The sequence below is a fragment of the Adiantum capillus-veneris genome, chromosome 26 (assembly GCF_014529385.1).
Source record: "Adiantum capillus-veneris isolate H3 chromosome 26, ASM1452938v2, whole genome shotgun sequence".
Classification (NCBI taxonomy): domain Eukaryota; kingdom Viridiplantae; phylum Streptophyta; class Polypodiopsida; order Polypodiales; family Pteridaceae; genus Adiantum; species Adiantum capillus-veneris.
Genome location: NC_140956.1, coordinates 140,958,326 through 141,030,414, shown reverse-complemented (window position 1 = coordinate 141,030,414; position 72,089 = coordinate 140,958,326). Strand labels below are relative to the sequence as shown.

At 42.2% G+C, this 72,089-nt stretch overlaps 1 protein-coding gene across 1 annotated transcript; it reads left to right on the top strand.

Moving 5' to 3' along the window:
* Window positions 1-24,957: 24,957 nt before the first annotated feature.
* On the top strand, window positions 24,958-66,254 carry LOC147424287 (uncharacterized). The gene is made up of 5 exons (XM_086501565.1): window positions 24,958-25,162; window positions 25,563-25,712; window positions 43,249-43,575; window positions 43,669-43,897; window positions 66,233-66,254. Exons 1-5 carry the CDS (start codon window positions 24,958-24,960, stop codon window positions 66,252-66,254), a joined length of 933 nt encoding a protein of 310 aa, XP_086357691.1.
* Window positions 66,255-72,089: the final 5,835 nt, after the last annotated feature.

Genomic DNA, 72,089 nt, shown 5'->3' with positions numbered 1-72,089 from the left:
CCCAGGCCTACGCGAAACAAGTGCAATCCTTCATGGGACACTGCGGATATTATCGAAGATTCATATATATGTATGCAGTCATTGCACAACCTTTGTATCGTTTGTTAGTCAGTTTCTACTGGACTGAGGAGTGTGAAACTTCATTCCAAAAGCTTAAGGAAAACCTTGTATCAGCACTGGTACTTAAGGCACCAGATTGGGAAAAGATATTCCATGTTCACATTGATGCATCTGCATATGCAATCGGGAGTATTTTGGCTCAGCCTGGAGATGGAACAATGGATTTCCCAGTTTGTTATGCAAGCAGACAGTTAAACAGTGCAGAAAAGAGCTACACAACCATTGAAAGAGAGGGGTTAGGAATGAAATTTCGGCATTATTTGCTCACGAACAAATTTGTGTTCTTCACAGATCATCAAGCTCTTTTATATCTAGTAAATAAACCATGCAATACCGGGAGAATTGTACGCTGGTTTATTATATTGCTAGAGTTTGATTTCACAGTGGTGGTCAAAAAGGGTAAAACACATCTACAGGCAGATCATCTTTCAAGACTGCAAAACGGGGAAGCTCCTGAAGGAGTAGATGATGACATACTTGATGCTTATCTTTTTAATATTGAAATGATAGCCAAATGGTCTCAGAAAATTGTTAGCATTCTTTCCTTTGGAGGTAGGTTTGATAATAAGGAAGACAAATCCAAACAGCAAAAAATTCGACAAACAAAAATATTCCAATTGATTGCAGGACGACTGTATCATGTAGGCTCAGACCAGATTCTACGATTGTGTATAAATCCTTAGAAGTTCGAGTGTTATCTTGAAGAAGCACATATCCAGGATTGTGCATTTCATTGTTCAACAATGAAAACACACCAACGGTTGAAACAGTTAGGGGTTTATTGGCCAACTATGTATGCTGACACACATGCTTATGTTAACAATTGTACTATATGTAGTGCCATACTACCAGTGGATCACACGACATTGTTTTAGATAAATATTGCACCTCCACAGAGTCAATATATCATTGATTTCTTAACCACAAGGATGTTTCCTGAAAACATAACAAGAGCATGGAAAAAGACTATAGAGCTAGAGGCTCGCGACTATAATTTAATTGGGAACCAACTCTATAAGCGAGGAAAAGACAATCAACTTAGAATCTATACAAGTGAAAGTGAATACCTGTTGATTCTAGAACACGCACATGGAGGCATAAGTGGAGGCCATTTTTCAGGTGATATGATGACAAAAATTGTCTTAACCGCAGGAATATGGTGGCCTACATTGCATATGGATGCTGAGGAGTTTGTAAAGAATTGTGATGCATGTCAGCGCACCAAGTGCCGATAAACAGAGATGAGATGCCACTACAGCCAATGATGGGAGCAAGGGCATTTGCAAAATGGGACATTGATTTTGTGGGGCCTATTTCACCCCCTACATATCGCACCCATACCCAATATATCATTGTGGCTACGGACTATCTCACAAAATGGGCGGAAGCCAAGGCAACACAAAAAGTAGACGCAAGAACCACTGCACAATTTTGTATGAGAATGTCTTTGTACGATACGGGTTACCAATAGAAATTGTCAGTGATCGAGGAACACATTTTCTTAATGAAGTCATCGAATATCTGCTAGAGGAAGTCATGGTCATACATAGAAAATCTGCTCCATATCATCCACAGGCAAATGGACAAGTTGAGGCCACAAATAAAACACTATGCATGGTTCTCACTAAAATTGTATCAGAGTCAAGAACTGACTGGGATCAATAGCTACACTCAATACTATGGGCATACAAGGTAGCTTACAAAACATCAATAGGAACAACACCATACAACATGGTGTTTGGTCTAAACGTTATATTACCCATAGAGTTTTTAATTCCAACTCTACGAGTAGCAAAACGATTAGAATGGACAGGGCATGAGCTCTCTTCAAGAATCGATGATCTTGAAAAGCTACCTGAAATTTGCTTGAGAGCTGTATCTTTGATCTATGCTAAAAAGAGAAGACAAAAAGAATTTTTTGACAGGCGTGTGCGCACGCAAGAGTTCAAAATAGGTGATTATGTACTTGTTTATACCTTGAAGCAACATTCCAAGAAACTTAAAAAGCGAGGGATGGGACCCTTTGTGATTAGTGACTTGTCACAAAGTGGAGCTCTCAAGCTTGCTACATTAGCAGGTAAAGAAAGGCCAAATTGGATTAGTGGGTGTCGATTAAAAAAGTATCATTTGCCACTAATACAGGATATGCTTCAACAAATCCATCAAGAAAAACAACGGATGAAGGAGAATTAGAGGGTACGGGAAGAATCCCAAGCAGAAGCAAAAGAACGCATTGCAAAAAGACGGCTTCTACGACAACAACAACAGTGTGGCTCACCTTTTCGAATAAATGCTATTCGACTAACGAATTTTGATGAAGACACAGTGGAACCAATAATTGCAGTCAAAGTGGGTAGCAATCAAGTTGAATCGAGGGCATTGCTTGATTCTGGAGCTCAAGCAAATCTAATCTCTTACAGATTATACAAACAGCTCAAGCTCAAAGGTCAACTACATCCTACTCCACAAGTGCTGGAAAGTAGTACATCACATTCGCTGAAAACATTGGGCTGGATTATATTGCATGTACAAGTACATCAATATATTTACCCACACAAGTTTTATGTGGTCGAGGATGAAAGCACACAACACGCCATGTTGTTGGGACAACCTTGGCAAAAAGAGTATAATGTGCAGATAGATTGGAATGCGGATGCGGTCAAAATTTAGCATGCACAAGAACAACAGGTGGTAGCCTTTGCTCGGCAACCCCGCAAGAACCAGATGGCAGAAACACAATCACTGGATAAAGAACCCAAAGGATGGGTGCCACTAAAGAACAACATGGCAAAAAAACATGGAACTACCAACCATGTTCACTACAAACATAAAACAACACCTACCAAAGTGCAAAGATCAAGATTAGCAACACGAGAAAAAAAAAGTATGGGTGCGGAATGATAGAGATGACATGGCAGACAAACCACAATCCAACGGAAGAAGTCAACGGAAGCAGACAATTAAACCAAAAACCAAGGGAATAAAACAAATATGGATCCCAAAGAAATTGCTCAGCAACAACTTAAATGCGACTCGCATTTGGATCTCGAAACCAAAGCGACCGGAACTCCTTTCAGTACAAGCAACATCGGAAGGCAGACACACACTACATATGAAATCAGCAAAACGATCTATGTGGGTACCAATCAGCAGCAAAACAATGACAACCGCAGAAGTAGCAATATACCTACAAAAACCTCCAAAGCTACAAATGGAAAGCAAAAGCGACAAGGACTACGGTCAATTCCACCACGACAATTCTCTCCAAGGAGACAACCATGGCCATATCGACTGTAGCGGCAAACCAAGCGACTTCTGCAAGAAAGACGATCAAACAGAGCGCAATAGAGTTACAACTTTTACTTGCAAAGAAAATATGCCGACCAAATCAATGACAAACAGGAAACCTCAACGGCGAATGCCAATAAGCATCTTGCTTATTGCCTCCTCTTGCACATCATTAATTTTTCCACGCATTGACCGAGTATGCATCATGTAGGGCCACATTACACGGCCAAGCATTAGCACGATTTTTTTTACTCCATGCACGGCACATACACCAAGGCGATACCTTGTCGTCTGGGAGGACTCCGGCTAGAAGGGGGGGGGGCATTCTCAAATGCGGACCCAATGGAAAAAAGAGCAAAAAAGGGCACGTTTTCCGACTATTTTAAAGGGTTGTCATTTGATTGCAAAATTTTCTAGAATAACCTAAGTACAAATGCCCTTATACAGCATGAATAGACAAGTATATGGTGCCAAATGCCAAATCAAGCCCCTAGGTGTGTGTATATAAGTAAAAATAGCCATTTTTCGAGCAAAATATTGGTAAAACGGAGAAATCCGGCCATAAAAATTACATGTGAGTGTATAGAGTGTTTTGCGGTGATGTTTTTGATTTATTATGATTTTTGGGGATTTTCTGGGTTTAATTTTCTATTTTCCTTTTAATTTTACTAATTTTCGGCAGAAAAACTTCAAAAATACAAAAAGCAGGTGAAAAACGGTCGTAATAAAAAACAAAAAATATGGGGGATGATCAGTGACTATAGGACAACCTATGGTACAATGGGGGTGCAATTATGAGAATGGAGCAGAACACGTGTTTTGGCCAGATTTTGACCAAAATATCAAATTTCTCGTCAACTAGGTAAATGGAGTCCAAATCAAGAAATTTTTTAGCCTAAACCGCATCTCGCAAGAAGTTGGGAGCACATGTCAAATTTCATGGAAAGTGGTTCGCGGACCCCCATTATAAGAAATTTTCACTTCATTTTAAGCTCATTTCTACTAATGCCTTTTGAGAGAGAGCTCCTGCCACCTAGAGCGAACGGGACTTCCAGCAGCTTCTACAACGCGCACGACTACCCGACAGATTCCAGACATGAGAGGTAGGCTCACCACCTTGAGCTTTTCGCGCATGTTTGTTGTTTTGTCGCAAAAACTAGCGTAGGGTTCACACAGAAAGCGGGCAGTAGAAACCTACAGGTAGAAGTGACCACCTAACAGCTAACCCAAAAGCAATGAGGCTTCATCGGCAGCTTACCCTAGCATAGGAGACCAATTTTGGATGACCAAAGGCAGTAGAAAACCATCAGGAAAAACCCTAATTCCCAGAGCCCCGCAAGAGGCCACCAAATGGAAAATCGGCGGAAAGGTGCCCAAATGCTACCAAAACTCATGGGTAGAAGCATATCGACATGCTGGACAAGTCTATATAGCCCACATGGCCATACGGTGACTCGAAGCGGCACTAAACTTCAGAAATGGCATCAGACACACAAAGCGTTAAATAGCTCTCGCGGCCAAACCGCATGTCCGTTTGCCACCAAACTTCACGAGCGGCTTTCCTAAATCATCAACAACCAAGTCCTATGGTGGTAGACCACCACAAGTAATCGAAGACATGAAAACGCAACCACGGGTGCTTCAAGAGTGACAAATTGCCAAACAGAGCTCCGGTGAAGCCAAAGTCGACAAAAACCATATGGCAAGGATCCCTAAGGGACCGTGAAGCTATGGAGACCAACATCAAGAATTTTCATTGCCGAAAAGCACTCCAAGAGTCAGAAAACGGTTCGGAGGCTCTGAAATCGACACAGGGAGTTTCTTTCTATCTATTTGACTTTTTTGTTGAAATAATGCTTAAAAGGGACTCAGGGGGACTCAGGGCAGGTACCAGTAGCTCTCACCATATAAATTTCATCAGGAGACATCCTACGCGTAGGATGTCTCAAGGCCAAATCTGGGCACCAACCCCAACATCTCTCATCACACAGAGCTTTTGAATAGCCTGTACATGCTAGCCACCAAGTTTCATCACATTTGGACAAAAATTGACCTCATATGCATGAAAAAACGCAAAGTCAGAGCATAGAGGCAATATTGGATCCTAAACCTACCAAAACTTGTCCAAATCACATGAAACTTGCACAATACATTCATGAGCACATTGCCAAGCTATCTGTGTGGTTATATGTGAAAAATGATGAAATAGACATCCTACGCGTAGGATGTCTAAATGACCAAAGTGGCCCCCATATGGTATTTTTCAGCTCCAGATCTCTTCATGACACCTTCATGAGCTCATATATCAAGTTTCAAGCCATTCCCATCACATTTGGCCCCCAACACCTTCAAGATGCACTTTTTGAGCCCAAAAACACTACACATGGTCTTACCAATACCAATTCTTGTCCAAATCAAAATCCAAGAGCAGGGCCATGTTCCACATGCCAAGAGCTACCCCCAGAACCAATTTCAAGCCATTTTGATGAAAAAGACATCCTATACGTAGGATGTCTCAAGTGTGATTTTGACCTTCTATGCAAGAAATAACATCATGGGAGCCATTACCTTGGTGCAAGAAGCTCATATATCAACTTTCAACCCATTTGAATATCATTTGCCACCTGTTGTGGACATCCTACCCAATTTGTAATCCAAAAGCCTGAATCTGCCCAGAAATGCACTTTTTGATGCTCAAACCCAATTCCAATCACATAGCCATGTTCAACAGGCAAAGGGCCACCAGCCTGCCAAGTTTCACCAAAAACTGATGAAAAAGACATCATACGCATAGGATGTCTAAATGATAAATTTTGGCCAGAATGATACTGTGAGCACATGCACAGTTTCCCAAGTTCCTTTTAAGTTTTATTTTCAATTTTCAAGTCATTTGGATAGTTAAAACTCAGTTTCTCAGCTGATATGGAAAAAAGGCTAACTTCGGACTACTGAGTGCAACAGGATCTATTGCAGCCACAAAATCACCTGCAAAGAAGAAGAGGATGACAATAAAAGACTATTTAAAAGAAGTGGAGCCATTTGTCATCTAGAAGGAACCCTGAAGCCAACCAGCACATGGATTCAAGATGATTTGTTAGAGTCCAATGACTTGAAGATCTACCAAGGCGTGTTCAAAGATCCTGAAGGAAATGCAGTGGAGCTACCCATGATACCACGGAAGCTCAATGAGTTTGTCAGAAGCAAGATGGGAGATTACCTAGAAAACCTGGACCTACATAATTATTTTGAAGCTTTGCCGGTAGTAATTAACATCAAAAGAGTGTGGGAATTCGTGACAACTATCAAAGAAGATGGAGTGGCCAGAGTCACTGATCTGCAAGGAAAGCCTGACACTATGATTATCATCACAGTGAGGATGGTGGCAGCCGCACTAGACATCTCCAACAAAGGGGATAGTGTGACCAAGAGAAGAGATGAAGTCAAGGTATACTCCGAAAAGAAGAACAACTACACTTTTGAAGATATTGCAAACCCTAAAGTGGCTGTCATGAGCCAGCTCTACAACAAGTACTTCCACATGTGTACAAAGCAGCCATAGAAGTACAGAATGCCTCCTGGAGCCATTGCTACCACCTTCACCTCGGCAATGCAGAAGAGCAAGCCAAAGGTGATAAATTATTCTGCCTACATCCATGACAACCTGGTGAAGATGGGCAACAAAAATGCCACCTACATTGTGACGGGTGAGCTGATAATGAAAGTGGTCTATGGAGCACTACATGCCAAGGGAAACTGGCCTGATCCTCCATCACAAAATGACTAGCTAAAGCTCAAAGAAGATAAAGAGGAAGAACCACCCAAAGCACCTAGAGTTGTCACACGTTTAAAGCGTCGGTTAGAAACCGTGCTAGAAGAGCCGCCGGAGTCGAAGAAAGGAAAGAAGGAAAGTGTACAAGTGCCTATCAAAGAAACCAAATCACAGAAAACAGCACGGCTATAAAGATTAATGGAAAGCTTTAGAGCCGAAAGGGAACTCAAGGGGGATTTGAACGACCTGTGGAAGCCATCACTAGAAGCCATGACGGGATCGTCTCAAAGGGTGCACAGAGATCGATTTGAAGACTACATTAAAAACTTCGAGATCCTGGATGCTACAACGGAAAATATCCCAAATGTCCCTTTTACAGAAGAAGAAGTGGATGAAGTACGACGGCAACTGCAGAGTAGGAAGGCCGAGAGAGAGAGAGAAAGACAAAGGTGGATAGGGATTTCAAGAAAAAGCTAGAAACTCCACCATCAAGCAGGGACTCCAGCCCACCACCATCACCACCTCCTCTTAGCCCTTCACAAACCCAACAGAAGGAGGATCTGGACACATTTGATGATCAAGAAGACTCTAAGCAGGAGAAGACCAAAGGGGAAGAGCAGAAAGAAGAAGGTAAGCCCAAAGATGAGCAGCCAGAGCCAGAGGAAAGAAAGTTTAGCACATTTCTTGATCTAATAGCTGTGGGTTATTCACGAGAAGAGGCAGCCACTGTGGCCTTTGAGTTGGCAAGCACAAGGCCCAAAGAACAGATGCAGAGCCTGCGGTTAGTAGAACTGAAAGAGATGGCCACAGATCCAGCTACCAATGACTGGGATGTGGTGCTGCATAAGCTAACCGGGCTCAAAGCAAAATCATTGGCCACGGAGAGTGCGATTGCTAATCTAAAAACCACTGAAGCTCAGATCAAGGCTGAAGTCTACTCTCTCCAAAAACAGGGCCAAGAGCAGATAGAGAAACAAACAAAGTTGCAAGCTAGTCTGGCCACGGCATTACAATGATGCCAAGAGATGGAACGAGAAAATCAGACAGCAGATCAAAGACTTCAAAGAGCTGAAGAAGAATACAGGAAAATCAGCAAGTCATTGACAGATGCAGAGAAGGAAAGGGACAACCTAACCCTACAACTTGCTGAAGAATCCAAAGAAGTGGAAACAATGAGGAATGCCAAGGAAAATTTAGAGATTGAGCATGAGGCGAGCCAGGATGAGGTAATAGAGCTGAAAGACCAGATGAAAGTCAAAGATCAAACCATCCAACGGCTACGAGCATCTCCAGCCAGAGTCAGAGCTACTAGCTTGACTCACACCACTTCAGAGATTGATTTATATGAATAACAAATGAAGGAGCTCCAAAAGGAGTTAACATTGGAGAAGAGGAAAAGGCTGATGCTGGCCGAGGGGTCATTGGTCATGCAAAACCGCCTAGAAGAAGAAAATCAGACCACGAAGAATGAGCTAGAAGCCATCAAGAGAAAGCTCGAAGAGGCGGAAAAAATAAATGCAGATCTGAACGACCTCCTAGTAAACATGGGAGAGCAAGCAGCAGAAGAAAAGAAAACACTTCAGAAGAAGATAGAAGAGCTGAGAGGCCAGCAGCAAACGGAAGAGCAACAGTTTAGCACTCGGCTAGCAGCCATGGAGGGGATCAACCTAGAGAATGTGTCAGATCCCGTGGACACCACCATGCAAGAGGAAACCCTTGTGGGACCCTCACAAGATCTGACACAAGAAGAAGAAGAGAAGCTGCAGAAGGCCATAGAAGCGGCAGTCAGAGACACAGCCAAAGAAGCCTTGGAATGGGAGCAAAGGGTCTTTAAATCAATGACTATTCAGAAGATAGATGCGAGTAACCTTCGGCATGAATGTCTACATCCCTCTCTCCCATATCCTCTGTTAAAGTATGAAGCTACCACGATCAACAAGCGAATAAAAGAGGAGCCAACAGTGCCATTGTACAAAGTAGACATCTCCAAACCTCAAGGGATCAAGCTGATAGTGGAATCTCAGCCCAGGTGGAGAAAGGCATGGCTGACAAAGTATCCTCAATATCTAATCCATCTAGTAGAGGCACCTAAAGTGATCAGAGTAACCTCAATTTCTGCCCTCTACCAAGGATGAGAGGACATGGAAAGCCCATGAGCTGTTGCAGAGAAGCCAACCCACTTGGCTAAATTACCCGAAGCTACCAGGCTTGAAATCACGGGAGAGAATAAGTGAGCAATACATGGTGAAAACCCTAACGGGTGCCATCAAATTATTCACTGGCTCGCCTGACCTATCTTGCATCATGATGAGAAAGATATGTAAAACACTTTTGGCAGTGTTTGAGACCTTCAAACCAAGCCAGGCGATAGACAGTATCTTCTTCTTTCAAGATACATATAGATGTGCATACGATCTGTCTGGTCAGCCTTCTCACGAGGTGATACATGCATTGTATCAAAGGATTATGTTTTTGCCATCTTATCACCTCCAGGCCTTTGAAGAAGCCTTCTACACCAGCTTCTTCACAATCAAAACAGACATATTCGGCCCGACACTACTAGCTCAACATGCGAGATATGAGTCACTTCTCAAGATGAGAGAAAGCCTACATTGAAGACACAACTCAACAGCCATGTCGGGGATGACGTTAACAAGGAGGGGGGAGTGTTAGCGGCTGGACACACCCTACGGAAAATGACTGCTCGGTGGAATATTATTTTTGTAATTGTTCATTTATTGAGAAAAACCGACATTTCACCTTTGTAAATATTGGGGCTTACAAAAGTTTCTAGATTGTATCCCATTTTTTACATTTAGATTCAGTAGATGGTAAAATTGGAACATTAGGGTTTGAGATTGTAAGGTATTTATACCACTTTTGACCTTAATGAAAACAACCTTTGTCATTTTAAAAAGTATTGTCTATGAGTGAGCGTACTGTGTATGAGAGAGAGAGAGTGAGAGTTTCATCTTGATGCTACGCACGCACCAGTGGTCGGAATCGAGTGCGGAGAAGTGCAGCATGTTCCCCCCGGCGAGAGTTACGCGTCGATACCTACATTGCAGGCGTACGGTCTGGTTTTGCGAGCTCTACCTATGAGATTCATCTGGTGATTCGGTGAGCATACGTTGTCCGTTTTTGCATTGCAACATATCCACGCATTCACATTGAGTAGAGCTACACATTAGGCACTTCAGTTTTCAAAAACGATGACCTGTAGATTTCGACCAGACATCCTACGTGATTTTGCACCAGATATTTAGGGTTGGGATTTTGGTTCATAGACCTTAGGGAGAGAGACCTATTGGTGGTAGTAGGGTCTCCTTCAAGTTCTGTGGCATTTTGAGAACGTTGACGGGTATTTGGCTCTTGGAAGCGTTGTAGGAAATCTCCTCTTATGCACTCCTGAAGGTTGTAGCTTAGACATTGGGTAGAGACCTCTGTAGGAATTAGTCGAGAGTCGGTCGAGTGTAGATTGACACCCTATGCTTCCTTCCACATGCCTACGGGTCGAGCTTCGTCCTTAGCTGACAAATCTTGTTAGGTGAGTTCTCGCTGTGTTGACGTCCGTCGCGGTGTATCCGCCAACACTTATAAAGTTACCACTGGACTGACACTGTTTAGAATGGTATATGGTACAGAAGCTGTAGTGCCTATGGAATTTATAATTCCCAGTCTCAGGCAGGCAGTGGAATATGGATTAGATTTTAATCACAATCTTAAATAGAGACTAAAGGAGCTAACACCGTTGGATGAGTTAAGACAACGGACTATGCTGGAACAGGAGATTGTTCAGCACAAAGAAGGAAGCACTGGCATGATAGGAGAATAAACTTTCGGTAATTCCAGAAAGGTGACTTGGTTTTTCTCTATCAATCCAAATTGGGCCCGAAGAAGCAAAACTTAAAGATAGCTTGGACTGGTCCGTATGAAGTGAACTGGGTGTTTTCCAATGGCACAGTAAGATTGAAGGATTATCCGGATTATTGTTGCCAGGTGTTTATAGTGGGACTAAGATCAATCTATATTACTCTAATGAGAAAAAGGCTTCCCAAGAAAAAGATACTGGCATTCTAGTCATTGATGATCAGGAATTCTCAGAACCAGCTATTCTGAACCTCTTCTATATACAACCAGTACCGGAGCCAGTCAAGGTGACAGAAAAGTTCCAACATGACAAACCAATGCTAGTATTAGAGTCAGTAACGTGTCAGAGTCAGGAAAAATCTTTATGGGGAAAGGGAACAGTGATAATCATTAATGGGTACATGGGAAGTATAAGCCAATGCATGTATGCCATGTCATCGACGGTGCACAAAACTCTAGGAACGGTAAGTAATGGAGATTTTATGGCAAGAATGCGTATAACAATAAAGAGGGTGGGTATTCTTCCTCAAAAATCTTTTGTGCAAAGTCTCCGTGTTGTTACACATTCTCCATCGTCAAGCTCTGAGGAATCTTCACTTCAACCATAAACTTCATCGTCAGCGAGCTCTGTTGATCACTACCTTTCTCTACCTGACACACCTGGCTACGAGTAAGTCTTATTCCTCTACATACTCATCGTCTTCATAGTGTATAAATGTCAGAGAAGGTGCAGGAAACCATAGATGAAACTTCGGCTATCATCACTTCTCTTAAGGCTTCCTTACCAATTATTCCGCATAGAAAGATACAAAGGTATTTATTCACTGAGTAGGCTGAGGTGCTACTAAGACTCTGGGACTTGCATGTGGTGGTACACGCCACAAGAATAGATTTTGACTCGGCCATAATCAAGCATGTTCTTGACTCCTTTAATGACCAGGATGATAGTGTTGTTATCAATGGTGTTAGAGTCACAGCAACTCCTGATGACATTGCATATGCCTTCCAAATGCCTAATGACCCAAAGTCGACCATAGCCTCTGCGGAACAGATTAGCACGACACTGAAAGAAGATGAATCAGTGAAGAAGAAACACAAAGCTAGTGCACAAGGGGTTCCAGTAGCAGTACTGGACATCCCCTCAGTTTACAGGTTTGTGATTGAGGTTGTTAGTCTGAAAAAAACCCTATGTATGTGTCAGAAAATCTCTTTGTTATGCTCTTGGCAAAAAGATTAAATGCTTCAGCTAAGATAAATTTGTGTCAGATTTTGTCTCATAATGTGCTCCAGAAGATTGCCAAGCTAAAATCCCAGAGTGTATTCAAGCCTTGGTATGTCTGGCAATTATTATACTAGGCAACTGCACTAGAAGCTCATGATTAGGTACGGATTTCTTGGAGTCAGAAGCCAATCCCAAAGACTACCAATGTCGAGCTGTCTTCAGATGAAGAAGATCCAGGTAATCAGCTGGCCTTAAGCGGACAAAGGAGAAAGGGCACCCAGGAGGAAGCCAGTGGTTCTAATTAAGAAACCAAGGATGATGCTGACCAAAAGTACCGCTTTTATTAAGCAGCTTGAGAATCACATAAATTATTTGCCCACTAGAAAAGCTTCAGCAAGCCAGACTTCAGCTACAATTGAAGAAAAAAATCCAGCAAAGACTAGTGCTGAGAAGAGCTAGCAAAAGGAACAGACTCCAACGGCGGACAACAACACTGGAAAGGGCTCCAAAGAAAAGACAAGTGTTGAACAATCTATAGTCAAAGATAAGGGTAAGGTTCCAGTACCTAATAGTCCAAGCAGAATTCCTTTCAGTGAATTAGCCTTGTCAATAGCCAAGAAAGACAAAATGCAGCAATTGCAACAAAATCCCCTTGAAGGCAAACTGACATTTCAAACTATTGATTTAGCACATTTACCATACATGGCTCACGTAATGGTGTATGAGCCAGTCCAATCTAACTAGGCAAATATAGTTGATGGATTCTCAATGCTTATCCAATCATCATGGAATACCATTGTCAATGCCTTAGGTCAGATGATGGATGCATCGTCGTCGAGTGAGCAAGTGGTTAAGCTCAACGAATATCTGGAGAGTAGCCAACAGCAGGTTCAAAAACTCTAGAAGGATGTAGTTGCACAAAGACTCAAGCATGCTATTGCTGAGAACCAGTCAGTAAGGACAATCAATGATTTGCAGACAAAGCTGTTGAAGATAGAAACATAAAATAGGCAATCAAAGGAACACAAGGCAGCAGCCTTGAGAGATGCTGATCGCTTTGAGACTTTTCTCCGAATGAAGCGGATTGATCATAAAGAACTGATGACAGCTCACATTGCGATCAAGGATTCTCTGACAGAGAGATATGTCTAGAATAACCTTGCTGTTATTCTGAATCTAGAGGGTAATGTCACTCTGAATAAAAGCCTTGATGGAGACTATTCAGATTGATATGTAGGATAAGCTCTCAGAATACAATACATTGTTGGAAAACCAAGCCATCATGGATTATATTGAAAATGAGGATTCTGAGAGGGAGGAAGAGAAGGATGAAGAAGGAGAGGACAACCAGACCGACAAGCCAGATGGTGAAGACGACGGCTTTCCTCCTTCTCCACCTTCAGAATCCGGAGCTGGTGGATTTGCTGCCACAGGGGATAGTTAGCCCAACAAATACCAACCAGACCAATACAAAGACAAGCCAGACCAGCAGTCAAGGGACCAGCGATCTGAGGATCAACAGCCAGGCAGTGGAGAAAAGGGCCAAACTGAAGATTATCCAGTACACTAGTCACATCACCTTGTTAACAGTAAAGGAAATGCCCAAGCTATAACTGAGTCCTTGAAGGGTGATGAGCAAAATTCATTACAGCTCATCAAATTGAATAAGAGATTGAGACATTAACACACTCCAATTACAAGGATGTATCTGGAGGATGATACTCTGATCTCTGATTTGGCATGCTTTGAGATGTTGTATGTGGGATCTAGAGAGATGGTACAACATTGGAAATTGGTTGTCTTTCATGATCAAGAAGTGTGCCAATTGCCTCAGCATCCCAGCAGAATCCAACTACTGGACAGGGTACCTAAGTGGGCGCTAACTTCTAATGATAGGCTAGCCAATCCACATTAGCAACGACTGTCCACTACAGACCGACATTTCCTAGCCCTGGAGTTGGACTTGCTCCTTGGAAATAGGCCAACGTACAAATGTATGAAAGAAGTCATAACTCAACTGAAAGACGTTTTACTTCAAATGCAAATTGCTAGAGGAGTTCTAGACCAGCGAGTACAAGCCATCATTGAAGAACGGGCTTCTAGTAGCAAGGGACCTCGGAATCAAATGATACTAGAAGAACAGGCAATTGCTCTCCGAAGACTTTTTCAGCTAGTCCGAGTTACTAGAAAGATGATGCAGCAAGAGAATCAAATCATTTTAAATTTTTTGGAGTTTGTGCTTGATTCTCTAGTTCTCCTATATGCATTACCTACTCAGGAAGTTGAACTGCCCAGATTATTTCCGGCCTTGTATCCCCAACATCCTAAACCAATGGACCGGCTCACTTACTTTGGTATCACTAATGACCTTCAGGATTGGTATGAGCAAGCCACTGTGAAATGGAAAACTTGGCAAACATTGATCAATGATGCCCTCAAATTGAATGATGCCATGGAGATTTGCATGCTAAAATATAGAGAGTCAAACTTTGTATGGGACAGTGGAAGATCCAACTCCAAGGTTTGACAAAGATCGCTACAACTGACTGTGCAGTCTTCCAAAATCCTTGAAAAGGATATCACGGCCCAAACCAGGACTGGGTCCACAATACATAGAAATAAGTGAGATTCTCTTTGAAGCTTGAATCAAGACGAATCATCCTCTTCCATAGAGATGGATCCACACTGCCTTGCACTGTCACAAATTGGCCAAAGCCCACCGTATGACAAGGCGAAACGCACTATGTATGATCCCGACACCAAAACTTACAATCCTCTCACGCCTTATGGATTTGAGATGTCCACTGAAAAGTGGGATCAGCTTGAGGAGGAGTCCATTTACAAACTTATCCAGAAGACAATGCTAGCACTGGGACTTCTGAGGCACCAACATCAAAGAAGGGCAAGAGGAAGCGGGTTCAGTGGAAGGATACTGGGTAGTTCCATCTCAGAATCAGACGGTGGATTTTTCCAGTAGGGCACTAGGATCTCCTTGGTTGGGCACCCTTGGAATTACAATTATAGGGGTGTCAAGCACTCAACAAGCATGAAATATGGCATAAGGCCATGCCAAAAGAGTATTATCAGGAGGAACATTGACTACACTCATGAGGAACATCGGCCAACTCAACAACAAAAAATCAGCGCGCCGGTGTATTTTTTTAGAAATTTTGGAATCATACCAAAATTCAAGAAAGGAGGGAAGGATGTAGAAGGCGAAGACAGTCTTGGCAGGCGGGAATTGTCCCTTAGAAGATCAGCCAGCGGGAGGCAATCTGACTGGCAGTAATTATCACAAGAAACTATTGTAGTAACTCAGGAGAGCTATAAATAAGACCCGCTACATTGTAATGGGGTTCTGAATTGTATATACTTGGCTATAGCTTTCTTAGTACTTTCAAGTTTTTCGCATCTAGCCTCACTTGTAATCATCAAATCTGTAATCATCTGAGCTTGAACCATTACACACTGTACTAGTTAACCCTGAGTTATTAATCTGAACTGGCAATTACTCTTCTTAGTTTCAGCTATGTCCCACGTCTCAGTATCACATTTCACCTCAGTTATCTATTTCACTTCAGTCAATGCTCTGTTCTAGTCTCACTATCTGAACTGACGACATACCCAGTAGCTGTGAATTCTAACACCGGAATCAGCTATCTAAAGAGATCGACTCCAATTCCACGGGCGACAACATGACTTTGTGTCTTTGCTATGTAAAAATAGAGCACTCAGACAAATGTCCTAGTGTTCTATTTTTGTATAGAGATGACATAAAAACAAAGAAAAAAATGATACAAAAAATCCGAATTAAAATGGTTATGTTGTCTTAGGAATATTTTCAGCTCTTTAGCTTGAAATGTGTACAGAAAATTTTCACAAAATATGATAGATTAATCTTTAAATGTTATATCAGATCTATAAATAGAATGTCATCATGCCAATCATGCATCTTGGGACACGGGCCCAATGGTCAAGTCCATGCATAACGATCAAAGTCATATTTGTAAATCGTGTAGGTTCAAATTTTACCTTGGTAACTAGGCACTCCTATATATAGAGGTGCTCGCGCTCGAACAAGATTTTTGCAAGTATTTTTCTATTAGCTCCATTGCAAGCTCCAGACTGATCCACAAAATCGATTCAAGGTTGACTTACATCGGGCCTTCTTCTTTTGCTTCATAATCAATTTTAACCAAATTTTCACATTTTCTTCAATTTTTTGCTTGATTCTTCAATTCAAATAGTTGGATTTGCATTATAGGGTAATCCATTGTAATATAATTTTATTTTGTAGAAATGTTGGCAAATTCACACCGTGTCGTCGCTATGCAAAAACAATGTAGTCGGACACATTGTTTTGTAATTCTTTTTTTTTTGTAGAAATGTTGGCAAATTCACAACGTGTCGTCGCTATGCAAAAGCAATGTAGTCAGACACATGTCCGAATACATTGTTTTTGCATAGGATGACATAAGAGCTATTTTGATATATTTTTTTCAGATGTGTCTTCCTTATGCAAATATAGTGTAGCCGGATATATGTTCAACTACACTGATTTCCCGAAGAGATGACAAGTGTTTTTTTCTAACAATTTTTGGCAGTGTCCTCTCTATGCAAAAATACAGTAGCCGAAAAAATGTCCGTCTACACTACTATTGTGTAGAGACGACATGAGTTTTTTTTAATGACATTTTCTAGTAGAGTTTCCTCTATGAGAAAATAGAGTAGCCGCACACTTTCAAATACACTCTTTTTGCATGGGGATAACATAAGAGCTAATTTGATTTTTTCTTCTTCTTTTCTTTGGTATCTTCTTGCATAGGGACTTTAGGTGTAGGCATCCCTTGTGGAGAACTTGATCCATGAGGAAGGATATTAGCCATTTCCTCAACTACATTCTTCAGTCCACCTTTTCCAAATCTTTTTCACAAGATCTTACCTATTTCACTCAATAAATCTTACCGTCTTAAAAGAAAACAAGCTCCTTCATCACGGCATCTTTGAAACTTTCACAATCCCTCCTTGCATGGTCAGTACTATCACACCATATCCATCTATTTACAAAGCCTTCTCTATTTTGAGGTAGGTTGTTTCCCTGTAGATTGACATGATGGTTGCTTCTTTTCTTCTAGCCTTGTAAGCTTTAGCTTCAGCTCTTGCATTCCTTTAGCAATATCATTTAGAATGGAGTTGTCACTATTTGGAACCACAATAATAGGCTTTATGGGAGTCTCATGAATGCTTGGGTCTTGAGTGGGGTTAGCTATCATCTTGTCTCTCCGTTGTTGTCACTCATTCCAATAAGTATTTAAGCAATGTTCGGCATCCTTATCCTCAAGTAGTAACTCTAACTTCTATTGAATTTAGTTACCTACAGCCTGCAAAAAGAGCTTTGTCTTCTCTGTGTTTAGGGTAGCCTTTTCAGTCCTTGAAATTTGATCATAGCAGGGTTCAAACTCCCTTAGTAGTTTGGTACGCAAAAGCCCCTTTTGTTTGCCAAATTACCCACTCTAAAAAAATCATCTTTGTTACCCTTTTGGATTTCCTCTATGAAATACTCTTCCTTAAAGGCTAATTTGAATGCTTCGCAAGTTTCACCATGATCATTTCGAATTCCCCTTACATGCTCTTTGATCTTAGGAACCAAAGCTAGCTTAAAATACAGTAGCCTCACACATTTTCAAATACATTGTAACGTTTTTTTTAACGACATTTCCTAGTAGTGTCTCCTCTATGAGAAAATAGAGTAGCCGCACACATTTTCAAATACATTGTTTTTGCATAGGGATAACAAAAGAGCTAATTTGATTTTTTCTTCTTCTTTTCTTTGGTAGCTTCTTACATAGGTACTTTAGGTGTAGGAATCCCTCGTGGAGAACTTCATCTAGGAGGCATTGTGTTGTTTCTACCTCCACTCCTCGTGGCCTTTTTTGAAGGCCCTTCATCCCAATTTTCACCTCTATGTTTCTCTTCAAAAACAGCCTCACTGGCTTGACATTTGGCAATGTACACATGTACTGACAAAGAATCTACAGGGTCATTCTAACCTGTTTCTAACCAAATGCAATCTCCAGTTTGACTCCAATATCATCAACAAATGATGCTTCTTCTCCAAACTTGACTCCTTTTTTGTTAATATTATCCACATTCAACATATAGGCGCCTACCTCAACCATCAAGATGGCATGGATAGTAGCCATGTCCTCAACTAGATTCTTCATTCTGCATTTTCCAAAGCTTATTCCCAAGAGCTTACCTATTTCACTTAATAAATCTTACCGTCTTAAAAGCAAAGAAGCTCCTTCATCAAAGCATCTTTGAAAATTTCACAATCCCTCCTTGCATGGTCAGTACTATCACACCATATCCATTTGTTTACAAAGCCTTCTCTATTTTGAGGTAGGTCGTTTCCCTATAGATTGACATGATGGTTGTCCCTTTTCTTCTAGCCTTGTAAGCTATAACTTTAACTCTTGCATTCCTTTAACAATATCATCTAGGATGGACTTGTCACTATTTGGAACCAGAATAACAGGCTTTATGGGAGTCTTAGGAATGCTTGGGTCTTGAGTGGGGTTACCTATCATCTTGTCTCTCCCTTGTTGTCACTTGTCTAGCAGTGAAATTGCATCTTCAAGTTCATTTCAATCAGTGTTTATGCCATGATCTTCCTCCTTATCCTCAAGTAGTAACTCTAACTTCTATTGAATTTAGTTACCTACAGCCTGCAAAAAGATCTTTTTCTTCTCTCTGTTTAGGGTAGCCTTTTTAGTCCTTGAAATTTGATTATAGCGGGTTCAAATTCCCTTAGTAGTTTGGTAGGCAAAAGCCCCTTTTTGTTCCCAAAGTACCCACTCTAAAAAAAGTCATCTTTGTTACCCTTTTGGAGTCCTCTATGAAATACTCTTCCTTCAAGGCTAATTTGAATGCTTTGCAAGTTTCACCATGATCATTTCAAATTCCCCTTACATGCTTTTTGATCTCAAGAACAACAGCTAGCTTAAAATAGAGTAGTCGCACACATTTTCAAATACATTGCAACATTTTTTTAAACGATATTTCCTAGTAGTGTCTCCTCTATGAGAAAATAGAGTAGCTGCACACATTTTCAAAATACATTGTTTTGGCATAGGGATAACAAAAGAGCTAATTTGATTTTTTCTTCTTCTTTTCTTTGGTAGCTTTTTGCATAGGTACTTTAGGTGTAGACATCCCTTGTGGAGAACTTCATCTAGGAGGCATTGTGTCGTTTCTACCTCCACTCCTCCTGGCCCCTTTTGAAGTCCCTTCATCCCCATTTTCACCTCTATGTTTCTCTTCAACAACAGCCTCACTGGCTTGACATTTGGCAATGTACGCATGCACTGAAAAGAATCTACAGGGTCATTCTAACCTATTTCTAACCAAATGCAATCACCAGTTTGACTCCAATATCATCAACAAATGATGCTTCTTCTCCAAACTTGACTCCTTTTTGTTAATATTCTCCACATTCAACCCATAGGCGCCTGCCTCAACCAGCAAGATGGCATGGATAGTAGCCATCTCCTCAAGTAGATTCTTCATTCCACCTTTTCCAAAGCTCTTTCCCAAGATCTTACCTATTTCACTTAATAAATCTTACCGTCTTAAAAGAAAACAAGCTCTTTCATCAGCGCATCTTTGAAACTTTCACAATCCCACCTTGTATGGTCAGTACTATCACAGCATATCCATCTATTTACAAAGCCTTCTCTATTTTGAGGTAGGTCGTTTCCCTGTAGATTGACATGATGGTTGCCCCTTTTCTTCTAGCCTTGTAAGCTTTAACTTTAGCTCTTGCATTCCTTTAACAATATCATCTAGGATGGACTTGTCACTATTTGGAACCAGAATAATAGACTTTATGGGATTCTTAGGAATGCTTGGGTCTTGAGTGGGGCTAGCTATCATCTTGTCTCTCCATTGTTGTCACTTGTCTAGCACTGAAATTGCATCTTCAAGCTCATTCCAATCAGTGTTTAAGCCATTTACGCATCCTTATCCTCAAGTAGTAACTCTAACTTCTATTGAATCTATTTACTTGTAGCCTGCAAAAAGAGCTTTGTCTTCTCGGTGTTTAGGGTAGCCTTTTCAGTCCTTTAAATTTGATCATAGCGGTGTTCAAACTCACTTAGTAATTTGGTAGGCAAAAACCCCTTTTTTTCCCAAACTACCCACTCTAAAAAAGTTGTCTTTGTTACCCTTTTGGAGTCCTCTATGAAATATTTTTCCTTCAATCCTAATTTGAATGCTTCGCAAGTTCCCCCATGATCATTTCTAATTTTCCTTACATGCTCTTTGATCTCACAAACCGCAGCTAGCTTAAAACTTTGTTCCATCTCTATTTCGAGCACTAGATGCAGCTCCATATGATTAACATACCCAGAAATATACTTTGTTACATCTTTGCCATAAAATTGGCCCAATTTCCTCACCACTGATTGAAGCGCTTTGGTTGAGTAAAGCTCCCTCCTTTCAGCAACTTGCTACTGTTGCATAAACACCGCAAAGGCTTGAAACATTTGCATTCTGACAGGATCAAATCACACCCCCTGCTGCTCCATAGCTTTAAAGCTTTTGTTTGAAAGTTTCAATGAATCCTTTGAACACTCACCCAGTCTACTTCGCGTTTGGTTCATTAAAAATGTTTCAAGAAGTGCACAATGCGGCTAGCAAAGCGTCAGGCCTCTGATTGTGAGAGTTGGCACGAAAGTCAAGCAAGTCTCAAATATTTGAAGAAAAAGACACACCAAAAATGAGATTGAGGAAAGAGAGAGTAAGAGATGCTCCTTCTCCCTTCTTCTCCTTGAATAACTATCCCCGTCTGCTACTCGTTAAAAGCCTATCTTTCACATATAGTCTATTGCTCAAACTTTTTATGCTGGTGCTCCATAAAAACTCCCTAACTTCCCATAATCACCTTTCTTTTCCTTCTTAAATTCTCTCCAAGGCTGAAAATCCCCCTTCAAAACCTTCTCATGGAGCCCATCAAAACTCCCTGCTAAATTCGCCGTTCTCTACTTGTTCCCAAAACCCCTCCCCTAAGATCTAGAGTGAGAGCAAGAGATCCTCCTTAAATAGGGTTGAGGCTTAAGGCATGGGAAGCACCACCAGATGACATGGCACGTTGATGATGAGCAACACCAAGACCGATGTGATCAGTGCCAAAATTCATCACTTGGCCCTGGTCTCTCTTCCTCACTTCTACTCGACCTCCTCCCGGACCTTGTAGTCATCGCTATCTTCCCAAAATCTCTAGTGCTCCCTTTTTTATTGTTGCTTGCTCTTATTACTTGTAAAAATTAGCCTCTTGCTAAACTCAAGTACCCATTAAGTTTTGTATCAAACTTTTGGGCACCCCTTTTATGGCCAAGAGGCTCACAGATTGGCCATCTACCAAATGAGCATTTATTATGGTCATAGTAAGCATCACATGTTGCGAGCATCCTAGAATATAAATCCTTGAAGAAACAACATTCTAGGCACTAAACTTCTCCAAATCCTTTTATGCTTTTTGAAGTGCATCATTTCTGTCATACATGTTGACCAAAACATCACTCTTGCCAATGCCATGTTGGGCACGTCCCACATTCAATGTACTCCAAAAGAAAACTTTTTAGATAGTAATTCCCTCAAGAAATTTTTATGCTCTCTAAAGTAAACCACTCTATGCATACATATTTACCCCATTTTGCCAATCAAAACATATTGCTCACACATCAACCAAGCCATCACCAAGGACCTAGTTCTCCTTACAAACCGGTGAAGGCATTGCCAAAATCCACATTATTATAGAGCTTATTGTATATCTCATTAACTTGATACAAATCCTTCTTCTAAGTGAAAGCCTTTAATCCCATATGAGAAACTGTCTATGCTTGTCTTGAGGAAAAACCTTACTATCTTTTCTTTTTCTTCTTGTGGATGTGGAGCATCACAACAATCCATATTCTTGTGGACGTGGATCATCACAACAGTCCACATGCACACTATGAAAAGAGTTGAAAATCTTCTATTTCTTTGTTTCAATACCTTGAAGTGTGTCTAGTAGTAATTCTTCATCACAATTGTGAAAGGTATCCTATATGCAGCTTGAAGAGCATCTAGTAATGATTCTTTGTCGTGATTTTGAAAGGTGTCCTATATGGAGCAAGCAAAGAGAAAATGTGATTTCCTTTCACTTTTCTCGTTGATTTGTAAGTTGTAGCTCTTATGTACGAGTGAGATAGTGTGTTGGGACTTTCTTAGAATGTGGAGAGACAGGGAAAGGTAGCTATACATCTTCTTTTACACACCTTAGGTTGCCCATACTTTTCTTCTTGATGAAATTCAACCAAGTTGTGCAAGATATTTCTTGCTGATGTACAATGTACAACTGGTGAGTCTATTGTATGGAGACTATTTGAAGAAAGTATTCATCCATGAGCAATCAGGAGATATCAACATCTTTTGCTAGAATAGAGTGATTAATTGATAGAATCTATAGTATTGATGAGAAATCTGGGATGCATTGCTATTCACAGGAGTAATTGTGGTCTCATAATTGAGCCTGTCAATTGCATACAACATAAGTTTTTTTGGTTGTTTACACGTAGTAATGACAAGGATGTTCTTTATGACACAAGTGGCTCATAAGTTTGCAAAAGACTTTTACTTCCAAGAAAGATTGACTGTATTTTCCCATGGTTGGAGAAAAGTGACATTGTTCTTGAAAAGCTACCAAAAACATCAAATTGTAATGCCATTGTAAGGGATGTGGACACTGATCACAAAAGGGCTCTTCTAGCTTGGGTGGATGAGTACCATGGAAAAGGTTGGGTGGATTGGACACATGTATATCTAGTAGTGCAAGAAGGTGTGACATTTTCTTTCCTTCTGCTTTTGCAAGGTATAGAACATAGATCTTAGTGTCCTGATTAGTACTTTATTGTTTTACTCTTGTCGGTTGCTTGTACATGCAACAAAACTAAGAAGACATCTTATACATTTCTACTATGTATTATGTGAATGCAATTTTGTATTGAAGCTTACAAGATTCAATATTTTGGATGTCTTTTTGTAAGGAAGGTTCTTTTGAGCACTTGGGTGGGTAAGGTAGATGATTTGCATCTTATTTTATGTTTTCTTGTTTGTTAGATTTGAGGCTTGTTTGCCAATTGATTTGCTTCTTTCCACCTTGTGTTGACTCCGTCGTAGGATTGGGTCAAGAGGTGGTTGGTGGTGGTACTCACTCAACTTGTTATTTAATAGTTGCTGTAACGAGTTATGGGCTTTCCTATTAAAAACCTGGCTTATGGAGTCATATTGGCTTGGTAGATGCCCTGGCTCTGTCTTTGTAGGGTAGGGCTTGTAATTCATTTTCTATCTTTAATATTATCTATCTCAGTATTGCCAAATAAAAAAGGGAACCCTTTTGAGGGATAATTTCTATTAAACTTCGTCAAAGCTTAAACTCAACTAAAATTCATGCTTTACCATAATTTTGGTCAAGCTACAAAATTTTGTTAATTCTTTTTTCAACTTATATTGCATATATCTGACGAAGCAAAAAGAAGCATTAGCTTACATACCACTAAAGGGCTCATATCTGACAAATTTTTAATGAGATTATATGACCTGTATAGTGATATGTTAATGAGATGTTCAACGCTTTGGACAAATTTCACATGTGAAAATTTTCTCACGTTCAAAAATTCTCGTGCAGTTGTCCATTCGTATGTGAGAAAAATTCCCAAGTGAACAAAAATCTTTCTCATTTGAGCTTTGGTTTTCCAATGATTGGAAAACAAATTCTCAAGACTTTTCTCGTAAAGGAAAGTTTCTCTATGTCAAAAGAAACTTGGATCGAAAGTCCAAGCTAGGATTTTTAACTAACAAAGGGTACCAAAACTCCTTCTGCCTCCGAGTGTGAGGATTGGATGATGCATGGGTGCCTCCAAGGCTCATCATTTTTTCAAAATAGATAGGAAAACAATTGTTACCAATCTCTCAAATGGATTACATATGCATGAAATTAGGCTTAGCTAGCAAGGATTATTGTCAGTCTCTCCCATGCAAGTATGGGATGAGGGTGGGTAGGGATGCCTATGCTATAGGGGCATACCTAAAACAAGGTGCCCGGCTGGGTAATTGTCTTCTCATGCTCTTCATTATTGGGCTCCTACGCCTTTTGGGACGAGGGTGACAGGGGCTATCCCTTCTGTTTGATGACAAAGAAACACCATTGTGTCAGGTGTGATGGACATGAATGATAACATCCCTCGGAGGGACGGGACCACCTCAGTGGCATGAATATGTACCAAGTCAAAGTTGGGCTCACCTTGGTCTGTTTGGATCTGCTTTCAAGCAAGGCCAATTGACTCTTATATATTGGTTCGGTGGGCAAGTGGGGGCGAGTGATTTCTTGATGCATGCTTCGACTGGTTTTCTGGTTCTTTTTGGCTTGGTCATGAGGCTTTCAAGCAAGGCCAATTGCCTCTTGGTTGTTTGGTGGGCAAGTGGGGACGAGATGGGAGTCTCTTGACTTGGTGGATTCCTTGTTCTAGTACTAATTCGCTCATCTCTTGATTTCTTTTGGTATGGTGGCTCCCTTATTAGCCGTATGATGGTTCGTCTATCTGCTGCGCAAGTCAATAGGGTGGCTCCCTTGTAGGGTAAAGGGGCCATGTTAAGGCCACGTAAGCTCTGGAGCAAATTGCGAGCTCGCTGTTGCACAGATCTTTTGTTGGAGGGGCGCTATCAAAAGGCCAGTGCAAGGTGCAGCTATGACAAAAAATTTGTCGTGATCGAAAATGCACAGGCGATGCGAGACAGCCCATATTATTTTCTGTGTAACAAAAATGGCCTTGAAAAGGCGACTAGTAGTGGGGGTATAATGAGACATAGCTGCCAGCAAGGATCGAACTCACATCCAACGGCCCTCATCACTTTTCGAACTGATGTGACCACTTCAGCACGGGGCTTTTCGTGTCTTATGAAGGGTCCAAACTCTACTTAACATTGGGGGGCCACGGCTCCCTGTAAAGGGACCCCTTATAGGGACCGGCTTTTTATTGGCCCCTTTACCCTAAGCGGGTTAATTGTTAAGTATGTTGATGCCCAAGCAAGGCTCCCCTTACGATATTTTTGGTCTTTCACATAATTTTCACTCAGAGTTTCTAAGTATTGCCAAAAAAAAAAAAACAAGGTGAAAGTCTCAATAAAAGTTCACTATGGCCTGCATAAGGCTACTAAGAGGAATTAAATAATAAGAAAATGATTGGATGGTAGGATTTGCAAAGGAGCTCCCCTACTCCTTCTTTGCGGCCTACGAGGAGTGCATGGGCAAGGAGGCCCCGGGCGGCCTGCAGCAAGGCGGCGGAGGAGCGGACGAGCTGGTGGGGAGTCTTTGCTTGGTGGACCTTTCGTTGAAGAAGTCAGGTTCCCCTTGGGATTGAGGGTTCGGCGACTTCGGCCAACCTTCTGCTTTCCCATTCGGCCCTCCCCCTTTGTTTTTGGATCAGGTGGAGGCCACCCCTCCTGTGCCCCCTTGGGCAGCAACGACGGTCATGTGTTTGGTGTTTCTGGCATGCTGCTCGGCTTAGCCCTTAGAGGGGAGAAGGGGTGGTGCATGTGCACTTGGTGGCCTTCAAGGACGGCCCTGGTCTGTTGGCGGGGGTGCTTGGCTCTTCCCCTAAAAGCTTGGTTCTCAGTTAACTACATATTGTATAGGGTGGAGTTTATTTGGCATATCCGACTGACGGAAATATCCTTCTCTCAATTTGTGTGATGATGAGAAGTGCTTGACTCTTAAGCACCTTCCCTCCCAAAAAAGGTCATTCTTGAATCTTATTTTCCAAGTTTTTTGGACCCATTTGCAATTTTTTCTAGCTAGGCCACAAATCAGAGGGCACTCCTTGAATAGGTCACTGAGGTCTTCACTAGCCGATCTGCATTGTGGACATTTATCCGGTCCAATCCCCCTAGTGAACACCTTCACCCCAGTCAGCATGGCTCCCCATAGAACCTTCCACACGAATACCTTCATCTTATGTGGCCATGGTGGGCACCATATATTCCTTACAGCTACCTCCCACCTTGACTCCGACAAGTGCTTGCAGTACATTTCCTTGGTTTGAGGTTTAAGGAAGTGTTTGTTCTTAAGACATTGCCAAGCTTTCCACTCGAACTTGGATTCACAGTTCAGTAAACACACTTGATAACCCATTTCTAGAGCTCTACTGATCAATAGCTGTTCTATCCTATTTAGGTTATATTGGAGAGTCAACTGGTCCGTTCTCTTCCAATTACAACTATTGTAATCCCACATTTGAACAAGAAGTTTAATACCTTTGTTATTAATTTTCCTAGAAACTTCTCTTAAAAAACGGGTCAGCAAGATGTTTCGAGCCTTGGAGAGCCAAGGGGATCAGTGAGTTATGGAATTATGAAAGTATCTAAATAGCTCTCCCCATTCCAAGGAGTCCATCGCCCTATTACATTTTTGAGTGAGTTCTCCTTTCATACCACCAAGTTTTAGGACAGCCCAACGAGGGGCAACTAGCTTGGCGTTACCTTTTCACTGACCACCTTCCGAGCATGCCTTAGAGTTATCTATCATAGCCTTAACCATAATAGCCCAAGATGGTCCTGTTTCGCGAGCGCAACCACAAGCTTGGCACTCTAGGCTTCCGCATGAATGCTCGGGTTAAGAATCTCGAGCTCCATAGGTCTAGCAGCCATCTCCCACTTAGCCCATTTCCAGGGCGTTGAGTCTTTAGTGTTGTTCTTCCACAACAATCTCTTAACTGGTTTCAAAAGCTCTTTCTAGTTGCAGTTGGCAAGCTTAAGCAACGGCCCATTAAAAGCTATATAAGGGAGTAAGAAGGAATTGATAACCTTTATTCTGCTTGGAATCTTGCACATTGCCTTCTCTATCACCCAGAGGAATCTTTGCTTGTGGGTTACATCCACTCCCAAAGGGGCTCGCAGGTGCCAAAAAATGCTCCCCTTAGTTACGATCTCCCCTGTCCATATTGATGTGGATTGAATGAGTCATTGAGAGAGAGAGAGAGAGAGAGAGAGAGAGAGCGAGAGAGAGAGAGAGAGAGAGATCAATCTCGACTTTCAATGCTACACTTTGACCCTGAATGATTATCAATATTTAAATGAAACCCACTAAGTGCTTTTGTGAATCAACAACAAAAGAAAATTTCAATGCTTCACTTCATATTGCGTGAAAAGGTAAATCCAACACCCAAAAGGGAAATTTTTTTGTGGGAAAAGTTAAAGGGATGGCTTCTAGCTAGGGTTTAGTGATGTGGAGACAGCCCCGATGAAGGGGATTGTGAAGGCTTTGGTGTGAGGGAACGCAACCTGTAGTGCGCTCAATCTGCTCTTGGGGGCTCAGCCCATTTGCGATTGTCATTTGCCCCTCCCCACCTTGGATAGGCTCGGCTTTTCTCTTTCGATTCTTTGAGCAGCACCACCTATGTGCTCTACCCTGGTGCGTTATCACGGTTGGGACACTTCTAGTTTTGCTTTGCTTTCAATTGCTTGCTTACTAACCGTTTGCACAAGCACGTTGTTTTGTCTCTTCTTTCCCTCTTTCCTTATTATTAGCTCGCTTATTATTCTTACTAGTGTGGCTGGCGCCCTTTGGCCGCCTCTGTGTGTGTCTATGCGCGCACGCGCATGCGCACACAAGCCGGGAGGCGCAGGGCACACTGACCGGATCATTCTCTTGCCGACACGTGGCCGAGGGAGGGGGCCGGAATCCCTTCCCCCATTATTATTACTATAGATAGGCTATGCTTAGTAACCTTTGGAGAGTAAAACCTTTGGTTTTTGGTGAGAAAATAATCTACTTAGGGTAAGGGGGCCGACTTAAGGCCACCTAAGCCGAACTCGAGCTCGCGATCTCTGTGTTGCACCAAAATAGAAGGCGAGAGGCGCAATAGAAAGCTCTTTGTTGTCGCTAACCACAAAACAAGTACGGTGACGAGCCGATCTGTGCAGAGAAAGTATGGCGCTTGCGAAGTTTTTCTGTGTAGCAAAATTGGGGTCGAGAGGGAAGCCACAGAGGCTTGAACGCACATCCGACGGCCCACATTTTGTAGACAACCATGCTAGCCAACCCAGCAGTAGTGACTTGGTGTCCTTCTTCTGGAAAGAAGATTTCTTAAAGATAGGGGGTCCAGCGGCTGTCTACAGGGGCGGTTTTTTATTGGTCCCCTTACCCTAGCATTCCTTCTTTGGGAGTTCTAGCTCCTCGTTGTTGCAATATACGTGTCCTAAAAATTACCCCCCAATCATAAGGTCTCGCCCCTTTGCATTACTAGCCATGGAGTTAGGGGACTTGCCCATGGATGAAGACATCAAAAAGTTCTCGCAACTGCTCGCAATAGGAAAATTGCCGATGGAAGAAGAAGATGTACCGATGGACGAAGGTGATGGGTTGAACTCATCTATTTTAGGCACAAAATCATGAGCAACGCATGACACCTTAATGATAGGTGAAGCATTGACAAGGGATTCGATCGAGGTTGATGATAAAGCCTCGTCGAGTGATAAGATCCACTCTGATAAAGACAAAGAAAAAGTGTTCTACCATACGTCTACTACTAAAGGCTTTAAGTGCGAGGTGAAGACCCTCAAGGCGGATTTTAATAACGAAAGCAAAGTGGCAAACATTACCATAGCTCTAAAACCAGGCATATCATTCACAAGCATATTGAAGGGTTTAAACTCTAAGGACTCTTCTAAAGTCACAACAACTGAGACATCAAGTGATGGGGCCCATTGTGCGCGTCTTTCGCACGTGTCAATGCAAGGGACTTGCCGATACACTGTGTGCAAGCCACAAATGGCTCCAAGCACACAACTAGACTAATATAGAAAACTCAAGAGAGAAAGGGTGTGTCACTCACACTGCCCTACGCTCGCCTTCGTGGAGGATTCCTCGCTGCAAAGAAGAAGGAGCCACTGCTACGCCACGCTCAATCGCTTCACCGCTATCGTGCTATCGTCGCAATGCTCTCTCTCTCTCTCTCTCTCTCTCTCTCTCTCTCTCTCTCTCTCTCTCTCTCTCTCTCTCTCTCCCACGCGTACACACACACACAAGGAGATGAAGAAGAAGAAGATGGAGATGGAGCAAGAGCACTCTTCAATTGCACAAATAAGAGAATGAATGATTTTTAGGTTTAGGTGACTTTTATAGGAGCTCACCCCATTCACACTTGGGCACCCATGCCTAGTCAACTAACCCTTGAATGTTCCAGTTAGAGTGCGCCTCTCATCGGCGATCACTCTTACCCTTTTCCTATTGGACCGACAAGCCCGGTCCCTGACTCTACCAAATAAATAATACGACATCTGTCGTAGGTGATAGGGTGTCTGTGAGCCGTGAGGGTTAGCATGCCACCCTTCTTGATGTAGATTCCCTCCTCGGAAGCTATTGAGTTGAAGCTCGTTCGTCGAGGTGGAAGAGCATTTAAGATGAATATCCTTAGCCTTGTTCAATCACTGCAAAATCAAACAACATTGCCATAGTAATTGCATTCTCATATACAATTAAAAATCATATGCAGTTGTAGTCAGACAAATTGATTAGTAACAAAATTTTAAACCATTTGTCAGCAATAGACATTAAATTCTAATATAATCAAACGCATAAACAATTGTAAAGGTCAAAAACTAAACAAGTTTGGGGTCGCTAATCTAACGGTCAAAGACACTAGAGATCAACTATTAATACCATGGACAAGCTTCTCAATTTCTCTGGTCAATTAAGCTGTTTAATCACCAGAGCCAAGTATTTCATGTCTGAGAGCTGACTAGAGGCTATACTAGAGGACCTTGTAGTTAAGATACGATAAAAAGAATTGCTCATGAAATCATTGCCTGACTTATTTCCTTTTCTTTGACCCCCCAAAGTCTTTTCACAGTGATTGAATTTTGATGTGTGTGCTTATTTTGTATGCCTTGGGTTTTTTGCTTTTCAAGGAAAAGTGCCCACACTTGGAACCTCTAGAGCTCTAGTACCATAGGCGATACATGTGAGTGGACTACCAATCAAGTTGAGATTTCTCTTCCAGCTTAATATTTTATATTGTGGCACTTCGATTTTTTTGTTTGTTTGTTTTCAGCATTTTAATTTTGTAACTTTGGGGGGTCATATAACACTGTTACCCTCCCCAGGTTCATCACATTTATAAACTGCCTTTACAATACTTAAGCTAAAGGTCAATAGGGACTAAACCCACTAGAAATCCCTAGTACTTTTTTAGCATCAACCATGGGCATTAAAGAAGATTTAGGGACCCACTTGTATGTTTTCTTTGTTATATGAGGATGAGTCTTGACAGAAGCTATATGCATTGCTTCTAGCATATTTAAGGGTACGAGTTGTGGCAATTCATCCCCCTCAGGTGTTACCTAGGTCGTCCCCCTATTTCCCCAAGTGTCTATGGTTGCTGCTAGGTGGATTCAATCCACATTTTCCAACTCACTCATCCCAGTTAGTACATCCATATAGGGAGAATCTTCCCCAACATCAGTGTCTGCTTTACACGTGTAACAATACTACAATGGGGTCGAGTGAACTGTGGTGTCAGATCTATGATCAATTATAAACCTGTTTCCTAGGGGATGTGCTCGACCAGTTACAAGATTCACTCAAATGATAGAATCTTGGAACTGCATGTAGACATGGTTGTTAGACCATTCATGCACCATTTTTGCTTCCCTCATGAAAGGACGTCCTAAGATCATCTCCGATGCCATAGTGTGCTTGGAGAAATCCATAACAATGAAGGTAATTATTATTTTACGTCCAAAGACCTTGATCTTGAGATCTTCTAGCATCCCAATAGGTTTAACAATAGACCCATTGGCCATCTTCACTACTATGGTTGTGGTCGCAAGGTGAGGTCTTCCCATAGTTTCCCAGCAAGTTTTAGTACAATGCTAACCCCAGCGCCACCATCAAGGATTCCCTTCACAATTAATCCCTTAGTAGTGATTGGTATGGTCGCATTTGATTCATCGCTCTCAAAGTATTATCCCAACTTGTTAACAAGTATTTCTACCACAAGGTTCTCATCTAGGTTGGGTTGTGGATCTCAGTGTTCCTTCTCTATCGGCATCTCCCCAGCTCCATCCATTTGTGCAAATTTTGGTAGCCCAAACTTCAGTTCTCCATTGAGGAAGGCTCGAAGAGCTGAGACTAGCTCGGGGTCTTTATATAGTTTGGACATGATGGTGGTTCTAACTTCTGAAGACATAAAATCCATCAATTTGGCAATGTTTAATGCTACCTTTTGGGCTTCAATCCCTTAACATGGGGAAGATGGGATCTCCATTTCTTTGATAGGATCAATTAGTCCCTCTGTAAGCATTCTTTCCATCAAGAAGTGAGTACGTCCAATTTCCCATCACTTGAAGTCACTTTTTCTTGCATGACACTAGGTATGGCTAAGGATCTATGGACTTGGTGAGGTTGTTGTTGCGTAAAGAACAGTGTGTCTGTAATCTGGATCTACCTAGGTGCTGGCTCTAGATCCCTTTGGTTATCTTCTACCAAACTCCTTAATTGCTTGACTCGCTCGATCTCCTCTGTAGGATTTGGATAATTTCCTATCTTCTTCTTGGATCCTGGCCAATGTGGCTCATGAAGATCTTCCTTGTTGGTTTCTATCTTAGTGGTCGTTTTGGTCTCCATGGTTTCACCTGAATCCGAATCCTCTTCAGCATCGTTCATATATACGGGGTCGTCACCAGTCCCTATGTTGGTCTTTGAACTGGGGTCTGACTTTGCTGCTTTTTGCAATCTCTTCCTTCGTGTTTTCTTCTTTTTTTGAGATTCGGCAATTGATGCCGTATCTCTTTCCTCAAGAATATAATTTTGTTTTTGGAGCATCGATCATGTGAATATGTTTACCAGTACCATAGGTGTACTTTGTGATGACTCCTTCGTAACCTCAATCAAGTGAATGGATCTTCGGCGCATTTGGATTATTTGGACATTGGGCAGTCAAATGATCTATGCCACATTGAGTACACATGAGTATCGGCATTGTCGACGTGCTCGCTTGATTGGTTTGCATTAGTGTGGCATTCTTTTGTAGCCTAATAGGACACTCGGCCACACGATGTGGACCTCCACACTCATAGCATTGAAGAGGTGGTCTCTTAGCAGTGTAATTGATATTTTGGCCTCTTGCAGCAAGAGCACCTACTTGATAGACAGGTTTGACTTGTCCCCAATAGTTCTCCATGTAGTATTGTGGAATTTCTTCAAGCGCATCCATCCCAAGGCAATATTAGGGTCTATATCTTCCTCGCAGCCTTCCAAACAAGAAATAAATGACTCACAACCCACTTGATTCACAGAAGTGATATTTGGACATGGTGGTTGCGGTCCTAGCACTGGAGGTGGTAAGGGTGTTGTTTGAACAGCATTTTGGTCCCTATAGACCATGTGTTGTGACGTTTGTTCAAGAGATGGGGCCAGCATCAATGCAGGCACTCGAGGTGTGTCTGTCCATGCTAAGGTTGGTATATTGGCCATCGCGTGCTTAATACTATGCAATCCTTAGCTTGATGACCATACCTCCCATAGGCATTGCATTTCCCATTGAATTTTACTCTAAAAGTAGGGCATTCACTGGTACTATACGGTCCATAGCATACTGAGCACCATTGTTTCTCCCTTCTTGGATACATATGATTGTTTTACGGAGCACGATTGTCTCTAAGACTCTCTTGAAGGTGAGATCTGCTAAAGTCATCTCAGATATCTTTTGCTCCTTAGCAATAGGATTTAGGGTCATTGGCTGATGCCTCGATGCTTGCGAGCTAATAGATTTAGGCTCAACAGACACTCTTTCTCCTTGATCATTAAATTATCCTCCAATTGGATCGCATTGGTGGTGACTGTTTCCCAAGTGGTGATACCTCTAATGACTAGGCCATTGTAGATATCCTCATGTCATAATCCCCTAATGAATATATCAAGAAATTTATTATGATTGAAGCACTCATTTGGATTACAAGGAGAATTCAAATGCTTTAAGCGACTAATAAAGTCTCTCACCGACTCTCCTTCCTCTTGTTGGGCTTTCTGGAGCTGAGAGGCTACACCCCAAAGCACTCCCTCTCGTATGTATTCTTATAAGAACAGTCTCCTAAGAGTAGGGTAAATCGTTTTTGTCCACCCTTAGGGTTCTATACCAATCCCCAACCTTCCCACTTAAGGTTAGGCTTAAAGCATTACTCTTATGCAGGTCATTGTGTTCTCCTAGAGAATCGCATATTTGTTCAAACACTTCGATATGCTTTCTCACATCCCCGTCTCCACTAAATTTTTGCGTGAGCTTGGCTATTTGTACTGCCTTACTTCTAGATTCTCTATCATGCGTGTTACGCATATTCTCAGCAATAGATCGACCGATAGCTTGAGCAAATGTTGCCAAGTCACCTAAGTGAGCAGGCACCGTGGGTGAAGGCGCTCTAGAGACTACATGTGGAGTAGGTATTTGCATTGAGCTTGGCGCGTAGGAAGCCCTTGGGTTCCATGTTTGGTATGGTGTTGTGCCATGTGGTGACCCAAAGTTCATATGTGTGGCCCTAGGCATAGGAGACGACGGATGTGACATGCTAATGCTAGCTGGTATGGTCCCATGGAAGTAAGAACTTGGGTGTTGTGGTTGTGGAGCATAGGTTGTTGAAACAATGGGCGGGGTAGGGACTACATGAGTACGAGGACCCATGGGTGTATACGATTGATACACGCTTGTAGGGGCTGTTGTCAACATTCAGCTACCATGTAACGGTGCTTTACTAACAAATGAGGTCCATGGCGTGTTTCTTGGCATGCCCATCATTGGGGAAGGCATGGTAGCCGTGGTGTCATCAAGGGAAAGATGAGCTACACTTGGAAAAGTAAAGATATCACTTGTAGACTCACATTGCACTAAGACCCTGGCGAAACCACATATGGAGGATCCATCAGACTTGCCGAGGGAGTCTCCATTTGCGATAAGTTGGTTGGTTGTTTATCCTTCCCTGTATCCAAGAATCTCATGAGACCTATTGAAGGAATGTGGATCCACTTGTTTTGTCTCGCTAACTCAATGACTCTATGAATGACCTCACAAACTCTTTGTTGTTGATCCTCCACACTAGTAGCACCCGTTGTGGATTGTAGGGCATCTAACCAACCCACGTGATAGGTGTGACCTGTGTATAGGTCGGTTAAAAATTCCGTTTTGTAGTTTGTACTCCCACTTCTCATTTAGGAATGCTCCATCTAGGCTTGAGGTGCTAGGGGTGTCCTTTGAACTAGATGCAATGTGACTCTCTATGGGTTGACCCTTAGTGGTCGCTAATTCAGGAGCACTCGATTGCTCTCCTAACAAAGATATTGACATAGGGGCTTTCGCTTTTGACTCTCTTCATTGCTCCGTCTTGCGTAAGCTCTCACCTCCATCACACGACCAGAGCACAGATGCATGTGCCTTTGGCACCCTACCAGCGTCAATGAATAACCTCAAAGGTTAACCGCTTACTTCTTTAGGCGTCCATTTTCACTCATTTTTTGATGTTTTTTAATGATTAGTTTTTAGATTAGAGTGTGTGATAGTTGGAAACGAATGTATCGCTCAGGGGGTTGTGGTGTGCTTTACAGTATAGTGTTCGGTTACCCAAAGCTCCGTTGGCTCTCAAAAAGGTCGATTTTTACCTACGCGTGAGACTAAAATACGTAATTTTAAAGGGGGACTGAGGTCTGAGTCTGAGCGTGAGCTTGGGCTTGGATCTAGGGGATATTTCCGAGCCCGGTTCTACCTTTAATTTATTTATATATTGATAGACGGCTTTCGAAACCATGCCCGTGAGAACCACACCCTAAGAAAGAAGGGGTTTGTTACCAGGAAAAACAAAAAAACCAAAAAGGGCCTTTACCATTGACCATACCCCCCCCCCCCCCCCCCCCCCAAGGTTAGCCACCGGTAGGACGCCGCCAGTTTGACCACACCCCTCCATTATCACCACAAGACTCTCTCTCTCTCTCTCTCTCTCTCTCTCTCTCTCTCTCTCTCTCTCTCTCTCTCTCCCTCTCTCTCTCTCTCTCTCTCTCTCTCTCTCTCTCTCTCTCTCTCTCTCTCTCTCTCTCTCTCTCTCACGGCCCGGCCCTGCTAATATTCTCTCCCCTACTCTGTCGCTGCATCATCCGGCCCGGTAGGTGCCATGGGTACCTCTGTCATACTCCAGCCACGGCGGGCCGCTACAGATAGTATCTCTCTCTCTGTTCCAAATATTTTCTCTCTCTCTCTCTCTCTCTCTCTGCCTGTCCACACTCCATCCCCGACGGGCCGTATCCCCACCCCCTCTCGTCCACACTCCCATTGGCTTAAGCAACCCCCCCCCCCCCCCCCCCCCCCCCTATCTACACCTAGCCTTAGCTCTCTCTCTCTCTCTCTCTCTCTCTCTCTCTCTCTCTCTCTCTCTCTCTCTCTCTCTCTCTCTCTCTCTCTCTCTCTCTCTCTCTCTCTCTCTGGGAAGTAGCCATGGAGGGCCTTAAGAAAAGTTCCACTTCTCCCTCCCTCTATCTCTCACACCCTCTCTTCCTCTATCCTATACTCCCCCCCCCCCCTCACAACCCCTATCTCTACCCTCCCTCTCTCTCTCTCTCCCTCTCTTCCCTTGGTGGGAACCACCCCTTGGCATTAATCTCTCCCTCTCCCTCGTTGACCAAGCTACCCCCCCCGTCTTCTGTCGTGCCCGCTGTCGCCACCCCCCCCCTCCCGGACCTCACGCGCATCCACAGCCCGCCCATTCCTTCCTTCCATTCACACCCCCAACCCTATCCCCTCTCCCCTCCCTCACCATCTTCCCCCCCCCCACTCTCACTCTCTCTCGCGTTTGTCTCGCCCGCTTACTGCCCGGCTCCACACCACCGCAAGCTCGCGCTCTCTGTACACTGCCGCACACGCGTGCTATCTCCACACACACACACACACACACACACACACACACACACTGCGCACCTGCACACACACACACCCCCCCTTCACCATCCTCACCTCCCTCCGTCTCTGCGTCGTCTGCATTGCCAAAAAAAAACTGAAAAAATAGTATACATATATATATATATATATTACATACATTCTCCCATTCCCACGCACGCTCGCGCACACACATACGTTTACATATACACACACTCACGCTCCCACGCACATGTACAAATACCCTCACGTACCCATATATACACATGACACGTGTATACACACACACTTTAAAAAAATACAAAAAAAAGGATGATCCTACGCCATCGTCATCAACAAAAAGAAGGAGGAACCCAAATCACAGGCCGCCAACAACAAAAAGGAGAAATGCATCGAAGGCATGCCCCGCCGACCCCGAAAAGAAGTACGCACTACACCGACGCACCGGCAACACACCATTCGCCGGCATCACGCAACCACGATGCCATTTTCAGGAATTTGTAGGTTATGTTCATCATTTCTTCAGTTTTCACCAAAGCCATTATAAAATTCCCACTTTGTAAATTCCCTCTCTTTAGGTGATGGTCACAAAGGCCCACCTAGAGATTCTCATTTCTTTAATAACCTCCCAAAACAAAGCAAGGGTCAACCACACCGGGCCCACCGCTTGCTTTGTCTCCCCGATTAGCTTACCCTAATCACACCGCGATTACCATAATCTAAGCAACCACTACCTATAAATTGGCACTGAGAGGTCACTATCGGGGGGGGGCAGTTCATGAGAGGTCAGCACTTGGTAGTGTGTAGTGGGAAGAGTTGACACTATTGGCATCACGGGGAGGGGGGGCTTGTGTGTTGGTTTGGCTTGGGAATTGCACCATGCAAAGGGAGCCACGTCCACCTCTCGACTCCAATGGTCGATGCACACACGTATACACGCTCTTAGTAGCAAGCTTCACAATCATTGAGTCATCTTAGAGAGCGCACCAAGTAGTTGCACCATCTTTTCTCCCTACCTCTCTATCACCACGGTGTGCCGCCTTGCTGGAAGGAAGGTCATTGTAAATACTACAGAAATAATTCTCCCTCACACGCCCGAGGGTTTTCATCATTTGTCAATCTCTCTCTCTCTCTCTCTCTCTCTCTCTCTCTCTCTCTCTCTCTCTCTCTCTCTCTCTATATGTGTGTGTGTGTGTGTAAGTTTGCGGTGTTCATATCATCGTGGTTTGTGTCCTAGCCGCTCAAAGCTAGGTGGTGCCCCATGTTCGTTTTACCGTGACAGCCTCAAGGCGCGCCATTTGTCCCCTGATATTTTAGAGGCCGTTGGGGTTCGGGGTTCGCTTTGCTCCCGTCATGTGGTGCCCCACTGAGGAGGGCTTCTAAGACCCTTCAGTTTACAATGATGGAAGTGACGTACGCCATCAATCATGGACGAATGGCTGAAGGAATTTTCTAACTGGAGGACGGAAGAAGAGGAGACTAAGGAGGCACTAGCCGCCTTCATTGAAGTACTACTGCCAGGCTGTAGTGTCGTCAGTATTCAAGAGGTAAATTATCAATCTCGTGTTGCTCGTTCTAACCACAAATTGAGAGCATCAGGTGGGAGGCCTATGAAGTGCCATCACTGCTGTCAACCACACCATTCTGTCAATGAGTGCCGACAGAGGAAGTGAAGAAAAAGTGATGAGTTTTACTTTTGAAAATTGTAGCACTGTCACGACAGTCGGATTTTCTGTAGCGCCAAGTGTTTTCTCTCTAATGCTTCGAGAGGAAACTACATCAACCACAAAGTCTAAATCCAGAAGCCTAAAGCATTTGGTCGACACAAGTGGGCATACACTCTCTCTAGGCTTGAAGAGTTCAAATGAACTTTTCCACCCAAGCGCCCTCGCTACATGCAGAATGGAAAGCCGATTGAGGTAGACTCTTCTCGCCCAGTCTGTTTTGAACCTAATGTGGAGGATTGTGCGGACTACTACAAGAGGGAGGAACATGTGGTGAAGGTGTCACCTCGTCAACACCTGAGGTACGCAACCCTAATGGTCAAAATCCTTGCCCTACACCCGGCATGGATAATAACAATAGGCCAGAGGTATTTCCTTTCCGTTTCTTGCAACACATGCATGTAAACGTGTATATTGATAGGAAGATATTCTACCAACAAAAGATTGATTTCTTGTTCAGAGCCGAGATGCTTGATGAAATCCTGAGATCTCCACGTCCCATCATCTTGCCCCACTTGGATTACTACCACTCTTTTGATGTAAGCATCTTTATTCTGTTCTAGCTTTGCGATGCTATCCTTATCTTGTTTTTAATCTACCCACCCAACCCTGTAAAAAGCCGCTATGAGCCGCTATTGTCATTGATCTAAGATTTTTTTAAAAAAGGTTTGTAATTTCTTGAGTCACTACCATGGAAAGTGTTTCTTTCCCCACGTTCAGTGGAAAGAAGGGAGAAGATCTCACCACCGACTTTTTGGATGATTTCAACATTGCTTGTGTCGTCTCCAACAAAGATGACGACGCTTCACAACTTCGAATGTTTCCTCTACTAATGAAAGTAGAGGCCAAGTCGTGGTATAATGCATTGCCCCAGGCTACCAAGAATGCATGGGATGTGTTAAGGGCTCCTTTGTAAAGAGGTTTGGTGGAGGCACAACCTTGGAGAAGCTATTGCAGCTACTAAAGGAATTGAAGCAGGGAGGTCTGCTAGAATATGCCACCTTCAGTAGCTATTGCAGCTACTGAAGGAATTGAAGCAGGGAGGTCTGCTAGAATATGCCACCTACGAGTCCAAATTTGTGGACTTATGGGATCAATGGGTTTCCTCACTGGAGGAAGGCAAAGGAGCACCTAATTTCCTAAAGAAGGACCGTTTCATTGCTGGTCTATGGTCGTCGCTTAGAGAGAAGGTGAAGGGACGGTTTCCTGCAACATATGAGTTGGCAGTAGAAGTAGCCCTCCTTAAAGACAAGAAGCTGCGCATGCAAGCAAGAGTAAATGAGTCAGAGGAAACAAGCTCGGCCCGACCAAACCCAGTGACTGCAACAGCCAGTCAGAGAGCCTAATAGCAAGAGGCATCATAAGAGCAGCAAGACCTACTGAGTCGCATCACCACCCAACTAGAGAGTTTATCCATGCATCTGGTGCAGCAAGGGCATGGACCTGTCAGGAATCCAGAACAAGGAAGAGGACAACAAAGGTAGAACCAAGAGTACCACTATTACAACTGCGGGGAAGAGGGCCATGGAATGTACTACTGTCCACACCCAAGGAGGCAGAATTTCAATAGAGGGGGGAGGCAGAATCAGATCTCTCCGCCAAGAGCAAGACCACCACCACCTAGGCACCCTAGACTGATCCCATCGGTCCAAATCCTTCGACCACTTGTACAACAGCAACCATCACCCCAACCTCTCATTCCGCCACTACCCCCACCACCTGTTGTGAACCAAGAAGTGAGTGTTATTAGCTTGGAGGCTAAAGGGAAGGCAAAGGTAGAATAATCTGTTCGAGAGAAGCACAAAGGAAAAGCGAAGGTAGAAGAAGTGGATTCTATGGGAGTGAAGCGTGCGAGGCACGAGGAGGCCTCTCAAAGAGAAGAGAATATGAAAGGGAAGGCCGAGTCTAGCAAGCAAGGAGCTAAACCACGACGGAAAATAGACATCGTGGACTTCTCACTAGGTGAGTATGCAAAACCCTATGACTTAGTTCAGGATATGTTAATGCAGGGCCCGAAGATAACTTGGCCCCAATTACTCCACCTTGCACCAAGAATGAGGAGGCAATGGAAAAAAATGGTAAGTACCAGGAAATCAAGACCCAGGATAGTTGGGGCTATCTCTGGAAGGGATCTTGACGACATCCTACCGACCATGGATGCTCACATCAAGGGGCAACAAATCTCAAGCGTCTACATAGATGGTGGCGCGCAAATATGCATCATGAGTGAAAAGATGATGCACCATCTAGGTCTAGAGGTAAGTAGGCGGGCACCCTGCCAAGCCAAAATGGCAAACAATGTAAGAGTAAAATGCGTAGGCATTGTGAATGCGGTCAAAGTAAAAGCATTCAATACAGAAGTGGAGGTAGCATCTTCGTCATGCCACACAAAGGGGAGGGCTACCCCATCATTCTTGGGAGGCCTTGGCTTATGGCTATGGAGGCTAAACAAGATTGGAGAACCGGCATGATTCAGATGAAGGACGCTAAAGGGAAGTCCATATTCTACAACATGAGGACTGAAAAGCAGCGCAACATGATCTTGGAGGCTTCAGAAGATCAGTCCACCAGCGACTATTCATCTATCTCAGGATAAGAGACAACCACCACCAACGGAAGTGACAGTAGCATCAAAGTGATGGGGGTCATTCTTAAAGACCCGAAAAGATTGACACAATTTGAAACACACCCGACAAACCAAGAGGGATCATCAGGTACGCAGTCCTTGGAGGATGCAGGTAAGTTACAAAAAATGCTCTCAAGGGAGTTAACAGATGAAGAAAGGAAGGAGCATATCTCCATGCTAGGTAACTTCACTACTTTGTTCATTGATGGCTATGATAATATCACAGGAATTACAGTAGTGCAACACCACATAAAACTCAAGGAAGACAGTAAACCCGTAGTGCAAAAGCTCAAAAGACTTGGAGTAATCCAACAAGAGGCACTACTTAAGGAAGTAAGAAGTTTGCTACAAGTAGGTTTCATCTACCTTGTCGAAGACTCAGAGTGGGTATCCCCAGTAGTAGTCACACCAAAAAAAGAAGTTTAAGTGGAGAGTCTGTGTGGACTATAAACCTCTCAATGCAGCCATGAAGAGGGATCACTTTCCCCTCCCATTCCAGGATGAAATACTCAATGAAGTGACGGGTCACGAACGATACACAGTGTGTGATGGCTACTCAGGATACTTCCAGATTAGCATTGCGGAAGAAGATCAGAAGAAGAAAACCTTCATCACACCTTGGGGATGCTTTGCTTACAGAGTGATGCCGTTTGGCCTCACTAACGCCCCGGCCACATTTCAGCGCTATGTGACCTTTGTTTTCCAACCCTACTTTGGAATATCAATACGGGTTTTCATAGACGATTTTTGCATCTATAGTTCACGAGCCCTTCATTTAAGCAAAGTCTATGATGGCTTAACCAGGCTGCAAACCTTGGGTGGCCAGCTCAATGTGGATAAGTGTCACATTGGTGAAATCAAAGTCACTCTCCTTGGCCATGTAATTTCAGCAAAAGGGATTGAGGCTGACCCTAGCAAGATCCAGGTCCTGGCATCTTTGTCGTCACCCACCACCGCTAAGCAGCTCGTTTCTTTCCTTCAGAAGGTAAGATACTTGAGCAGGTTCATTCACTTGCTATCTCAAGTGGTCCTTCCCCTAGGAAAACTCACCCAAAGGGATGTCTTCTCATGGAGTGAAGAGAATGAGCAGCAAAAGCAAATCCTAGCTAAGCTTCCCACCATTTCACCTCCTAAGTGGGACGAGCCATTTTATGTGAACCCTAGTGTAGGTAGTGATACACTCGGAGCCGTGCTAATGCAAAAGGACCCCCAAACTTCTTTCATGCGTCCTATTTACTTCTCTAATCGTGGCATGACCCCGTCAAAAAAGGGATTTACCGAAGTAGAACACATGGTTCTGGCACTAATGTTTGCTACCACAAAGTTCCGCTCCTATCTCCTGCCTATACCCTTTGTAATCCTGACAATGGAGGAGGTTTTCCCATATGTAATGCGACACATGTATGTATCATCTAGGATATCTAAGTGGTTAATTAGGTTACAAGAGTTTGACTACACCATGCAAGTAGAAAACTCCACCAGGGCTAGGTTAGCGGGAATTCTCACTCATCGCCACTATGAGAAGAGGTTGAAGGTCAACACGGAAGCAAAGGAAGAAACACCAATGGTAGAGAGTCCTAGGCTAGAAAAAGCTCACTCTCTTTTCTTTGACGGAGCATACAAGAGAACAATAGACCAGTCTGCAGCTGGCATAGTCCTTTTCAATGAGCAACAAGAAAGAGTATTCTCCATTGGGCAGTTATTACACTTCCACTCCAACAATGAAGCAGAATATGCAGCCCTAATTCTTGGGTTGGAACAGTGTATTTCACAAGGAATTCAGTTCCTAAATGTATTTGGCGATGCTTTGCTTTTGATAAGGCAGATAAATGGCACTTGGGTTTGTAAGAATCAGGTTTTACTTGGTCAACTACGCCAAGTTAAGGATCTTCAAAGGAAGTTTGAAGCAGTGAGACTATTTCACGTCCCTAGAGCAAAAAATCAGGAGGCATATGCTCTAGCCAAGGAAAGAATACAAGACGTTCCCGTAGGATCCATCAAAGTGAAGCTACCCCTCTTTCAAGGTATTGATGCTCTGCCTGATATCATCAGCTTTCTAGATACAAGAGAATGTCCGAGAGGATACACCAAAGGCCAGAAGCAGTGGCTGGTAAGGAAGGCTACCAGGTACCACCTTGTAAACAACCACTTGTATTGTAAGGGCAAGGATCAAATTCTCAGGCGGGTGCCAACCTTCAGTGAGATCACAGAGGTAGTTTCAAGTTCCCATGATGGCATCTATGACGGCCATTTTGCTCTAGATATCACCAGTAGGAAGATTCTAGAGGCAGGATACTCTTGGCCTAGTTTGAACAGGGATGTACACCATTGGTGTAAAACATGCAAGGCTTGTCAAGTGGCCAGTGATTGCACCTTAACCTACGAGCCACAAACTCCTATCCGATTTCATATGGTCCATTTGAGAAATGGGGAATAGATGCAATTGGTCCTTTACCAAGGGCCCAATCAGGTAAACTGTATATCATAGTGGGTGTAGACTACATGACTCGATGGGCAGAAGCAACATCCACCACCCGCATTACAGTCCAAGAGGTAGCAAAGTTCATTTTTGAGCATATCTGTTGTTTGCTGTTTTGGCACTCCTCTTGAGATAATATCAGATAGAGGACCAGGCTTCAGAGGCGATCTGGTAGGAGAACTGATGAAGAAGTTAGGCATCACACACCGACATTCCACACCATACTATCCACAATGCAATGGTCTGGTAGAGAAGGTAAACGGAATGATTTGCAAAATCATCACAAAGCAGGTGATCAATCAAATAGGACACTGGGATAAACATATCATGGCAACTATTTGGGCCTACCAAACGATGTTCCGAACATCACTAGGTTTCACCCCTTTCCACCTAGTTTATGGAAAGGAGGCAATTCTACCCATTGAGGTACAAATAGCCAGCTTACGAGTGTTGGCTAGCCAGATACAACGTCCAATTGTAAATCTCTGAAACCACATCCTGGATCTCTAGAGACTCCAACTAGTTAGGGAAGAATCAATCAATCACTATGCAGCGCAGGCAGAACGACGCCGGCTCACTTTCAATCAAGAGCTTAAAGAAAAGGGACTGGAAAAAGGTATGTTAGTGCTGAGATACGACAACAGATTTGACACAAGGAAGGACAAGAAATTTCAACCCAGATGGGAAGGGCCATTCATCATCAAGAAACGCTATGACAACGATAGCTATAAGCTGATGGAAGCAGATGGGAGAATTCACACGACTAGGGTCAATGGATGGAGACTCAAAAGGTATTTTCTTAGGTTTGTTCTAGAATTCATACTAGACATTCCAGAAGAGGGAGAACCCTCTAACTCCACAACTAAAGATGCAGAGGAAGGGCTAGAAGCATGAATGCCTCTAGCCAGATGGGAGGGCTAATGATAGCCGGCTTTCGAAACCATGCCCGTGAGAACCACACCCTAAGGAAGAAGGGGTTTGGTACCAAAAAAAAAAAAACCAAAAAGGGCCTTTACCATTCACCATACCCCCCCCAAGGTTAGCCACCGGTAGGACGCCGCTAGTTTGGCCACACCCCTCCATTATCACCACAAGACGATCTCTCTCTCTCTCTCTCTCTCTTACTGCCCGACCCCGCTAATATTCTCTCTCCTACTCTATCGCTGCATCATCCATCCCGGTAGATGCCATGGGTACCTCTGTCATACTCCAGCCACGACGGGATGCCACATATAGTATCTCTCTCTCTCTTCTAAATATTTTCTCTCTCTCTCTCTCTCTCTGCCTGTCCACACTCCATCCCCGGCGGGCCGTATCGCCACCCCCTCTCGTCCACACTCCCACTGGCTTAAGAAACCCCCCCCCCCCTATCTACACCTAGCCTTAGCTCTCTCTCTCTCTCTCTCTTTTGATCATAACTTCTTCATCCGAACTCCGATTTGGGTGATCTATAGCCTCAATCAAAGAGCACGAAGTCCTCTACGCATTGATGTAAAGACAGAAATTTTCAGAGTTATGGAAGGCATTTCTGTAGCAGCATTTCCGAAGTGAACAGGTTCAACAAAATTGATGCTCATCTCCTATTTTACATACAATGTCTTCCGGCACTCGCAAGGGTTCTTCTTCTTCAACAAGGTCCACAACCATTGTGGAAAATGATCCAAAATCTCCTAAGTATGGAGATAGCAACACAACCACCCAACCAACGACATCGGAAACCATGATCATGGCGTACTTGGTATCATTGCAAGAGACCGTAAACAAACAAGGCGAAGACTTACGAGCACTTGCAATGGAGAATGGCACACTAAGGGTACTTGTGGTTGAGAATGAGAATCTCAAGAGGACACTTGAGATGCAAACAACACGTTTGATGCAACTTGAAGAGGAAGTCAAGGAATGTAAACGCTCTCTTGTGGACTTGAATGCTTTGAAGGAGCGGATGAGCAAAGTAGAGCATGACCATGTATTGAAAGAGGAGAAATTTGACACTATGAGCCGGGATGTATGCGACATGAAAAATGTATGCACAAACAAGTCTTGGGCTGATGTATGTGGTAGCAATGTGGTTTCTAATTCCTCACTCATGCAAGCTATGGTTCAAACAAAGAATGTTGAGAATGTGGATGTGGAGAAGTTGAAGGAACGGGAGCGACGTTCCAAGAACATTGTTATTCGTGGAATTCCCGAAGAGAAGTTAGAGACACCTCCTTCTCTTGCCATTGTTATTGAAGATTTCTTCAAAACCCACTTTGGCATGTCCGGAGTTATGGTATATGGAGCACATAGAGTGGGGAAGCAAGGAGCTCCTCGCTCGGGAGAACGGCCAATTGTATGCACCATGCCGGATGAGACCAAGCGAAAGATTATCCTTGATAATAGTTGGATCTATTTGAGGGATACAAAATGTTTTGTATGTGAAGATCGCACTATTAAGCAACAAAATATGCGTCGCAAGGCATATGAGGAAAAGAATAATAAAAACAAGGAGATCTCTCATGAAGAAAATGTGCCCAAGGAGGAGGCAAGTCTCTCAAGCAAATAGGGATGCGTGACCTATGAGACCGAGTTACAATTGAAAATATGATTTTGGAATTGTAATGGATACCCATGGAATGCGCGGGTTAGCATTGATGAACTAACAAGCAAAGCCGATGTTGTACTTCTTGTTGAAACTTGGGAGCATGATACACAAAGGATTAACGGCTTGGAGGATTACAATGTACATTCATTGATGTGGTCAAAGAATCTCAAGCAACGAAGAGGACAAGGAGGGTTAGCATGTATGGTTAAGAAAGGATTGGAAGATTTTGTATCAATTGTGAAAGATGACAAGTACAAACGTTATGTATGGCTGAAAATTATGACACCAAAAAGAGCACCCATTTTTGTAGCCGGTTGCTACATTCCTCATCATGATTCTCCCTTTTATGCTTGCATGGATAGAGATCAACCATTTTCTGATTTGGAAGAGGACATTGCTTATTTCAAAGGTGAAGATGATGTTATTGTATTTGGGGATATGAATGCTCGCACAAAAACATTGCAACATGATACTCAACAATTTGATATGCCATACATTTCAAGGGAGTTGGAGGAAGTTCACTTGTATGATCGTACTTCAATGGATGAGAAAGAGCCGGATCACTATGGAAAGTTACTTTTACACATGTGTAATAGCATGGGTATGCTCATTGCCAATGGTGTATCTTTGTGGAGTGGAACCAATGGATTTACATGTAGAAGACATAATGGGGATAGTGTGATTGACTATATGCTACTCTCTGAAGCCATCATGTATCGCATAAAGAGTTTTATGTTTGGTCAATGGACCCCGGAATCCGACCATCGCACCTTATGTATTGACCTTTCATGTGGAGAAGCAACTAAGCATGATAATCTCAACCAAAGGAAAGAGAAGTTATCACTATGTATGGATTTCAAACGGGCACCAATGTACATTGAAATGGTTGAGCAAAAATTATGGATGCCAAAGCTTCAATGTGATGCACCATTGGAAACTAAATGGGAAGCTTTCAAGAAAGCTATTTGTTCTTGTGCGGAAGAATGCTTTGCCATAAAGCATCTCCATGGTATCCACAAAGATAGATCACGCAAAAGGTGGTTTGATAAAGAATGTCAAGATGCTCGAAAGTCCTTGATAAAGCTTGATGCAACTATGGACAAAGACAACTATCAAAGTCATTTGCGTATATACAAGGCATTGATTCAAAAGAAGAGAAGAAGATGGGAAGTAAAGCAACAAGAATTTCAAGTCCAAGAAAAGGCACATGCATGTGGAAGATTTTGGAGAAACTTGAGAGGCAAGCGGGTTGAGAATTTTGGTAACTTGAGTCTAGTGGATATGTACACACATTGTAGGCAATTATATGAGCAAGAAAATACTGAAAAAATGCCATTTTATGGTTCACTCCCATGTATGCCGTCTTTTTTTACTATTGAGGATGTATGCGGTGGGCTTGAAAAGTTGGCCACTCGCAAAGCGGGAGATCTTCAAGGTATCAAGCCGGAGATGATCAAATGGACGGGAGATTTTACCCATGAGTGGATGTGTGATATGTTCAACCTTGCACTTCAACATGGTATGCCTTATGATTGGAGTACTAATTGGGTTAAGCCTTTGCATAAAGGAGGGGATGTAAAGAATGTAAGCAACTACCGGACTATAATGATTGGGTCTCTTATGGCAAAGTTGTTTGGGTGCATAATGGAGATGAAATTGAGTGATTGGGCTGAAGAGAATGACAAGCGTGCAAAGGGACAAGCGGGTTTTCGTCGATGCCATAGCACCATTGATCATCTTGTCACTCTTCGTGTTCTCATGGAGGAAAGTCGGTTGAAAGGCAAGCGATTGTATTGTTGTTTTGTGGACTTTAAGAAAGCCTTTGATATGATTCCACGTAACAATTTGTGGAGAAGGATGGAAGAACTCCAAGTGCCAAGTGAGTTTATGCTTGCGGTTTCTCAAATCTATGAGAAGGTGATTTGTCAATTGCGCATGGGAAGAGAAATTTCAGAAATTTTTGTAAGCACTATTGGGGTTAAACAAGGATGTCCATTGTCACCAACTCTCTTTGGTCTATGTATCGATCAATTGGAACAAATGGTACTTGACTTTATGCAAGAAGAAGGCATTGAAGAGGTCACTATTTGCAATGCGGTAATCATGCTTTTGTTGTATGCGGATGATGTAGTGCTTCTAGCACACACTTTAGAAGATGCACAAAAGCTTATGGTTGTCCTTGAGAACTTTTGCTTGCATAGTGGGCTGATTGTAAATGAATCCAAAACAAAGGTTATGCTTGTGAAAACCAACCATAAGGAGAAGCCATGCATTGTGTACAACAACGAGACACTTGAAGTTGTTGAGAGCTTTAAGTACCTTGGCCTTGAGGTTCCATCCAATCACAAGTGGCATGAATGTGCTATGCGTCGTTTGGAAGCGGGAAAGAGAGCATATTATGCATTTGAGAACATGTGTAATGCGGGAAAAATCAAGTGTTGGGTTCTCAAGAAGTATCTTTTTGATGCATTGGTGACACCGGTTCTTCTTTATGGAGTTGAAGTGTGGGGCGGGAGCATCTCAAAGTCTACTTGGAAAGAGTTTGAGAATGTCCAAAAGCGTTTTCTTACAAACTTTCTCCAAGTTAAGACACAAACACCATATATGCTCTTACTTCTTGAGTCGGGATCTCTTCCAATTGAGGTTATGGGCATGGAAAGGGTTGTGGAGTACATGATAAAGATGCGTCAAAACCCCTCACATCGACTTCCTACAATTGCATGGGAAGCAAGCAAAAAAGTTCAAAAGACGCATAAAAGCAAGATCTTGAGCACGGGATGGATGCAAGACATAAAGAAGTGGTTTGGGAGATGGGATGCATTACACTTGCTACATGATGCTTCAATTGACTCTCAAGTGAATGAAGCTTTTCTACAACGCCAATGTATTACGGCTTGGGAGAAATCCGGTGGGTCACGCTTCATACATTACACCACCTATATTGCCCCCAACTACAAAACCATGTTCTTCGCTGAGAGAGGAAACCGTACTCACACTTACATGCTTGAGCCTATTCCCTTGTCCGCGATACGCACTATCGCAGCAATTCAGCTTAGCTCCCATTTCCTTCGATGCGAGATAGGGCGTTGGGGCAATGGAGAAGAGTCAAATCGATTGTGCACATTATGCTCACTGCAAGTTCGAGAGTCTGAGTACCACACACTACTAGAGTGCTCAGCTTTTGATCACATCCGAACTTGCTTCTCTCACATTTTCAGCCATAACTTAGACCTACACACTTTCCTCTCCCAGCCAAAGTGTGGGCTCTCCATTGCGACTCTCATCACTACAATTTTGGAGCATCGAGAGTCACTCATCAGCCATACACATACTACATCACATGTAACTTTGGTCCCATAGGTCATATTTGACCTCCAAGGACGATAATAAAATCTATCTATCTCTCTCTCTCTCTCTCTCTCTCTCTCTCTCTCTCTCTCTCTCTCTCTCTCTCTCTCTCTCTCTCTCTCGCTCTCTCTCTCTCTCTCTCTCTCTCTCTCTCTCTCTCTCTCTCTCTCTCTCTCTCTCTCTCTCGGAAGTAACCATGGCGGGCATTAAGAAAAGGACCACCTCTCCCTCCCTCTATCTCTCACACCCTCTCTTCCTCTATCCTCTACTCCCCCCCCCCCCCCTACAACCCTTATCTCTACCCTCCCCTCCCCCTCTCTCTCCCTCTCTTCCCTTGATAAGAACCACCCCTTGGCATTAATCTCTCTCTCTCTCCCTCGTTGACCAAGCTACCCCCCCGTCTCTTGTCGCGCCCGCTGTCGCCACCCCCCCCTCCCGGGCCTCACGTGCATCCACAACCCGCCCACGCCTTCCTTCCATTCACACCCCCCAACCCTATCCCCTCTCCCCTCCCTCACCATCTCCCCCCCCACTCTCACTCTCTCTCGCACTCTGTCTCGCCCGCTTTTTACTGACTGGCTCCACACCACCGCAAGCTCGTGCTCTGTGTACACTGTCACACATGTGCGCTATGTTCATACACACACACAGACCCGCTGCACACGCACATGCACCCCCCCCCCCTTCACCATCCTCACCCTCCTCCGTCTCTGCGTCGTCTGCACTGCCAAAAAATAAAATAAAATAATAGAAAAAAAATATATTACATACATTCCCCCGTTCCCACGCACGCTTGTGCACACACATACGCTTACATATACACACACACTCATGCTCGCACGCACATGTACAAATACCCTCACGCACCCATATATACACATGACATGTGCGCACTTTAAGAAAATACAAAAAAAGGAGGATCCTACGCCATCGTCATCAACAAAAAGAAGGAGGAACCCAAATCACGCGCCGCCAACAACAAAAAGGAGAAATGCACCGAAGGCATGCCCCGACCGACCTCGAAAAGAAGTACGCACTACACCGACGCATCGGCAACACACCATTCGCTGGTATCATGCAACCACGATGCCATTTTCAGTAATTTGTAGGTTATGTTCATCATTTCTTCAGTTTTCACCCAAGCCATTGTAAAATTCCCACTTTGTAAATTCCCTCTCTTTAGGTGATGGTCACAAAGGCCCACCTAGAGATTCTCATTTCTTTAATAACCTCCCAAAACAAAGCAAGGGTCAACCACACCGGGCCCACCGCTTGCTTTGTCTCCCGGATTAGCTTACCCTAATCACACCAGTATTACCATAATCCAAGCAGCCAACACCTATAAATTGGCACTGAGAGGTCACTATCAAGGGGGGAAATTCATGAGAGGTCAGCACTTGGTAGAGTGTAGTGGAAAGAGTTGACACTATTGGAATCACAGGGAGGGGGGCTTGTGTGTTGGTTTGCCTTGGGAATTGCACCATGCGAAGGGATCCACGTCCACCTCTCGACTCCATTGGTTGATGCACACACGTATACACGCTCTTACTAGCAAGCTTCACAATCATTGAGTCGTCTTAGAGAACGCACCAAGTAGTTGCACCATCTTTTCTCCCTACCCTCTCTATCACCACAGTGTGCTGCCTCGCTGGAAGGAAGGTCATTGTAAATACTGCAGAAATAATTCTCCCTCACACCCGCGAGGGTTTTCATAATTTGTCAATCTCTCTCTCTCTCTCTCTCTCTCTCTCTCTCTCTTTGTGTGTGTGTGTGTGTGTGTGTGTGTGTAAGTTTGTGGTGTTCATATCATCGTGGTCTACGTCCTAGCCGCTCAAAGTTAGGTGGTGCCCCCTGTTCGCTTTACCGTGACACAGGCTCGAGGCGCGCCATTCGGCCCCCTGCGTTTTAGAGGTCGTCGAGGTTTGGGGTTCGCTTTGGTCCCATCAATCAATATATATATATATATAGATATATAGATATATATATATATTGTTTGGATAAGGTGGTTGCGGTCGTGCTGTGTGCGTTGTCGTGATGTGACACGTACATAGTGGGAACGCATGCTACAAGATCTATCTTGCAACTTTTTAGATACATAATTATATTTTCTATAATGTACATATGCATATCTAAGTATAATAACAATCTTTCTATCTCATCTTATTATTTACCTCAAGGATAACCTGTTCTTACTTTACCGTCAAAAAATACTATGAGAAAGCGTCAATAGTTCCGGCTCTTTAATTTGGGGCAAAAAACATTGTTTCTTTATTTCTACTATCTCATTATCATCTCACACTCTATCTAGATCCTATATCTAGGGTAAATTCCTATATATATATATATATTCTATGTATTTTTCTTTTATTTCTTTTTAAATAGCTACCAGGAGGGAATCAAATCCTAGTGGGACACTAGGTGGCACGTTTTTCAAAAATACACTTATTTTAATGCATTATTACAAGCATGATTACAAAACTGTGTAAATGAGCAATGTCATGCTTTCATATTGTATGAGATGTCCATTGGAATCAAATGCAATTCTAGGCTAAGGGGACCACAAGAAGACTTTTGCTGCCAAAACTGTACCCTATTCTAATGATTTTTATACACAAGGTTCCAATCTGAATTGGAAAAATTATATAAAATGGGAGTCGTAACTAATGAGCTGAATTTTTTGCCCATATTTCTACTTTCTTATTTGGAGCCACAATTAAGGAGATAATGATCAAAATACTGGACCTCAGTCTGCCCACATCATACAAGGATAACTTTTTTCCAACTTTTTCAGTTTCTGTTCACACTGGCTCTCCTCTTCTTGTGTAAACCCTTGGGGGTTCCCCTTACCTATAAAAGGGGACCTCTTCTTCCTTGGAAACCATTCAAGGAATTCATGAGATGATCCATGAGTGAGTGAGAGGATTGTTGCCTAATTGTACTTAGCCATTAACATAAGCCTAAGCCCACACTTGCTCCTAGAGGAAAACTGGCCATACTTGTAGGCTATCCTTGGAAGATCAACTATAATCAAAGAAGGTCTTGAACTTGGTGCATCAATCAAAGCTGAACTTTCCCTTCTTCTTCTCTCTCCATTATAATGGTGAACAACTCCCGAAGAGTTTATCAAGTAAGATGTGTTTTACTTTGATATTTTGTTGGTTTCTTGTTGTTTTCTTTTTCATCTCTAATCCAACCTTATATCTCTAATCCAGCATATATCTCTGATTTCATCTCCCTCTCCAACAAACCAATATCTCTCACTCTAGAAATTAATTCTCTCTACAATTTATAGGTTCTCCTTGCTACAGGTACGTCTCTTTCCATAGTATTCTTATTGCCTACGGGCAAGAATAGGGCTTGGGAGGGAAACTTCTCTTCTCTTCACTTCTCTCATATCTACATTTCTCATATACTATCCTAGATGAATAATCCACATGATGAGAATTTCTATCGCTTTCACTCTGTGCGATCTATTAGAATTAACGTATGGATTAGCCGTAAAATACACTTTCAACAACATATAGTGTTTCTCTTTGGCCCAGAAAGGCTCAATGAAATACTTCTTTCACCGGCTCCCATCATACTACCGCTTATAGACTATAACTTTTATTTTGACGTAAGTATAGTTATCTTGCTATGAACTAAGAGGATTTGTACACACCAATCACTAAACAAAACATAAATATTATGGTAAGCACAAAACTACAATTCCAAAGAACAATTCGTAGCCTATTTGGTCGGCAAAGATTGAACGCCATTAACTCATCTATTAACCCTTTCATATTACCCCATGATACGATATGACCATAGCCTTGATGTTTTCATCTTTGTGTTGTTTTGATATTCTCTTCTATGTTCTTTCTTTGAGTGTGTGAGTGCAAGGGAGAAAGAGTGGGGTTCTGTCATTGCACTTCCTTCCAAACCCTAAACTTCATGGCATATATGGTTTAAATCCTTCATATATTTTTAAGAGTTCTCTCACAAACTCTCACAGCCAAAATCTTGGTGCTTTCCTGGCAAGATCGCCAATGTGTCGATATATTTTTGGTGAACCCGACGCAAAGTTGCCAGGGTGAGAGTTTTTGGGTAACCATGGGTGATCATGTTGAGCAGTAGGGTATGCATTTTGACCCAGCAACAATGCAAATGTTTCAAGCATTTGTAATATTCATGCAACAACAACATGTCACTGAAAGAAGGGAGATTTCAGCAACCAAGGCCATACAAGCGGTCGTCAATAGAATGGATCAGTTCAATGGCAAAGATGTAACCAAGTACTTACGCAAATATGTGAAGGAGATGGAGCTACATCGTGTGTCATAAGGTGAAATGATTCAAAGCTTTGAGCTAGTTGTTGCTCCAAAAATTAGGGAACATGTTATGGTATTCAAAGATGGGCATGGGAGAAATTGGGAAGAACTCAAAGTAGCTTTAAAGGAGGAATATTTCATGGAGGACTCTGAGAGAGTGACCAAAAGGACACTCTTAGAATGGGTAGTCAAGCCAAAGCAAGGACAATCAATAATAGAGCTATTTAGGGAATTTGATCGGCACTATGCACAACTCATTAGGACAGAAAGGGCCACATTAGATGCAAAGAAGACATATATTTTTTTACAAGCTACAGGTAAAGTGTTTCAAGAAAATTTGGAGCTTCTTCTTGAAGATAAAGATGCTGCGCAAGGACTAAAGATCGACTGGAATGAAGTTGAAGGTGCTGTCTCATTGCTTGCTAGATGACAAAGAAGAAGGGACAAGATGGTAGTAACACTACAAGTCTTTCAACCTCAACTTCTGACAAAATGGTAAAGCCTACCTTTATAGCTCCTAAGTTTGATGAGTCTATGCTAGATGAGCTTGTGAAGGGAATGTATGACTTGAAGGTGAAGCTTCCAAAGCTTCAAGAAAAAGGCCAACCATCAGGGCCACCTTCCTAGGCAAAGACAATAGGCCAAAGAAGGGTTTGTTAATAGATGTATTTGGTGTGATAGTACAGAGTATGTAAGAAGGGATTGTGATGATTTTAGTGAAGCTTTGACAAAAGATATTGTCTTTTTTAGGGATGGTAAAATCCACTTAAGAGAGACATGTCTACCATTGAGAACTAACTTTGGGAAGGGGGGAATGCAAACCTTAGTTGAAGATATGGCAACTATCCATGACGCCTCTTTAGTTGAGGTAGCTACTTATGGAGTAAAAGTTGAGCATCTTAGTGATGAAGAGGTGAGTGACCATCATGGTCAAATTTGGCCAAATGTCATGCAATTAGCTAAAGAGGGAAAGCTTACAAAAGAGATTCTACATGAAGCAGGTGATTGCATACGTCTAGAAATAGGATGGAATGATCCAGTCGACTCATTGTCAATGCATGCCTACATTACAAAATGCCAACAAAATGAGGCTATTGTAGAAGAGAAGCGCAAATGTGAGAATGCCAACAAAATGAGGCTATTGTAGAAGAGAAGCGCAGATGTGAGAATGCTAATGAAGGACCATCAAAAAGAGCTTCTATAAGTGGGGGAAGAAGTGACTCAAGGCCTTCCCAAACACCCTCGACACAAGGAGAGTCTCCACCTGAAGTACTCATGGAGGATTCTACAACAACAAGAAAGAAGAAAGAGCCAACAAAAGGTAAGACATAAGGCCCAACTTATAAACTACAATCTGATATTGAGGTTGCTACAGATTTAAAGAAAGACTTGGAGGAAAGGACCTTGAATAGCAAGATTGAGTTTACTCTGGGAGAAGTTCTTGGCATTGCAAAGCGTGAATTCCATGAGGAGATCATTGACATCATCAAGAGGAAGAGGCAAACTCTTGCTGAAGTTTCTCATCCACAGGTTGAAGGAGAAACCTTGAATACACAAGGGATGCAGTTGCAAAATAAAGAGGATGATGGAGCTGTGGTAGGATGCTATCAATCTAGTGGGAGAGTGAAGCAAGTGCATTTCTCAAATGATGATGAAGAAGTTGAAGCTATTCCTAGGAGATACTATTCACGAAGTCACTGGGCAAGGGCTACTACAGAAACTTTGGTCAAGGTAGGTGATCTTGAAGAGCCATTTTTTGCCTTGATTGACCATGGTTCAGAAATAAACATAATGTCAAAGAGTCTCTACAACAAGTGCAAATGGCCGATGGACACAAATCATGGCTGGATGGTAAAAGTGGCAAACAATTCATCCGGAGAATTGTATGCAGCATGTCCAGGTGTGAAGGTAACAATAGGTAATGTAAATATTGACCAAAACTTCTTTGTACAGGATACATCTTCATCTCATCTCATCCTTGGACAACCCTACATTGTGGGAGTTCAAATGGAAACAAAGTAATGGACGATGGTTCAACATATTCTAGGATACGCAGCAAAGATGGTAAACATGCTGTCCAATTTCTCACAGTTTGTGTAAACCATGAAAGAAATCATGACAACCTTAGAGATCATTCGAGTCTACCAAAGGTGAGCAAAGAGTTTCATGACCATAGGGAAATGATGGGTTTTGGCCAAGTACCATTGTAAAGTGGGATTGCAATGGTGCAGACAGAAAAAAGGGTCTTGCCTAATCCAAAAATAGGTGAAACTTTCTCAACGGGCTCCTTGGTAACAAGGAATGGATCAATATGTTTTACAAAACTTGAAGATTTGAAGAGATGTGAGAGGCAATATGTACACAATGTACAAATAGGCATGAAAGAGAGTGGGTTGCTAGAGCCTACTAAAAATGTTTCGGGTTTGTGTGAGCAAGTTTCTTTTGTAGATACTATGGGTAAGCTTGATGCTATAATGGAGTCTAGTTTGCATCTTGAAAATATTGTTGTGGAACTATGCTCTATGGAAATGTATCAAGTCATAGAAGCCTTGAAACAAGATCAAAACTTGGCCTAGAAGTCCATGTCAAAACTAAATACAAGAGTGTAGCAAAAAAGGTGAAACCAGTAGCTTCACCCTTACCAGCCAACAATAGGGAAAAGATTGAGCAGGCTTCTTTGCAACCAATTTTGAGGAATCCTAAAAAGATTGGGCATACCTTCACAAAGGAGTCTTTTCAAGAGTTGCAAATTGGTTGCGAGGAGTTTCTAACACAGGAGGAGACAAAGTGCTTCAAAGGAATGCTTTCAAAGCATGGTAAGGCTTTTGCATTTGAGCCACATGAGATAGGATGTGTTGATCCTTCTATTGTAGCTCCTATGGTAATTTTCACAATACCTCATGTGCCTTGGAATCTGCGGCCTATTCCGGTGCCAAAGGCACATTTGCCAAAGTTAATAGAGCTAATGAATGAGAAAATAAAAATGGGAATCTTGGAGCCTTCTTGTGCTCCATACTCAAATAGGTGGTTCACAGTTCCAAAGAAGAATGGTTCTCTATGCTTCATCCAAGATATGCCACCAATGAACAAGGTGATAGTTAGAAATTACAAGGTACAGGTCCAATTGTGGATGAGTTTGCAGAGGCGTTTGCAGGGAGGGTAATCTACTCAATAGGGGATCTCTACTCAAGGTATGATCAATTTTAGCTTGCAATCAAAAGCAGAGACTTTACAACCATGAGGACACCTTTGGGTTTGGTAAGGATGTGTACCTTGCCACATAGGGAGCAACAAACTCGGTTGCACATATGATGAATGGGATGAATAAGGTCTTGCGTGACTTTATTCCTCAAATCAAAATGCCTTTCATTGATGATTTTCCTATCAAAAGATGTGAAGAAAATGACAAAGATGAAGCTTTGGATTTCAAGGGATGTCGTAGTTTTGTGGTAAATCACATAAATGATTGTGATAAAATTTTGCCTAGGTTGGAGAAAGTGAATCTTACTTTGTCAGGGAAAAAGTCTATGTTTGGTGTCAATGAAGTGTTCATTGTGGGACACATGTGCGGACCATATGGTAGGAAAACTAAGGTAGATGCCATCCAAAGAATGAAAGAAACATGCACTAGCATCACTGAGGTTAGAAGGTTTTTGGGAGCGTGTGTCTTTTATGCTATTTGGATTCCACATTATGCACATGTAGCTGATCCTCTTTATCAGTTACTTAGAAAGAATCAAAAGTTTAAATGGACAAAAGCACATGTAAAAGCCATGAAAAAGCTAAAGGAGTTGCTCCAGTTAGCACCAACTTTGAGAAAGGTAGACTATGAGTGTCAAAGGCCTGTAATTGTGATAGTAGACACCAATCCTACAGGGATTGGATGGGCTGTAGGGCAAGATGACGAAGAAGGATGCAGGTATGTAGGAAGATTTGGAGCAAAGGTACTAAGTGCTTGCCAACAAAGAAACTATCCACAAATAAAGAGAGAGCTATGGGGTATGGTTACATCCTTGAAAAATGGGAAAGAGTACCTAAATGGTGCATGTGTAGTTGTAGAAACAGATTGTCTACCACTTCTTGGGATGATTACAAGATGCTCAACTCCAGACAATGCTATGTTGTAGTGGATTTCCTACATTAAGTCCTTAAACCTTGAGTTCAAGCACATTGCAGGTAAAGAAAATACAGTGGAAGATATGCTATCAAGGTCAAGGTATGGAGATGAGTCACAAATGATTGACGAGGGAGATGACGTAGGCACAAAGTCCTATTCTATCTCTCATATCAAAGGTAACAATGTTTATATGACTAATCCACTTGAATTGTTCTTGAAGGAGATTTATAAAGGTGATTGGCTTTTTATTGGAGGCTACTTGAGTACTCTATCAAAAGAAGATGATTGGTCTAAATAAGAATTCAGGAGGATACGTAGGAAAGCATATGGGTACTTTTTGAGGGATGGTTACATATGGAAGCATCCTAAACAAAAGGGTGCTACACCACAACGGGTTATATGTAAAAAATATACTCAAGTAAAGCTCATGAAAGAGTTTCATAAGAGTCTATGGGTTGGACATAGGGGTGTGTGGGCAACCTTCTCCAAGTTGAAAGAAAAATATTGGTGGAAGGGTATGTATAAAGTTGTACTCAATTTGTAGAGTCATGTGTAACTTGTCAAATGTATTCAAATGTTCAACATCGTGATGGATTGCACCCTACATATCCACTAGCCATGCACTATAAATGGGTTGTGGATCTAGTCACAATGCCTCTAGGACTCTGGCAGATGAGATACTTGGTTCTTGCATGAGAGGACGTAACTAATCAGGTTAAAGGAAGAGCATTAAGAGCTAAAAGCACAGAATCTGTGTGCAAATTCCTTCTTGATGAGGTGATTTGCCGTTATGGTTGTGTGGAAAAGATCATTGCAGACAGAAGTGAGATGGATGTCGAGGAAGCAAGGGAGTTCTTTCCCAAATTAGGAATCAAGCTTTCTCTTACTACAGCTTACAACCCTGAAGGCAATGGAAAGAGTGAAAGAGGGCATCCTCATGTCATCAAAGCTTTGGCCAACGCTTGCAAAGAAAGAGTTGGTGAGTGGCCAAAACTGTTACCATATGCTTTATGGGCTGATCATACAACACATAGCTCAGTAGCTAGCTACATGACTGCAGAGCTAATGTATGGTCAAAATCCAGTGATGCTGATTGAAGATACAATTCCCACATGGAATGTACTACCTTGGAAAGAGGGGCTTAGCAGGGAAGATCTCCTTGCATTGTGCATATAAGGCAACTAGAGAGAAGACCTGGAGACATTGAAGCTGCAAAAGAACGACTCAAAAATGCAAGGTTTAAAAACAAGGACTACTTTGATAAGCGACATCGGCAAAGGTAACTGGGTTTTAGTGTATGATAGTAGCCTTGATAACCAACACACAAGTCATGCATAAGTTTTCAAAAAGATAGTTTGGACCGTATGTTGTAAAACATGTGCATGAAAATGCTACTTACAGCTTGTCTGAACTAGATGGTACAAAATTAAAGATTCCCGTTGTAGGAAAAAGGATCAAAATGTTTAAGAGAAGAGGTGACAATGATGTAGAAGATGGTGACAAGGAGGAAGAGCAAAACACAAGTGAAGACGAATCTTTGCAATCATCCAGTGAAGAAGAAAGCAAGGAAGATATACAAGAGGTCTGATCTTACAACAAAGAGAAAATGTGGCACATACTGAGGATGTGCAGGTTTATAGGGAGTGGATGTCGTGCTGTGACACATACATAGTGGGAACGCATGCTACAAGATCTATCTTGCAACTTTTTAGATACATAATTATATTTTATCTAATGTACATATGCATATCTACGTATAATAATAATCTTTCTATCTCATCCTATTATTTCTCTCAAGGGTAACCTATTTTTACTTTATCGACAGAAAATACTATGGGAAAAGCGTCAATAGCTCCACCTCTTTAACTTGAGTCAAAAAGCATTGGTTCTTTATTTCTACTATCTCATTATCATCTCACACCCTAGCTAGATAGTATATCTAGGGTAAATTCCAATATATATATTCTCTATGTATTTTTCTTATATTTCTTTTTAAATAGCTACTAGGAGGGAATAAAATCCTAGTGGGACACTAGGTGGCATAATTATAAAAATTACACTTATTTTAATGCATTATTGCAAGCATGATTACAAAACTTTGTCAAGAAGCAATTTCATGCTTTCATATTGCATGAGGTGTCCATTGGAATCAAATGAAAGTTTAGGCTAAGGGGACCACAAGAAGACTTTTGCTGCAAAAACTGTACCCTATTTTGATGATTTTTTTACACAAGGTTCCAATCCAAATTATAAAAAGAATACAAAATGGGAGTCGTAGCTAATGAACTGAATCTTCTTCACATATTTTTACTTTTTTATTTGCAGCCACATTTGAGAAGATATGATCAAAATATGACCCCAGTCTGCCCACATTATGCAGGGACAACTTATTTCCAACTTTTCCAGTTTCTGTTTACACTAGCTCTTCTCTTCTTTTGTAAACCATTGGGTGTGCCCTTCACCTATAAAATGGGACCTCTTCTTCCTTGGAAACCATTCAAGCAATTCATGAGATGATCCATGAGTGAGTGAGAGGATTGTTGCCTAATTGTACTTAGCCATTACCATAAGCCTAAGCCTACACTTGCTCCTAGAGGAAAACTAGCCATACTAGTAGGCTATCCTTGCAAGATCAACTATAATCAAAGAAGGTATTGAACTTGGTGCATGAATCAAAGCTGAAGTCTCCCCTCTTTTTCTCTCTCCATCATAATGGTGAACAACTCCCGAAGAGTTTGTCAAGTAAGATGTGTTTTACTTTGATATTTTGTTGGTTTCTTGTTGTTTTCTTTTTCATCTCTAATCCAACCTTATATTTCTAATCCAACATATATCTCTAATTTCATCTCCCTCTCTAACCAAACCAATCTCTCACTCTAGAAATTCATTCTCTCTACAAATTATAGGTTCTCCTTGCTACATGTACATCTCTCCCCATAGAATCCTTATTGCCTACGGGCAAGAATAGGGCTTGGGAGGGAAACTTCTCATCTCTTCACTTCTCTCATATCTACATTTCTCATATACTATCCTAGATGAATAATCCACACGATGATAATTTTTATCGCTTCCACTCTGTGCAATCTATTCGAATTAACGTTTGGATTAGTCATAAAATACACTTTCAACAACGTATAGTGTTTCTGTTTGGCCCAGAAAGGCTCAATTAAATACTTCTTTCACCGGATCCCATCATACTACCTCTTATAGACTATAACTTTTCTTTTGACGTAAGTGTAGTTATCTTGCTATGAACCAAGAGGATTTGTACACACCAATCACTAAACAAAACATAAATATTATGGTAAGCACAAAACTACAATTCCAAAGAAAAATTTGTATCTTGTTTGGTCGGCAAAGATTGAACGCCATTAACTCATCTATTAACACTTTCATATTACCCATGATACGATATGACCATAGCCTTGATGTTTTCATCTTTGTGTTGTTTTGATATTCTCTTCTGTGTTCTTTCTTTGAGTGTGTGAGTGCAAGGGAGAAAGAGTGGGCTTCTTTCATTGCACTTCCTTCCAAACCCTAAACTTCATGGCATCTATTGTTTAAATCATTCATATAGTTTTAAGAGTTCTCTCACAAACTCTCACAGCAAAAAGCCCGGTGCTTTCCTGGCAAGACCGCAAATCTCTCGAGAGCGCGAGCACACACACACCTAACCTACCTATTTACAACTAATACAACTACTGTTACACACTAACACACTACTACAGTATCTCATTAACTAACACACTACTGTTACACACTAACACACTAACACACACGCCTTCCTTCTCTACCTTTCCTACATTTGAAATTGCACCACAATGCAGCACAGAGTGCCTCTTCAACATAGTACATGGCATTTCCCGGGCAATGGAGCCAAAAATGTGCACGTCTTTCGCACGTGTCAATGCAAGGGACTTGTCCATACACTGTGTACGAGCCACAAATGGCTCCAAGCACACAACTAAACTAGTCTAGCAAGCTCAAGAGAGCAAGGGTGTGTCACTCACCGCCCTACGCTCGCCTTCATGGAGAATTCCTCGCTGCGAAAAAGAAGGAGCCGCTGTTGCGCCACGCTCAACCATTTCACCGTCGTCATGCCATCGTCGCAATGCTCGATCTCACTCAATCTCTCTCTCTCTCTCTCTCTCTCTCTCTCTCTCTCTCTCTCTCTCTCTCTCTCTCTCTCTCTCTCGCATACAAACACACATAAGGAGATGAAGAAGAAGAAGATGGAGATGGAGCAAGAGCACTCTTCAATTGCACAAATGAAAGAATGAATGATTTTTAGGTTTAGGTGACTTTTATATGAGCTCGCCCCATTCACACTGATAGCCGTTTTTCGGCTCTCTGTAATTGCCATAGTAAGTTACTCCACCCTACCAAATTCACCCAAACGCTATGGCTATCCCTACCATTTCACTGTACATAGGCGTGTGTGAGTTAGGGGGCTTTTCCCATATCTTCTTAAAATCCTCAGCTAGCTAGTCACTGGGCTAGTTGAGCCAAAAAAATAAAAAAAATAAAAAAATAAAAGTATATTATGGCCTCTTTGTGTGTAAATATTTCATTGTATATATGGCCTAAATATAGGGATTTTTTATAATTATTTTGGTATTTTATTTAAATATTTCTACTTAGGTGTGTGTTTTATTAAACCTATGTACACCTTCTTTCATCCTCTTACACCATAATTATATTTTTTGCCAATATGTACATACTCTAACCTCATATTTTTCCTTTATACAAATCACTCCCACATTTTCACCCTTACTCTCGTGAAAACAAAAAATTGATTTCTACTCATTGGTTACGTTTATTATATTATTTACTTGCATACCTTTTCCTCTTTCACCCAAAATAATTCAAGGAGGGACCATATCATATGATTCCAATATCTTTCCATATCCATAACTCCTCCATATTTTTATTATTATTTTTACTCATTATTCTAACACCATGTGCTCATTGAGCTAAAGTCCATGAATAGTCCATACACTAGTCCCACCATGTATATATTTCTTTATTCACCAATAATCCTCCTCCATGCATGGGTCAAAGGCAACTTGGATGCTTTGTATTATAATATGACAAAGGAGGGGCTCACTCTTGGATGCATTGTACAAATTCAACAAAAGAGGGGGCCACTAAAAGACTTTTGCAGGCATAAAAACAGGCTTTTTGGTGAGAATTTTGGCACCTATCTCCACTCCGAAATTGGAGCAATGGTCAAAAGAGAAAATGTAGCCCACACTCTCAATAATCACCTCAAAGTTTTTCATGATTTTTGGAGCTACCAGCGGTGAGCTATGAGTTTTTGAGTGGACCCCAGTCTGCCTACTTTTCTCACAAGTAGCCCTTAGTCTTCTCTCACCCTTCCACACACCTACTCACTCTTACACATCCCTCCCTCTCCTTCCCTCACTCAAACCTGCAATTTCCATGGCTTCTCCCACCCTCTTCACCATTACCCTTCTCTCTCATCCCTATAGTTCTTTTATGAACCTCTACATACATACACCCTCTCCATGTCTCTCTCTATTGCTTCTATGTTACAATTTCATTTACCTCTCCTAAAAATATCTAAAATTCAGAATCTTAACCATGATAACTTCTGCAAATTGAGTATTTTTCATCAACAAATTCTCTTTTCATCGTGGTGGTCAACCGTGGCGGCGGCGTAAAGAAGCGAAGAAGAAGAAGAAGACCAGTGGTCATTTTTTCCACAATCTACACAAGGGTGACTTCAAGCTTCTTCAAAGCTTCACTATCTCAATGATTCTCTTTAATTCACCCCTCTTCCTTCATCAAATCAACTCATCCTACCCATTGTAAATGTATCACTAACAATTCTAGTGATTATTACCACTAACAACTAACTTCTCTTGTAAAAATGCACCCACACTATCAACATATGGAGTAGGCAACCACACAAGTAAACCAAATTCACTCACTCCCATGGAAGTTTCTCTCCTTTCACCACATCAATAATTCTCTTACTTGAGCCCACATCCATGTGACTCAAGAGAAAAGAGAGACCCCATTCTTATTTGAAATTCATAAAAATTCATAATCCTTGATCTTTCCTAATAAAATTGATTAGGCTTAATCCTAATCAAGGCTTCTAAAACCTATAAATAGAACCCATTCGTCTTTGTAAAAGACATCACTATAACATTGCACACTAGATTGAGCGTACCACACGCCAGTTCTATCTTGGTTGTAAAGAGAGAGTAAGCTTTCTATACACCATCACCTTGGTGCATAGAAAAGCTTGAGCTAGTTTGAGTGAGTGCGAGTAGAAGATATTCTTCCTACCATTGTTGTATCTACCCCAACATCAATGGATTGGTAGTTTTGGGTGCAATTCGTGTCCAAAGGCTCACGCTTCTCCTCCAATTTGGCTTGGTAAACTCATTCAGATTTATAAGGTGACTTGTTTCATTGAAGGTTGTTGTTTTGTTGCTTGTGATTCATTGGCTATTGTTTGGCTACCATTTTAAGAGGGTGGATGGTGAGAGGGCTCCCATAACCCTAAGACAATGTACTAGTGATGCTATAACCAAATCTTGTCACTTGATTCCGCAAGCTCTAAGTTCCTTTTTGTGCAAAATATAAAGTTGAAGCTAAGTTGTACATCATCTCTCTCTCTCTCTCTCTCTCTCTCTCTCTCTCTCTCTCTCTCTCTCTCTCTCTCTCTCTCTCTCTCTCTCTCTCTCTCTCGTGTTTTAGTGTGTGAGAGTGTTCCATTGGTGTTAGGGTTAGTGTAAATTCCTTGCTTGTTTGTGGGTTGCTCTAACGATTCTCCTCTTTTGCGTCCTAGTTCGCTCTTAAACTAGGTGGTGCCCCTTGTGTAGTTGGGATTTGGCTGTGGGTTTGTTGTTTTGGTTTGTGTTGTGTTGTGCCCCAGCCCCATTGAGCAACACGGGAGCCTTGAAGGGTGTCTAGAGGTTGCTCTTCTTGTTGCCCGCCCCGGACCGCCTCAACACTTAGGCACCCATGCTTAGACAACTAACCATTGAATATTCCAGTTAGAGTGCGCCTCTCATCGGCTATCATTCTTACCCTTTTCCTATTGGACTTACAAGCCCGGTCCCTGGCTCTACCAAATAAATAATACGGCGTTTGTCGTAGGTGATAGGGTTTTCATGAGCCGTGAGGGTTAACACCCATGAAAATTTGAAGAATGAAAAGGTTTGGCTCAAACAGGCACTGAAAGAGGTTAACAGGGAGATGGAGATAGGCTCAAAAGGTAACAAAAGAACTAGTTCATAGGCCGAATTAAGTGGGATATCCAAAGAAGGATGGAAAAAGGAGCCTATAGGGCTCTAAAGAAATCTCTTCTACAGCAAGTGGAGGTTAGAGGCTATCACTAAAGCGATTCCACTAGCACTTATTAACTAAGAAGCAAATTTCCATGCAAGCAAATCTTACGCTTGTGTTTGGCTTCACTAGGAGAGTTTTGAATAGATATGAGCAGATTCATTGGATTCAAGGACCACAAATTCCTGGGCATGGCTGAGCGATTGAAAATACTACTATCCTCTCTAAGGGATTCTGCTTAGTTATATTCAAAGAGGACTCTAATGTCCCAAAGATCCTTGATAAAGGCCCCCTTACATTTTACAGGACAACTGTCTGTGCGGTACCATGGGAATGAGTATTTGACTCCGTGGAGTCTTTCCATAGGGATTCATCCTGTCTAGGTCGAATTTTTGGGCTTGCCTTGTTGGCTCTAGGATAACATAAAGATTCTTGCCAGTAAACTGGGAATCCCTTTTTTTGTTCCTAACAAGAGGGGTCCAGTCAAGACCTCCAACCGGGTTTGTGTAGTTTGGAATGTTTCTAGGCCACCACCAAAGAGCATGGTGATCAATGTTGGAGCTGGGCTCATAACAATTCCTCTCAACTTTAGTGCCTACTTTGGGGCATGCTTCGAGTGTAACAAATTCGGTCACTTTTCCAAGGATTGTACCATGAAGGCTAAAATAAGTACCAATCCTAAAGTGCAAGATTCCATTGTAAGGGACGATAATCAGGTCCTTGTAGGGAAGCGGCTATGAAAGAGAGTGAGAAACAGATAAAGAATAATGAAGAAACAAGAGTAGGGGATGAAAAAGAGGCTACAATTTGCGACAAAAGAAGAAACAAAAATTCAAGAGAAGACTGTGGAGAAGCAAACTGTCACACCGCAAATCCTTGAATGCCCAAGCAATGAAAATTCTTTTGTCTTTCCTTATTCTTTACCTAAACTTCTAACAATAACAATTACGTCAGCGGTGAAAGTCCTAGGGTTGAAGATTTGGTCAAGAGGGTGAAGATAGTGGCAATCAAGAGAATCCATGACAATGGAGACTGCTAGTGACTTGAAAGGGAAAGGCACCTCTCCACTCCTCACTCCACTAAAAGGAGGGACTTTTGGCATCCCTCTCCACAATCCCTTTGAAGTGTTACAAGACAAATCTCATTGACTTTGAAGGGCCTCCAAATTCTCCTGGGACCATAGATGTGGAGACTGGGTAGTCATCCGAATGTTGAGAAACTTGTCCCTCTCTCCCCATGAACCCCACACTACAAATGATGTCCTGGAATGTGAAGGGTATGAGAATGAAAGAGAAGCAAGAAAGGATTTGGAAATTCATAAAGAGGAGAAAAGATATTAACTGTTTATGTCTGCAAGAACACCACCTTGATGCCTCCGTTTTGAAAAAACAAATGCTTGGTGAACTGTTGTTCTTTTATGACACCACTCTTAATGGTTTTGTAGGAGTGATGATAGGAGTTCATAGGGATCTGGAGCCAAAAGTTATTTTTCAACACCTAACTGGGAGGGATCTTGTCATGTCTCTTAAGGTACATAAGAAATTGCTCACTATTGTCAATATTTATGCTCCTATTGATTCCAAAGGTAGGATCATGTTATGGAATGACCTCTCACAATTACAAATAGATGGGGATTTTTTCTTGATGGGAGACTTTAACAAGGTCTATTGTAGATAAGATAGGTAGGTCCCTTCAAGAATTCTTATTGTGGGTGAGCGTAAGAAATGGGTTTCCTTGGAGGATAAATGGACTTTGGTTGATGCCTAGAAGACTAGCCCTTAAAAGGATGATGCGAGGTTCACTTACCACAGTCTCCAATCCTCCCAGTTTTTTCCTACAGACTAGACAAGCTTTATTTCTCTCACAGTGGTGATTGGGTTCCTTCTTCATTGCTTATGCAAGTCCTCTTGAATGAAAGTCTCTCATATCATTTTCCTCTTCTTGGTACCTTGATATTTTATTTAGAACAATTACATCACTCGTAGGCTGCCAATAAATTACTTGTCACCTACCTAAATCTATTAAAAAATGCTCACTTTAAGGATCTGGTGTCTTGGGTTATGGAAGGATTGAGCCAAGACATCAGTAAGGAAAGGAAAAACTCATGGAAAAGATTTAGTTAGAAAATCCAAGATCCAATCAAGAGAGTTGGACCAATGCTCAGAAAGGCTAACAACCATGTAATTTCAATCTTCAAATATAGATTTGAGGAACTAGGCCAAAAGAAAATGCAAGGCAAGGCCTCTGACCAAGATCACATGAATGGTTGAATATCAAGAAGACCTTGCATGAAAGGGAATTGGAGGAGGCTAATCCCCTTAGGCATTAGGCCAAGAGAGAAGGATTAATGCGACGGAGACCAACAAAAACACACTACTCATAACGATCAAGTTAAGAAAAGGATAGGTTGCTATCTCTTCCTTGATCAAAAACCAAGGAGGTTAGATCAACAACCCTGATCAGATAAGCAACGTGATGTTAGATCATCTCCTTGATCAACAACCAAGGAGGTTAGATCAACAACCAAGGAGGTTAGATCAACAACCCTGATCAGATAAGCAACGTGATGTTAGATCATCTCCTTGATCAACAACCAAGGAGGTTAGATCAACAACCCTGATCAGATAAGCAACGTGATGTTAGATCATCTCGGCCAAATCATTGGAAAGGAAGAATCTCCCTCTCTCATAATCAGAGAAGCTAGGGCTAAGATTTTTATAGCCACCCCAAAAATAGTGGACTTAGACCTAGAAAACTACTTGGAAAGGCCCTTTACCTTGGATGAGTGTTGGATGACACTCAAAATCTAGGCAAAGAAAAATTTCAAGGATGGTATGGGATCACGACCAAGTTTTGTCAAGAGTTCTAGGCCCGTTTCTTGTGCTATGGTCAACAGATTCTTTACTAAAGGTGCGCTTGAATCAGGTTTGAAGAAACGAATAATTAAGCTCATCCCTAAGCAATTATCATGCTCTCGACTCAAGTACCGGAGACCAATCACAATGATGAATATGGTGTACAAGGTGTTAGCTAGACTCATTGTTGAAAGAATGACCCACGTGTTAGCTAATGTTATCTCTCTCCACCAACATGGACTTAATAAAGGTATATCAGTACATCATAACATCTTGCCGGTCATGATAGGTATGAAATATGCCAACTTCAAGAAATGGGAATGTATCTTACTATAATTGGACCTAGATAAGGAGTATGATAGGATAACCTCATCATTCTTACAAGAAACATCGCAGACTTTGGGGTTCGGTCCACGAATTTATCAAATTATAAGTACTCTTGGGGAAGGGAGCTCCTTAGAATGGCTCTTCAATTCAAGAGTATTTGGATGCTTTGATGTCAAGATATCCATTTTCCAAGGGTGTCCCTTAGCGCCACTTTGGTTTTCCACATGCACCCACCCTCTAATTGCTATGTTGGATAAGCTGCATCAAGAGGAGAGACTAAAGGGATTAAAATCTTGTGTAGTTGGGATTTGGCTGTGGGTTTGTTGTTTTGGTTTGTGTTGTGTTGTGCCCCAGCCCCATTGAGCATCACGGGAGCCTTGAAGGGTGTCTAGAGGTTGCTCTTCTTGTTGCCCACCCCGGACCGCCTCAATTTTGGTGCCCCCACTGAGGACAGGCTTGTGTATGTTTTGTGAAGGCTCAACCTTTAGCATAATCAAGTAGCTTGCATGAATCACGAGAATTTGTATGATCCCTTCATTCCCATTGCAAGGCAAAAGGTACACATAATTGTTAGTACTAAGTTGCAATTTCAGCGAGTAATTCGTAGAATTTTAGGTCCTCTTAGGTTAGCCGAGATAAACACTTCGGTAAATCCTTTTATTTTGCCTCTCATTAGGTACGATATTAGCTTGGACGTCTATATTTTTGTGTTATTTTAAGCATTAGGACATGCATAGGCCATGGATAATGGCCCAGGAATAGAGGTTTTTCCCTTTCATTTTACTCCACACATTAGAATAAACATTGCAATTAGTAGAAAGATCCATTTTCAACAACGAATGGTGTTCATGTTTGGTGCCCAAAGAGTAAGAGAAATTCTTGCATCACCAAACCCTGTCATTCTACCTCTCATCAACTACCACACTTCTTTTGATGTACATGTGTTCATTTTATTTTAAAATGAAGTGCAGCCCGGCAAAATAGTGTGTATGTTTGTTTTTTCTTTGTCCAAGTTGTTACAAGAAACAAAAAAACGATCATTTGTTCTAACTGGGAATGTGTGTGCAGTGAAAGTTCAATCCTTAGAGATCTAGCTCTATTACCAATTGAGTTGCAGGAGCAAGTAGTAAGGCGTCTCCCTCATAACAAGAGGGTGGTGAAGTTAAGACGGAAGGTCCTACGCGTGGATTCCATTTTCCTCTTGTTGTTGGGCACTAAGGAAGACCGCGCATTCATCCAACTAGTGTGTGCCCTAAGATTGGTAAATAGAGTGAAATTTGGCGTTTGGCGAGTGCATTTCACCATTGAGGAAGACTCTTCAGGAAACTTGCGGCCAGAGTTCATGCTTCATAGACTCACATTTGGAGAATTTTTCCCTCATTTGCGTCTTATTAATAGTCTTCCTTTCGCTTTCAACAAAGGAGATAGGGAGCTATTCAGAGCTTATCTTAATAAAGAGAGCATAGAGAAGATTGCAAATTGCTATAAATTCTCATCCTTCTCTACTTTCTATGACACTTTGTTCATAGAGACATTGTAAATCTCTTTATGCTTTTGAATGATTTAACCATAATCCTAAGGAGTTTTTGTCCAGGGATTTTGTAGCACAAGTGGAGTCTTTAAATCTTGCAAACTTGATTGGACTTGATGAGGATGTTCTTTATGAAATTGTGAGAAGGTTGCCTCACTCCGACTGTGTGGAACTCGAAGGAAAGGAGCTCCTAGTCAATTGCTACTTTCTCACGGCCTTCGACGAGCATGAAGATCTAGTTTTTATACAAACCGCTTGTGCGTTGGGAATTGTAGAGCAAGTGCAATTTATCACTTGGGACGTGGTTGCTCTTTTGGATCCAGAAAATGAAGTTCTAGAGATTTCTGTTTATCGCCTTAGCTTTGAAGAATTTCAACCCTTCTTAGAGCTCATCAATAGTCTATCTTTTTGTTTTGGTCAAACAAATCGAGACCTTATTGAAGCTTGGATAGCTGAAGAAGAAAACCTAGAGTGGTATTTTCTTACTTCTTCATTTGCAGGCGAGTGGTTCTAAATCTCTATTGTATCCCTTATTGTAACTCGTGTTGTAATCTTTCATAATAATGGAGAGCCAACGCCAAATGTTTGGATATCCTCTTTTCTTTGGAGAGCCTGGAGAGGATGCATAATTATTTTTAGCAAATTTCAAGATGTCTTGCCGTATCAAGAGGATAGTAACCGATCAAGAACGTGTAGAAATGTTTGAGGTGGTCCTTAGGAAAGATGCTAGTACTTGGTTTGACTCTTTGCCTGAGGAAGTTAAGGGGAATTACACAAAAGTTTTGAATCGTTTTAAGAGATACTTCTTTGATCCCCAAAACACTCAAAAACTATGGCAAGACATTGTTTCTCATAAGCAAAAAGACTTAGATGACTACTACTTGTACAAGCACGAGTTTCTACGTCTTTGGGCTCTATGGATACGAAATGTTGCTAACTCTGGTGATGGTGAAGAATTTTTAAAGAAGGAGAGGTTCATAGCCGGACTCTTTCCTGACCTTAAGGTAAAAGTTGAGGCGGGTGCACCTGCTACTTTTGATGCAACGGAAACTAGGGGTGCTGAGAAGTATAGGAAACTCAAGTGCTTAAGGGGAGAGGTTCCAATAGAAGGTCTTAGACCCAAAGGTAAGTCACAAGCATCAACATCTAGGGAGCTGGGGCAGGTAACGGCTGAAGTGATTGAGAAGTTAAATGAATCTTTAAGCAGCCTGTCAATTCACCTTGCACAAGCTGTAGGTCCAAAGGGACAAGCAAAGAAGTCAGAAGAGAGAGAGCCACGAACTAGGAGAGTCTTGCAATGTTGGAATTGTGGAGAGTCTGGACATGGGATGTATAATTGTCCTTGGCCCCGTGGAGAGCCAGGGAGACCTAACTTGAATTACCCAGTGATGAATGCAGGAGAAGGAGCTGGTCAACAACCAAGGCTTCTACAAAGGCCAAATGGACCAAGACCACCTCCACAAGGGGTAGAAGGAGTTCCACCTTTTCCAGATCCAAATGTGCATGTGGTAGAGGTGACAAATTCAAATGAGGTTGACATGGAAGCCAATGGCATTAAGCGTGGCCGAGGGAAAGGTAAAGAGAAAGAAGGAGTCACATCACAGAGTGACCATGGACAAGGCAAAAAGGCAAAGGAGACCAAGGAAACCAAGAGGACTCGACGTCGTATCAACCTCCAGGACTTCCCTCTTGGACATGGTATGGCTCCGTACAACTTGTTGGAAGACATGAGAGGTAAGGGTCCTGATATTTCATGGCCTCAATTTCTTGCATTATGTCCACAAGTAAGGAGGGATTTAACAAGGGCAGTTAGCACTAGGAGAAAGGTAAAAGAGAGTGTGCCTGTTGTAAAAATTGCACAAGCTGAAATGAATGAGGACATTACACCGGTGCTAGACTGTTACATCAAAGGAATATTGGTTAGGAAAGGTCTAGTGGATGGGGGTGCACAAATTTGCATCATGACAGAGGGACTCATGCAAAGACTAGGCATGCACATCCATGAGACACCTGAAATCAAAGTCAAGATGGCAAACAATAGCAAGGCTAAGTGTGTAGGCATTTGTAAAAATGTCTTTGTAGAGGCCTTTGGCATTAAGAAAGTGGTGGATTTTTATGTTATGTCGACCAAGGGAAGTGGTTATCCATTTATCCTAGGAAGACCATGGCTAATGAAAATGCGAGCTTTGCAGGATTGGGAGAGTGGGAAATTAATTTGCAGGAATGACAATCATAAGAAGGTTGTCTTTGACATGAAGGAGCAACGCCAAGAGGAGCTCCATGAAGAATCATCTCAAAGTGAGACGGAAGAAGGTTGGACCGATAGCACTTCAAAAGAAGAAAGTAGCGGCAGCATTACTGAAGAGGAGTCTTCCATCAAAGTCATGGGGGTAAGGTTTAAGCCAAGCAACCAAGAGACCTCTTGTCAAGGCTTGGAGGAGGTAGGTCCTCAAGAGAACAAAGGTGTTCAAGATGAAGGGATGCTGGAAGGTATGCTATCAACAACACTTACAAAGGATGAAAGAGAGGAGTTCAAATGTGTGCTAAGGAAGTTTCCTAGGCTTTTTGCTAAAGACTACACCGACGTG

Excerpts from the sequence above, each read along its gene's own strand:
- LOC147424287 (XM_086501565.1), top strand. The coding sequence starts at position 24,958 with ATGTTAAGGCCACGTAAGCTCTGGAGCAAATTGCGAGCTCGCTGTTGC. Across the intron at positions 25,163-25,562 it reads AAAGGCGACTAGTAGTGGGG|GATTTGCAAAGGAGCTCCCC; the intron begins GTATAATGAGAC and ends ATTGGATGGTAG. Across the intron at positions 25,713-43,248 it reads CCTTTCGTTGAAGAAGTCAG|ATAGAGGACCAGGCTTCAGA; the intron begins GTTCCCCTTGGG and ends AGATAATATCAG.